The following is a 58,707-nucleotide window of genomic DNA, read 5'->3' as shown; positions in this document are numbered from 1 at the left end:
TAGTAGTAGTAGTAGTAGTAGTAGTAGTAGTAGTAGTAGTAGTAGTAGTAGTAGTAGTAGTAGTAGTAGTAGTAGTAGTAGTAGTAGTAGTAGTAGTAGTAGTAGTAGTAGTAGTAGTAGTAGTAGTAGTAGTAGTAGTAGTAGTAGTAGTAGTAGTAGTAGTAGTAGTAGTAGTAGTACTAATAATAATAATAATAAAGAAATAGAAGAAGAAGAAGAAGATGAGAACTTTGAGATGGAATATTAATGTAACGATTAAACAATGATAATAACAAATGTCAAGGTTAGAGGTTCCACTAATGGTATATCAAACAAGTATAGTATAAACTCTTATTATTGAATTGGAAACCACACACAAAGGAGGTTCCAATCAGATTATATATTGTTAACATGATTACATTAGTCATCTTATTCAATTAATGCTAATACTTGTAAATCTCGTCAAGCATTCATGATTATAACTTATGTTAACAATAAATCAAGTTCCTTTCATAGCTCAGGTGTCGGTTATACCATACATTATGGGCTATGAAAGTGCCAAGCATTTGTTGTACCAAGTGTTATATAACATAAATCAAGATTAGTCATTTAACAAGCAAAGTATTAAAGAGTGAACAAGATAACAAATATAAAACATGTTAGTATCAAACATTAAAGTCCATATTAAGTTTACATTATACTTATTCTTACACCATTAGTGTAACCTTTTCACCTTGACATAATTAACTTAGCTAGACATAATGAAAGAAAGCAAAATAGATAAACAAAATAAGAACATAAAAGTTAACTAAGTAAAGGAAAGGAAATGAAAGGCATAAACTTAATATTAATGAAAACAAAGCATAAAAAATACAAAGAGAGAAAGGAAGAGCATGATCTTGATCTGGAAATCAAGATGCCTAAATGCATGGCAAATGCCTCCTTTTATAGGCCAAAAATGGGAACTATTGATTTGATGACTAATTGATAAGTGGGTGACCAACTTTTGACTTGGTGACAATCCTTATCTTCTCTTGTCTGCCCAAAACGTCATTGATAACGTCAAAATTGGAGCCAGTTGTAAACATGAAAGTTGTAGGCAATTGTCTCAGCTTTCTTGTGTAAAAATTTCAGCTCATTTGGACTTCTAGAACTCCAGATATGGCCAAAATACCGAATAGTGCTCGGGCTGGAAGACAGATTCGGGCTTCTTTGTTGTTGCTACAATTTGGACTTGATAATGGCCTTTTTAGATCTTGGGCTCCATATGAAAGTTGTAGGCCTATGTCTTACCTTTCCATCCATATAAATTGGACCTAAATCTGAGATCTGTAGCTCCAGATATGACCCAATTACCGAACAGTGTTCCGGTTTGGATTGCACTGACATCTCTTCTCTAAGTTTGACCATCTCTTTATCCTTGCAATTTAAGTTCTTCAAGTCATCAATCAATCCTTTCATTTATGTGATAGGCTTGCATTAAAAATAGACATTTACCACAAATTATAGGTATCTTATCTTATTAGATACATTATTATAAAACATATTTTAGTTAAGGAGTTATTGATACTTCAAGTGCAAAATGATGATATAAAACCATGATAAAAATGCACTTTTAAGTACTAATCACTTTACTAACTTAAAAGTATGGTTTTTATAAAAGGATTTCATCTTTTCTTGAATTGCTTTCAACCATTTACTTTTCTTCTCATGTGACATAGCTTCACCAAAACGTTTTGGCTCTCCCCCGTCAGTAACCAATACATACTCATGAGGAGAATATTTGGTGGAAGGTTAGCGAGGTCTAGTTAACCTTCTCAATTGTGGCTCATCTGGAGCTTCTTGCATAACTTGTTCAGGAATAATATCAATATCATCATTTGCTGATTCAAGATCATTAACTAATGACTCAATAAGAAAACCATCATTATCATCATTTTGAAAATCTCCCCCATGATTAGTAGGCATCAAAGTTAACTGTAGAGTAGGTCTTGGATTTGAATTAGATCGAATAAAAGTAGTAGACTCTATTTTCTCCTTCTGTTCAAAGTTTTCAATGGTTTGATCTTCAAAGAAGATAACATCTCTACTTCTCATAATTTTCTTCTCCTTTAAATCCCATATCCAAACTCATCATCTTTAGAGCCTAAAAAAATATATTGTTTTGTCTTGCTGTCAAGCTTAGACCTTTCATTTCTAGAAACATATACGAATGCTCTGCATCTAAACACTTTCAAGTCTGTATAAGAGACATCCTTTCCTTTTCGAACTCTATCTAGAACATCAAAATCAAAAGGAATTGATGGAGAAAGATTGATTATAGCAACTACAGTCTTCATTGCCTCACCCTAAAAGGACTTAGGCAACTTTACATGATAGAACATGCATCTAATTCTTTCAACAATGATTCTATTCATTCTCTCAGCCACTCCATTATGTTGTAGAGTCTTAGAAACTGTCTTCTCTAACTTGATACCATGTTCCCTGCAGTACTTCTTAAAATGACCCCTACATTCACCACCATTGTCAACTCGAATACATTTCAACTTTCTACCAGTTTCTCTTTCTATCTAGCATGGAAATCCTTAAAGATATCAAACACCTGATCTTTGGATTTCAAATAAGTAGCCTAAAGTTTCTTAGAGTGATAATCAATAAAACTAACAAAGTATAATGCACCTTTAAGAGACTTATCAATCGTAAATCAAACATCAGTATGAACTAAATTAAGAATATGTGATCTTCTATGTGAAGATGATCTTTGAAATGCAACTCTATATTGTTTACCAACTAAATAATAAGTATATATGTTCAAGTTCATACCTTTTAATAGAAGATAGTTTTTCTTAACAAGGATGCCAAGACCTTTCTCACTTAAATATCCAAGTCGTTTATGCCATAAATTAGTAGAGCAATCTTTAATTGCATTCACCTTCCATTTGATCACCTTGGATTATGACATGTAGAAACCCATCTTTTTTCCTTTAGTAATAATTAAAAAATTTCTGGAGAGCTTCCATTTACCATCTTCAAAATAATTGTGATAGCCTTCTTCATCAAAAGTACCTGTAGAGATCAAGTGTAGGTGCATATCAAGCATATACCTAACATCTTTTAGTAGCAACTTACAACAATATTGGTTTCCAACCAAATATCTCTAATGCCTACTGATTAGTACTTAAAAGAGCATTTTTATCATGGTTTTATATCATCATTTTGCACTTGAAGTATCAATAACTCCTTAACTAAAATATGTTTTATAATAATGTATCTAATAATATAAGATACTTATAATTTGTGGTAAATGTCTATTTTTAATGCAGGCCTATCACATAAATGAAAGGATTGATTGATGATTTGACGAACTACAATTGCTTTCACTCAAAAACCAGGAGAAACATTTTACCAATGTTGGGATAGGTATCGAGACTTGCTTAGTACTTGCCCTCATCATGGTTTTGAAACATGGAGATTGGTTTCACATTTCTATGAAGGGTTAACACCTAAAGATAGGCAAATGGTTGAATTGATGTGCAATGGAACTTTTGAAGATAAAGACCCTGATGAAGCAATGGAGTACTTAGACTTGTTAGCTGAAAATGCTCAAAATTGGGACACCGCGGGTACATATGAGGCACCGAGTAAAACTCAACCTCATACATCTAGTGGAGGTATGTACAACCTTAGGGAAGATCATGACCTTCAAGCCAAGTTTGCATCTTTAGCTAGAAAAGTCGAGGCACTAGAATTGAAAAAGAGTGGTCAATTAAAATCTGTTGAAAACATTGTGTGTCAAATCTGTGAAACAAATGAACACTCAACCAACGATTGTCCAACCTTGCCTTCTTTTAAAGAATGTCTCCATGAACAAGCCCATGCTTTAAACAGTTTTCAAAGGGCCAACCACAACCCATACTCCCAAACATACAATCCTGGTTGGAGAAATCACCAAAATTTTAGTTGGAAGAGTGACAATGCACAAACTTCACAACCACCGTTTCAAGCACACCATAATTTCCAAAATTCTCATGGATATGCACCTCCTTATGCTCCACCTCCTACAAGAAATTTTGAGGAAACTTTGTATGCATTCATTGAAAAGCAAGAGACAATCAATACTCAACTTGCTCAAAACATGATAGATTTTAAAGATACTCTTGCTAAATTAACATCTGCTCTCAGTTTCCAAGAGAAAGGTAAGTTTCCATCTCAAACACAACAAAATCCCAAAGGGCAATACAATGCAAATGCAAGTAGTTCCGGAAGCCAACACATGGATCAAGTCAAATCAGTCACTACTCTGCGCAGTGGTAAGGTTATTGAAAAACCCTCTCTTGAACCTTATGAGAAAGATGATGAGTCAATCTCTGAGGGTAAGGAAGGGGTTGAATCTGAAAATTGCAAAGAAACGACTGATTCACCGCCAGCACTTCCATTTCCTCAAGCCATGACCAAACAAAGGAAAGTCAATCACAATTCTGAAATTTATGAAATTTTCAAACAGGTAAGGATCAATATACCTTTGCTGGATGCTATTAAACAGGTTCCTTCCTATGCTAAATTTTTGAAAGATCTATGCACTGTGAAGAGGAAACTGAATGTGAAAAAGAAAGCCTTTCTAGCCGAACAAGTAAGTGCTATTCTTCAGAACAATAATGCTTTGAAATATAAAGACCCTGGTTGTCCTACAATTTCTTGCTTTATTGGAGAGCATAAAATTGAAAGAGCCTTACTTGATCTTGGTGCTAGTGTGAATTTACTTCCATATTCAGTTTTTCAGAGTCTCAATCTAGGTGAGTTAAAACCAACTTCTATAACTCTTTTACTTGCCGATAGATCTATAAAAGTGCCTAGAGGAATAATTGAAGATGTGTTAGTACAAGTCGATAAATTCATTTATCCTGTGGATTTTATTGTCTTGGACACACAACCTGTTGAAGTATGTAATTCATTTCCTGTTATTTTAGGACGTCCATTTCTTGCAACTTCTAATGCATTGATTAATTGTAGGAATGGACTGATGAAGCTATCATTTGGAAACATGACATTGGAGATGAATATTTTCAACATTTGCAAGCAACCTAGAGATGATAATGATTTACAGGAAGTGGACTTTACTGAAAAATTAATTCATGATCAATTTCCAACCACTTCCAATGAAATTGAGATTGATGAATCTGATGATTTGGAAATGATTTATTTTCAGGAAGAATCAAAGACAAGTAATTGGAGGCCACAAATTGAGGAATTGCCACCACGACCAATTAAGTCCATACCTTCAAGTGTTCAACCACCAAAACCTGATTTGAAGCCGTTGCCATCCAATCTCAAATACTCATTTTTGGGAGAAAATGAAACTTTTCCGGTAATAATCTCTTCCAAACTTAATGCACATCAAGAAGGTAAGTTATTACAAACTCTGAAAATGCACAAAAAAGCATTAGGATGGACCATAGCTGATATAAAAGGAATTAGTCCTTTGATTTGTACACACAGAATTTATTTAGAGGAAAATGCTAAACCCTCTAGAGAAATGCAACGAAGGCTAAATCCTAATATGAAAGAAGTAGTGAAAAATGAAGTCATTAAGCTTCTAGATAATGAAATCATTTATCCTATTTCTGACAGCAAATGGGTAAGTCCTACCCAAGTTGTACCTAAGAAGTCTGGAGTCACTGTGATAACAAATGAGAACAATGAGTTAATTCCCACTAGAACTGTTACTGGTTGGCGCATGTGCATTGACTATAGGAAACTTAATTCAATGACTAGAAAAGATCATTTTCCTTTACCTTTCATGGATCAAATCCTAGAAAGAGTTGCAGGTCATGAATTTTATTGTTTCCTAGATGGCTATTCGGGTTACAACCAAATTGAAATTGCATTGGAAGATCAAGAAAAGACTACTTTCACATGTCCATTTGGTACTTTTGCATATCGAAGGATGCCTTTTGGATTATGTAATGCACCAGCCACATTTCAAAGATGCATGCTTAGTATATTTAGTGATATGATTGAACATTTTCTTGAGATTTTCATGGATGATTTTTCTGTTTTTGATGATTCATTTGATGATTGTTTGACTAACTTAGAAAAGGTTTTGACCAGGTGTGAAGAGAAGAATCTTGTGCTGAATTGGGAAAAATGTCATTTTATGGTAACAAACGGCATTGTACTTGGTCACATTGTTTCATCAAAAGGAATTGAGGTTGACAAATCTAAAATCGAGTTAATTGCAAACTTGCCAACACCAAAATCTCTTAAAGATGTTAGATCATTCCTAGGACATGCTGGTTTTTATAGAAGGTTCATCAAAGATTTTAGTGTAATATCTAAGCCTTTAAGTAACCTTCTAACAAAGGATACTATTTTTGAATGGACTGAACATTGTGAAGAAGCCTTTGTTAAACTTAAAAACTTGCTTACTTGTGCTCCTATCATTCAACCTCCTGATTGGTCATTACCTTTTGAAATAATGTGTGATGCTAGTGATTATGTCGTAGGTGCTGTTTTGGGACAAAGAAAAGATAAGAAACCTTATGTAATTTACTATGCAAGTAAAACTTTAAATAGTGCTCAAACGAATTATACCACTACTGAAAAAGAATTACTTGCAGTAGTATTTGCATGTGAAAAATTCAGATCTTATCTTGTTGGCTCACCTGTTGTTGTTTTTAGTGATCATGCAGCATTGAAATATCTTCTTTCTAAGAAAGATTCTAAGGCTAGATTGGTGCGGTGGATTTTATTACTCCAAGAATTTGATATCACAATCAAAGATAAGAAAGGCAGCGAAAATGTTGTCGCAGATCACTTGTCAAGATTGACAACAGATTCGAAAACTGACATCACACCAATCGATGACTACTTTCCTGATGAATCTTTACTTTCTATCTCTACAATGCCTTGGTTTGCTAATATTGTCAATTTTCTTGTTTCAGGACAATTGCCAGCTCATTGGAGTACCCAAGATAAAAGAAAGTTCTTGAACGAAGTGAAGAACTTTTATTGGGATGATCCTTATTTATTCAAATATTGTCCTAATCAAATACTTCGAAGATGCATTCCTGACGATGAGGTAAGTAGTGTCATTAAATTTTGTCATTCTGAGGCATGTGGGGGCCATTTCTCGTCAAGAAAGACAATCGCAAAAATCTTACAAAGTGGATTTTATTGGCCCACCATGTTCAAAGACTCACATGCATTCTGCAAGTCTTGTGAAAATTGTCAAAAGTTGGGATCTATTTCAAAACGTCACATGATGCCTTTAAATCCTATTATTGTCATTGAGATCTTTGACTGCTGGGGTATAGATTTTATGGGTCCATTCCCTCCATCATTTGGTTTCTTATACATATTAGTCGCAGTAGATTATGTTTCAAAATGGATAGAGGCAATTTCAAGTCGAAACAATTGTTGTAACCCAATTTTGGATTAACTAAAATTTTTTTAGGAATGTTATTTTATCTTATTATTCATGACAAAAAAATATAATAGATAAAAAAAAAAGAAAAAAAAAGAGTTTAAAATATATTTTCTCGAGTCAACCGTCATTTTCTGTCAAAACCGAGTCCACCGGGTCAATACGGGTCCCACCATGTCGACCGGGGTGAAAAATGAGTTTCGAGCTGTTTCGGGTCAAAACCGTCATTTTCGATCAAAACCGAGTCCACCGGGTCAATACGGGTCCCACCATGTCGACCGGGGTGAAAAATGAGTTTCGAGCTGTTTCGGGTCAAAACCGTCATTTTCGATCAAAACCGAGTCCACCGGGTCAATACGGGTCCCACCATGTCGACCGGGGTGAAAAATGAGTTTCGGGCTGTTTCGGGTCAAAACCGTCATTTTCGATCAAAACCGAGTCCACCGGGTCAATACGGGTCCCACCATGTCGACCGGGGTGAAAAATGAGTTTCGGGCTGTTTCGGGTCAAAACTATCATTTTCGGTCAAAACCGAGTCCACCGGGTCAATACGGGTCCCACCATGCCAACCGCGATAAAAAATGAGTTTCGGACTATTTTTGTCAAAAACTGGTATTTTTGGGTCAAAAAACCGGTCCACCGAGTTGATACCCGTATAAAAAAGTTTTTTTTTGTAATTTAAAATTAATTTTTAGCGGATGAAAAACTTTTTATAATACTGATTTGAATTTTTAATTTTTACCCCTGTAAATAAATATTATTATTATTATTTAGTATTATTATATTATTATTTAATATTATTATATATAATAAGACAAATAGTAATCGGTGGAAATTTGAATCCGTGAATTGCTAACAATTTATCCGTGAATTGCTAACAATTCATCCGTGAATTGTTGTCTGAATTCATTGGCTATAAATAGCCAATGAATTCACGACAGCAAGGGGAGAGGAGAGAAAAAAAAGATTAAAAAATTCAATTCTCAATTCTGATTCTCAATTCTATGTATTACTATTTGGGTTACTATTCATTTTTCTTATATTTTTCTGCACCCTAGTAAGATATTAATTTTTTTTTAATAAATTAAAAAATACCAAAAATATCTTAACCGTTAGATCTAATAGTGTTTAGATCTGAGCCTTTGATTTCTTAGGATACAATAGGCTTTACCACACCAGATTAAAACCCAAATCAATCTCAGACATTCAAATAATCTGCCCCTCGATCTGGTTGCGCCACGTCAGCAGGTATACCGAGCACTCGGTACACCGCGCCGCACCAGATCGTAGCCCATTCAATCCTGACCGTTTGATCAACTTGGAGATCAAAGGAATCACAGCCGCACGATCTATTCATCCAAGATCCAGCGGTTCACAGCCTTCAGACGCATGAGAGCACCATACACTCGTCCACACCAGATTAAAACTCAGAGCTTCTCTCTCCTCTCGCCGGCGATTCTCTCTCTCCACGGATCTCCCATTTCCGGCCGTCTCAAGCCGTGCAACCACCGCAGAATTGTGCATCGCCTCCCCCTGAGCAAAACCCCGGCCTTTTCACACTTTTTCACCGGCTAATTGGGCCGGAAAAAGGCCGTGACCGACATCGACCAAACGACCTTCAAGTCGTCGATTCTCCCTCCTCAGCCATCAACGGACAACGAGACCACCCACCATCAGAATCCTCGTCCTCAGATCTACCAGAATCGACTATCTTTTTCCGGAAAATCGCCGGAAAATTGCGGCGTGAACAGTACCCGCGCGTGAACAGTAACCGCGGGTCCAGTGGCATTTTCGTAAATTTTCGATAAATCCGAGGTATTTCAGTCTTTTGCCTATACAGGGGTGCTCAGGTAATTTTTTTATGATATTTTATTGTATTTTTTGATATTTTTATATATAAATACTTGTAAATCCTTGCATAAAAAAAAAAAACAAAAGAAAACCAAAATAAATAACAACGCGGGTTTAACACACATTTTATCATATCACTGTTCATAGGTCAAAAACCCAATTTTCAAGAATTGATATATCTATTTGTGAATGATATCAAAATAATTTTTATTTTATAAAATAATTTTCTCGACACGTCTCTTTTATTTATAGAAAAGGACCGATGTCAAAAAAAAAATTAAATACCAAATATGGATTATGTCCATTATTATTTATTTGGTAAATTAGACGTAACTCTCCTTTTTAGGGATAAACGTCGATATTTTAGACAACGTCTCCTAATTTTAGGGACTGATGTCATTTTTAACGCGTCTCCTATTTTTAGGGACCGACGTTAACCATGTTAAAAATTTTACAAATATGCTCAAAAATATAATAGCATTTGAATCAAAAATAAAAAAAAACACACAAGTTAAAGGTAACCTTTCTCTGAAAGGATGTTTTAAGGGTGGTGTCTACCTTCCCTTAATCATAACTAACCCAGTACCCGAATCTCTGGGACCAGTGTCTAATTTTGGATTTCTAATTCCCTCAAATTACTAGATGGCGACTCCAATAAAATCTTTATATCCCCCAATCAAATAAAATTTAAATTCCTTTTATTTTAAAAAAAAACAAACAAAAAAGGAGTGGAGCCGTCGCCCGACGTCGCGTAGCGACAACAATGATCACAAAACAGTGATAAAGTTTTTGAAAGAAAATATTTTGAGTCGATTTGGAGTCCCTCGCGCCATAATAAGTGATGGTGGAACACATTTCTGCAACAAGCCATTTGAGTCTTTAATGAAGAAATATGGAATCACACACAAAGTTGCCACCCCTTATCACCCTCAAACAAGTGGACAAGTAGAGCTTGCTAATAGGGAGATCAAACATATTTTGGAGAAAACAGTGAACCCTAATAGGAAAGACTGGTCTTTAAGACTTAATGATGCACTTTGGGCTTATCGAACTGCTTATAAAATATCATTAGGTATGTCACCTTATAGACTAGTCTATGGAAAACCTTGTCACTTGCCTGTGGAACTTGAACATAAAGCTTATTGGGCTATTAAAGTTTTCAATTCAAATCTGGATGATGCTAGTCAACTGCGAAAATTACAAGTAAATGAGCTTGAGGAAATAAGAAATGATGCATATGAAAATTCAAGAATTCATAAAGCAAGAATTAAAGAGTTTCATGACAAGAAAATACAGAGAAAAACCTTCAATGTTGGTCAAAAAGTCTTGCTTTATAATTCTCGACTGCATTTATTTCCTGGAAAATTAAGATCAAGATGGAGCGGTCCTTTTATTGTGAAACATGTGTATCCATATGGGGCCTATGACATCGAGAATACAAAGAATGGCAATGTTTTCAAGGTAAATGGACATCGTCTGAAAGTTTACTTTGACAATTTTTCAGTTGAACATAACTCTATTGAATTGAGTGATCCTTTATATAAAGATTGATTTTATTTTATTTTATTTTATTTTTGCTTCTTTTTGAGTGATTTTTGCAAGTTTCTCTCACCCCGGTCAAATGGCGGATAACGGTACTCTGTGACTTAAGTCGGTTCTTTCAGTTTCCCACAATTACTGATATCTGTGTATATATCTGTGCAATTCTTTGAATCTCTCTTCCAATTCTCATTTGAAAATGGACACTAATCTTGAAAAATTAAAAAAGTATTTTCCCGCTCTGCCTCAGAATGCGATTACAAAAATTTACCATGCTAGATGTGCAAGATTGAGATTGTTAATGAATCATGGAATTCCTGAAGATATTCGCTGGTTGATTGAAGCAAATGTCCGATTATTAGGTGAGTCCTCTAATTTCTTTATTTCACACATGCTTGGAACAGGTAAAAGCACTTTTGCAAAGAAGCGTCGTGCAAAACAACTAGGAGTCTGTCATCGATGTGCTAGATGGACTTGTAATACACAATGTCCTTCTTTAGGAATGGTATCTATAAACCGTGAAGATAAAATACAATTGATTAAGGATGGCCTGAGTAAGGAGTCTTTAGATAATCTTCTATTGACTTTTGAGACGCATCCTAATGGAGATGTGCATCGTGCAATTCATGATTTATGACCACTATTTCATAAAGAACATGATCGACTTAGTCTTGGGAATCTGACTAAAAAAGACCCTGTTTGCCAGTTTTTAAGAAAACTGGATGGGAAGCCTATCCCCGACCCATAAAGGGTGTTTAAGCCGTTCTTGGACGTAAAACCAAGGGAAGATGTGAGCCACAATCACAACTACCTGTATATACACATGCTTTTTTTTTTTAAAGTAAATAAATAAATAAATAAAAAGAGAGAGAGAGAGTGTGAGACTCCAGCTGGCCTACATATAGGTGTTATGATTGCCTTTCTCATTTCTCATCTATAAAACCCTCTCTTCCTTCCTTTCATTTCTACTCAACCCATACATTCAACAAATACAGAAGTGTGCAGAAATGGCAAGTTCCTCAAGTCATCAAATAAGAAATATTTGTGTTTTCGGTGGATCTAGTCCTGGGAAAGAAAAGGAGTTTTTAGAAACAGCAAATCATCTTGGTCAGGTGCTAGCTGAGAGAAAGATTCATTTAGTGTATGGGGGAGGCAGTCTTGGGTTAATGGGAGGTGTGTCAATAGCTGCATTTTTAGGAGGTAGTCAAGTTTTGGGGGTCGTCCCTGAAGCTTTGGCACAAGGGGACATCATTGGAAAAACAATTGGAGAGGAACTTCAGGTCTCCACAATGTCAGCTCGAATGAATGCAATGTTTAACCATGCTGATGCCTTCATTACTTTACCAGGTGGTCTAGGCACATTGGAAGAGATCTTTCATATTTCCTCTTGGGCTCAATTGCACATTCACCATAAACCCATAGGTTTGTTAAATGTTAATGGTTATTATGATAAGTTGTTGTCTTTTCTTGATCATGCTGTGGAACAGGAATTTCTAACATCTTCTGCACGACAAATCATAATCTCTGCTACTACTGCTGAACAATTGATTGACCAACTACAATCTTTCATTCCTGTGATTGATCCTTCCATGAGTCGCATAAATTGGTCATCTAAGGAAAGCCGTAAAAAGCTTAGATTGGATTTGAGCCTTCATTTGTGAATTTTTGTGTCTTTTGGTTTTATTATTATGTTTTGTTATTTCTTATTTTTGTTTCAGTGTGTTTCAGGTTTTGTCAGTGTTCGTTATTTCAGGTGATATCTTTTATACTCTATCTTTCTACCTTAGAACATTGAGGACAATGTCTCGTTTTGGTTGGGGGGAGAGGGTAGTAGTTGATAAAAAAAAAAATTGTTTTTCATTTCATAAAGCATGTGCATAATTGTTGTTACTAGGATGGCAGAGTAAAGGAGTTCTTTTGTTAAAGTGACTCTTGAGACGCATCTTAGTAACCATTCTTAACAAGGTCTATTATAATACTTCCTGAAATATTCAGGTTTACAAACTCTCGTATTGTTACCACTTAATTCTGCTCATATACTTATTTAACATGTATTCTTAAACCTTAATTTACACACACACACTTTAACATATGATTGTGGGTTGCATATTGGATTATTACATTATTTATGTTCTTTTGTTAAAGGTAACAACTAAGGGAAAGGGATTGTATATAATTAAAAAGAAAAAAAAAAAAAAAAAAAAAAAAAAAAAAAAAAAAAAAAAAAAAAAAAAAAAAAAAAAAGAAAAAAAAAATGATGATAATAAAAATGTAGATAAGTTTGGTTTCGTAGCCTCCCTAACCTAAGCAATTAAGCCCGAAGGGGTGTTTTAACACCTAATACCCTAAAGTCAACTGACTTGGGAGCTATTGGCCCAACGCTTGTTACATGGGTTGAGGAGAAAAGCTTAAAGGAATCAAACATTGCACTATCTACATATCAGTATCTGCGACCCGAGTTACTAAGCTCGTAGGGGTGTCTTAACACCTAATGCCCTAATACCAACTGGTCTGGGAGTCATTAGCTGAAAGCTCATTACATGGGTTAAAGATGCATGATATTTTTAAATTATATGTATATACATTAAAAAAAAAAGACAAAAATAATAATCCCAACCCAAGGAAGTTAACCTTAAACATTAGAACAAAAATTTTGTTTTCTTCCAAGAAAAGCCCCATAATTATGTGTTGATACATTGAGCACAAAAGAAAGGTTTATTAATATCTTGTTAAGTGGTATTGAGCAGATATATAAATTTAATGAGAGTTTGTTTATCTGGATAGATTAATGGAAGTTAAATGATGAATACCTTGCTTTGTGAAATTTGCAAATTTGTTTTCTATTTTAACGCTTTGATTACTAGGGACTAGTAATAAGCTGGTTGGGGGGTGTGATTAGTACTTAAAAGTGCATTTTTATCATGGTTTTATATCATCATTTTGCACTTGAAGTATCAATAACTCCTTAACTAAAATATGTTTTATAATAATGTATCTAATAATATAAGATACCTATAATTTATGGTAAATGTCTATTTTTAATGCAGGCCTATCACATAAATGAAAGGATTGATTGATGACTTGAAGAACTTAAATTGCAAGGATAAAGAGATGGCCAAACTTAGAAAAGAGATGTCGGTGCAATCCAAACCGGAACACTGTTCGGTAATTGGGTCATATCTGGAGCTACAGATCTCAGATTTAGGTCCAATTTATATGGATGGAAAGGTAAGACATAGGCCTACAACTTTCATATGGAGCCCAAGATCTAAAAAGGCCATTATCAAGTCCAAATTGTAGCAACAACAAAGAAGCCCGAATCTGTCTTCCAGCCCGAGCACTATTCGGTATTTTGGCCATATCTGGAGTTCTAGAAGTCCAAATGAGCTGAAATTTTTACACAAGAAAGCTGAGACAATTGCCTACAACTTTCATGTTTACAACTGGCTCCAATTTTGACGTTATCAATGACGTTTTGGGCAGACAAGAGAAGATAAGGATTGTCACCAAGTCAAAAGTTGGTCACCCACTTATCAATTAGTCATCAAATCAATAGTTCCCATTTTTGGCCTATAAAAGGAGGCATTTGCCATGCATTTAGGCATCTTGATTTCCAGATCAAGATCATGCTCTTCCTTTCTCTCTTTGTATTTTTTATGCTTTGTTTTCATTAATATTAAGTTTATGCCTTTCATTTCCTTTCCTTTACTTAGTTAACTTTTATGTTCTTATTTTGTTTATCTATTTTGCTTTCTTTCATTATGTCTAGCTAAGTTAATTATGTCAAGGTGAAAAGGTTACACTAATGGTGTAAGAATAAGTATAATGTAAACTTAATATGGACTTTAATGTTTGATACTAACATGTTTTATATTTGCTATCTTGTTCACTCTTTAATACTTTGCTTGTTAAATGACTAATCTTGATTTATGTTGTATAACACTTGGTACAACAAATGCTTGGCACTTTCATAGCCCATAATGTATGGTATAACCGACACCTGAGCTATGAAAGGAACTTGATTTGTTGTTAACATAAGTTATAATCATGAATGCTTGACGAGATTTACAAGTATTAGCATTAATTGAATAAGATGACTAATGTAATCATGTTAACAATATATAATCTGATTGGAACCTCCTTTGTGTGTGGTTTCCAATTCAATAATAAGAGACAATTAACCTCCCTGTGGTTCGACCCCGGTCTTGCCGGGTTATTTATTACTTCAACACTCCTGCACTTGGGAGAAGACATCAACCTTTTAGTCGTGTCACCTACAACACTACCCATCGTTTGATTTCTCATCCTAACTTGACCAAAGTTACTAGTAATGTAGGATATATAAAAATTACGTCAGGGTGTAACATGGTAAGAAGCTACTGAATCTGCAACTCAAGTGGTATCCTGACATGCAAGATCAACATAACCATCATCACAAACAATGCTAATATCACTATCAAATACAACTGTAGCTGTAACATTCTCTTCATTCTTATTTTCATCTTTATCCTTTTTATCTCTTTTATACTTTCTACATTCTTTTTTAATATGCCCTGGCTTGTCATAATAATAACACTTAAAAGCCTTTCTTGACTAAGATCCTTCTCTTGGCTTTCTTTTGCCCTTTTTATTGCTGGATTCTCTATCTTGCTTGCCGTGAGAGAACCTACTTTGACTTCTCCCTCGACTTTCTGTAATAAGTGTATTAGACTCGGAAGTGCTTGTTCCTTTCCTCCTCTTCTCTTCATTGAGGATACAATCTTTTACTGTTTTCAAAGTGATCTTTCCATTCAAAATAGAATTGTTAAGTGAAATCATCAAAGTCTCCTAATTATCCGGCAATGAACTCAATAGGATTAACGCTTGCATCTCATTAGCTAACTCAAGGTTCATCAATGACGGCTGATTCAGGAACCCTTGAAATTAATTTATATGTATTGAAGCAACTTTACCATCTTTATACTTCAAATTCACAAGGTCTCTAATTACAGAAACCTTGTTTTGTGCACTCTCCTTAGCAAAGTTTCTTCCAACATCTTCCAAACTATATAACAGTCATGTTCTTAAGAAATATGATTAATGGATTTAGAAGATACCCATTTTCTACCATAAGTAGTCGCTTTTCTATTAAGCCCATTCCATTTTGCCTCATCCATCTTATTAGGCTTTATTCCTTTACACTTAAGCGGCAAAACTAGATCATTGCAATATAAGTGATCTTCTATCATTGTTTTTCATAGAAACTAATTAGAGAAGTGATTTTATTATGCCTAAATCTTCCTTTTTCATTTTAACTGTACAAGAAATTCAATTACATAACTAGTGCTCTGATACTACTTTGTTAGGAAAACCAGGAACAAATAATCGGACACCAATCTAGCCAAAAAAATTTAAAAATTTTATTACATGTCTTCTTTCCCCTCCAATTGATGGTGACCAACTTCCTCACCAGTCCACCTTTAGTCAATGATAACAGCTCTAGCAAAAAAAGACCGATGATATCCTCTTCTCTTCCAGTGATATTGATGATGATTGCCCAGCCTCTCCTTATTATTTTCTCCTGCATTGTGAGTAAAAAAAAAAAAGCCATTGAAAGCCATAAAGATTTGAGTTTATAAATTCATCCTTCTATAGGTATAATATCTATTCCTTCAATAATGGCACACTAATGCCTATGCTCCAGATGTATGATGAAGCTGTATTACTATTGTGTCCTTTTGATTGAAATGGAATGAGAACTATTATATAGTTAAAGTGTATATTGAAGTCAACAAAATCATTGGCCAAGGGTGGAAAATAATTAAGTTGGGAATTAAAATACACAAGAGGCAAAATACTTGGCTAGGTATTATAAAGATTCAGTATGTGGCTTTTAAGACAATAGGTGTCAAAAATAAACTCATTGTGTGTTATTCCAAATAATTTGATATCAAAATCACTTACTTAATTGGAAAAAAAGCTATAGAGGGGAAGAATTAGACATACTTGAGTTGTCATTCAATAGATTTTAGTTAATTCTTTCTATTTTGAATTACTTGAATTGCTTTATATGCATCACATATTATTATTTTTTTTCTAAGTTTTCCCACTTGTCTTTCTTGGTTTTTAGAATAGCAAGGGTATATATGGTTCTCTAAGCACTTAAAATGGAATAGAAATAGGATTTCTTTCCAATGCAAAATGGAATTTCTTCTTTTAAACATATATATAAGTTAAATATTATTCATAAAAAAATCAATTGGTTTGTGATATAAGTTATTGATATGTATTTATAGGTTTTAAAATTTTAAGTAGGCTATCATATAGGGTAGGTAGTGGTGAATTTTTTTTTAAAATAAGATCTAGTGATCATGTTATTATTTTTCTTTATCAAATTTATTTAGATGAGGAAAAGAAGTATGGTAAAGACAAAGACGGATATAAGGTGCTATTGGTTTTTCCTAGCAACGCTTTTAATGAGCAAGAGTAGGTAGTGTCTCTAGGTGCTGACCATGACGAGACACCTCAAACACCCTACCTCGATTTAGACTCATCAAGTGTGAGTACGACTCATAAAACGGGTGTCCCTTTTGAGTGAGATGTTTACACAGGAAAGTATATTGTTTAGTGGAAGTCCAACTATAACGTGTAAGTTGTTTTCCTTTCTTTCACGAAAAGAAATCAAACACAATAGATAAAGTTTGAATAATTAATTTTAATGAACAAATTAAAATTCAAGTTTACAAATATTGAGGCTACTTACATAATAACATTGGTAATGAAATCGTCAATGAAACTACCTTTGTTTCAACGTAGTCAAATTTCTAAAAATCTTGAATGGAAGCCTATAATTAATGTTCGGTTTGAAAAGCTCAAGGTTAGTATACATATAAACATTTATTTTTTAATATTTAATCTAATTAGTTTTTAATTTTAAGAAAAACTTTAATTAGGAGGAAGCTGACAACGACGTGACTAGGAGAGTGTGGGAGAATCACAAAACCATTAGGTAAGAGCAAATTCAAATTGTGATTTAAAAAATATATTCAAATTTATATTTTTGTTATCTTATTTGATTTTTTTTTGAACTAAGTTGCATGATAGGTCTTTTAGGACAGGAATAGATGGCCATGTAGAGGGATTTGAAACCTCCACATGTCATAGAGGGTATTTGAGACTGCTATCTCTAGCATGTGATGTCAGAGTATTTCTTGAGATGGTCATAATCCCATTCGAAGCACTAGAAGATCTATTTCGTTCGTTTCACATGTAAAGCAAATGATAAGATTTACGTTTTATATAATAATGTTTTTTTAAATTGTTGTATTATATGAAAAATTTTAACTAACAGTAACTTTCTTTTGCAAGCTATAATGGTTAGACAAAATCTAAGACCGATAAAACTTTTTATTTAAATCAACACGAAAAGGACATATAGAAAAAAAATATAGAAGCTTATGGATAGCCGAGCCGAGAAGCTCATTGTAAATAGGATTTGAACATTTCTTCTTTATATTTGATGATATATCTATTTTTTCAAGAAACATATAACAACTGATTGCATGAAAGATACATTGAAGATCCTTCAACCAATCTAGAACTCGATCTGAATTTGTGGTTGAAGATGAAATCTATCAGTGGACTATATAAAAATTAGGTATATGGTATCTATAATATTATGGCTATGGATAAGATGGTGGGCCATAGTGTCTTGACCAATGGGACCTCGCAATCCGAATCAAGCTAGTAGTCACTTGCCATCCAGACTTATACAAGAACAAGTTTAAGCTAAGATGACCTAATTTAGGGTTGAGATGACTGAATTGAGGGATAAATAGAATGTCATCGAGCAACTGTTGGTAACTTTCATCAGTATCTATGTTCCACCGTGTTGCCTTCTTGGTTCTTGTTAAGATCCGCTTATGTTTCCTCATCTAGTTTGTGTTATCTAGATAGATAAATTGCATTTAATAATATTTTTTAAATTAATAATAAAACTTTTTGTTTTTATTTTATTTTATTTTTTTTAATTTTATTTTTAAATAATTACATATAATACTTATGAAATTACCATCGATTTATTTTATCGAAAACATACATATAAATATAATTACCTTACAGATGATTTTTTTTTCAAAAAAATATTTTATCTTTCCTTCCAACTGGCATAATCCTCTGGCTTGTAGAATTCGTAAAATGTTAATTTATTGTGAGAGTCTTTCAAAGCAATTATAATTTTTATTTTGGGTCGCACCACAGCTAACTGTTTAGTATTAGTGTTCTTTATATTTATGTAATTGTTTAATTTAATTTGACTGTTCCTGCATATCTATTAATATATTAATCTCCATCTTCTGTGATTGAAGTTTCAAAACCAATCTATTATTATTATTATTATTAAAAAACTGTTTTGACAATGTATTTGCGGTGTCCATCCAACATGGTTTGAATAAACGAATGTGAAGGAAAAGCATGAAAGCAGCCATTGTGGATCGAAAATAAAGGAAAGCATAAAAATGTACTGTTAGGAGGTAGGCATAGGCATGTTAAACATCAACAATGGTGATTATTACATTGCAGCTAGCAGAAGCAGTAAGACAAGATATAAAAGGCCATGTTAAGGGGAAAAGCACGTTCAAATCATATGGGTGACTGAAGGGTGCTTGTCGAAGAGATTCCTGTGAATTCTTTGTTCCAATCCGAAGGAGGAAAAACAAAAAAACAGGTGTGGAAACTAGAGGGGAGCATTCAAAAGCTGCAGCAATTATATGTAGAAGAAAGATCAACAAACAACAAGAACAATTTTCTGAGCTATTAACTTAACCATGAAAAAGAAGATGGAAGGGCAGCCTTAGAAATTAACCAGAGTCCACTGAGTTTCTTCTTCTTTTTTTCTCCTTGGAAATTTAAGATCTAAACCAGCAGGGGCAGCATGGATGAAACATGCAACACAAAGCAGCAGGAGCAGCAATGGGAGGCGTAAGGTTCCCTGGGAACCAACCCTCGTGATTTAAACTACACCAAAGTTTTTTTTGTTAGAAGTTCTATTTAATGGATTTATTCAAAATATTTAGACCGACCAAGGTGAAATGTTGGGCATGCCCTTGAAGAGAAAAAAAAAAACCACAATTGTAATCTACAATAACTTATTTAGCTTCTTCGAACAAAGCATAATAATGCTTTCAATGTCAAACCATGTGATCTAGAGGGAAAAGAAGAAGATATCATCTAACTTATAAACGGCTATTCATGCTGAGAATCTAATGATTATTTATATATTGATTTATTTTCTCTTCTCCAGCCAACAATTTGTTTATTCTCATGAATTAATTAATTGATTTAATGAATACAACAGTAAAGAATCCAGAAAAAAGGAATTTTAGTGCACCTAGCAAGGAAATACCTATCAAAACACTAGCAAACAAGATATGGAGATGGCCATTCAGAATTGACTTTTCTGCCACACAAACAAGAAAAAAATATCACTCACCCCCTTCTAGAATCATTGAAACTTGCTTGGAAAGAAATGTCTGAAAGCAATAATATTTATATTGGTCTCTGTGCGCATGGTGTCTGCACGCATCACCTGCCCAAAGTCCTCGCCTTATCTCTCGCTCTCTTATCCATTTCTGGATTTATTTCTTAGTGTAAAAATGACAGTAATAGTCACTTCAATTCTAGTCTCCATTGTTTATGTTGCAGTGCTAAGATGGGCATGGAGAGTTTTGAACTGGGTTTGGTTTCGGCCGAAGAAGGTCGAGAGGTGCTTGAGACAACAAGGTTTTGCAGGCAAGCCTTACAGGCTTTTGTTGGGAGACTGGAAAGAAAGTTCAGATATGTTGAAGGAAGCAAGAACCAAACCCCTTGGTTTATCAGAAGCTCTTCTACCTCGTGTCATGCCCTTCCTCCATCAACTGGTCAAGGATTATGGTATTCAATACGCAGCCCATTTTCTTATTTTATTTCATTTTATGGTGCTCTTGTGGGCTTCTCTCGCCTCAAACCTGGTTTTCTTTCGATGGAAGAAAAATATATATAGATTAAATTAATTACTTCTTAATTATAGTTTTAGAGAGTTATAATATTTTTAAAATAGACCAAGTGGGTATTAATTTTCAATATTCATGGTATGCGTATTTGATCTCTTGGTAGTGTTGGTTTCCTACTGGACAGAACAGTACTGGTTACTAATAGTTGAAAACATTGGTTTCCAAGTCAGTATTGAACTTGTTATTAGTTGGCTTGTTATTAGTTGGCTAGAGGTTGTATAAATATAAATAAAAGAACTTGTATGTTAAATGAGAGAATGTTTATTTTTGTGTTTTAAAAATATTTTTTTAAAAAATATTTTTTTTATATTTTTACTTTAATTTAAATTTTTGGTATTTTTAGATTATTTTGATGGTAAAATATATTTTAAAAATAAAAAAAATATTATTTCAATATATTTTTAAATAAAAATATATTTTAAAAAATAATCATTATTACAATATTAAACAAGCTCTAAGGATATTTAGTGTGATAGAAAAATAATAGCACAGTGTGCGTGAAAAAAAAGAAGAAGAAAAGTAAATTGTAACTGTGTTTATTGAATGTATACATAATAGTATATAGGTTGCGTGTGATAATCTAGATGGTGTATAATGGGTGCATAGAGATCAGTTTAGGTTGTATATAATATAACCTATTCAAGTTGTAAGGCTTCAATTGTCTAGTTGTGTGGGGTAGATTATTTTATGATTCAAAAATCAGATACTAAATGTTGATTTATATTTAATAAAATTAGTACTTTTGTATTTATTTAGGTATATTAAAAGAATCATATCTTTATGTTTTCCTGCATGTTAAAGTAAAGTTGCATACAGAGAAGAGTATACTTTGTCAACTCCATTAATGTTGTCATGGGATGGGTGCGTGCTAGCATGATATAGTCTGATAATAACAGAGACTCTTGTCATATCTTTTATGTTAGGTATTGTATATTAGAAAAGGCTTTTAAATTTAATCATAGAATTATAATTAAGGTTGAGAAACCACCACCTAATACTATGATTATTAGAAACTTCATTTTAATATGTAGTAAAACATATCACTTCTAGTGCACCCTATCTAAAGTAAGTTGTATTGTTATTTGATTGTTTTTTTCTAAGTCATGTTTTTATTTATTAGTCTTTTCTAAGGTTTAAGGTAAATTTTTATTCATAAGAGAGTTTCTATCTTATCGAGTTAAATCTCAGTTGTTCTAAAGTCTGATTACACATTGTATCTTTAATATCTAAAGGTGTATTTTATTGTATAATTTTACACTTCACAAATATTAAAGTCTATATCTTGACGCTAAAAAAAGATTTGCAAAAGATTTTTGAAATTTTGGTCAAACCCTAATTGATAATCATGAATTGGTTATGATATCTCTTTTTCAAAGAAAAAAATATATAATTTTTTAAATGAAAATATGCATTAAAATTTTTTAGGATTTGACCGTATGCATGAAAATATTTTTTTAAAAGGAAAATTGATTTAAAAGTTTTTGAGATTTTTGTTTTCGAAAATGTTTTGATTTTTTTTGTTTTGAAATATTTCAAAAAAAACCCTAATTCATTTTGGGTTTGAATTAGGGATTTAAAATGAATTTCACTTTAATCCTTCAGCTTACAATTGCTTTCAATTGAATCCTTAATTTACCATAAACTTTTGATTTAATACAATTAGGCCCGTGGTACTTCAATATTAGCTTCTATTTATGTACCTTTTACAATATGGTCATTGGTCTCGGATTTTATCAATTTAACTCCTAATTGAATATTAAATTTTTAATTTTTTCAATTTCATCTCTGGTTTTTGTCAATTAAACCTCTATAGTTTGGTGTTTTTTGCAAAGTAGTCCTTAACTGTCAATTTCTTCAATTTAACTCCTAATTGACCCCAAAACATCAATTGTCTTACAATTTCGCCTCTAATTTCAATCAATGAACATGGTAAAAATTAAATTTGATCTTTTAAAATTCTAATCTTCTCAATTAATCTCAAATTAGACTATTAAACTTAATTTTTCACTAGTTAAGCCCCAAATAAAATTAATTTGACCCATTTAAAGTATAATTAAGTCCTTGCACTTAATTAAATCCTTCAATTGGAACCAAATTAATTCTTAAACATAATTAAAATTCAATTTGACTCATGATTAAATCAGACTAAGCTATTAAAAATTTAATTATATTTTTGGACTTAATTTTTATGTAAATTAATCCAATAATCATTTAATTTAACCTTAAATTTGCATTTTCTTTATATTTTTTGGTATAATAGGGTACTATTAGGTCTTTAATTTCCTCCAAAAAATGCAGCTTGATTCCCCGGTTTGCTTTCTTTACATTGCCAACCTTTACTATTATTATTTTATTTTTTATTTTGAAAAAAAATTGATTTTTAGGGAATAAATTGAATTATGATAGTTGTCTCCCTTTTTACAATGCTTACAATAGAAAGTCTCGTAAGAGACTTTAAATAGTAAGAGTTGTAAAGAAGAAGAAGAAAAATGAGATGATGGATTCATCATACTAAGAAATGATGAATCTTTTTGAGGGCTAGAAAGTGCATTCAGAGTAAAAACTGTAAGATTTTGCTTTTAAAAATTCAAAGATTTTGAATGATCGAATTGTCATAGGTGACCTACCTAGAGAAAATTAAAAAAAAAATAAAGGCGATTTTATTCTAATGGGCAACCTATCTAGGTGAAAAAAGATTTTTAAGAGATTTTTTTTCAAAATAGTAAAAAATATAGAGATGTTTCAAGGTGGTCTTATTATAATAGGCAACCTGCCTAGGTAAAAAATAAAAAAAGTTTTCAAAGTGGTAAAAAATACAGAGATTTTTCAAAGTGGTGAAAAATACATAGATTTTTCAAAGTGGTGAAAAATACATAGATTTTTTCAAGTAGATGAAAAATGCAAAAAATTTTAAAAGTATTGAAAATGCGAAGATTTCTTAAAATTGTTTCATTGTAATGGGCAACTAACCCAAATAGAAGATGAGAAGAGTTTTTAAAGAAGTCTGATTGTGATGAGTGACCTACCTAGGTGAAATGAAATGTTTTATAGAGACGACATGATAAGGCTCAAAGGCACATTATTCAAGAGGTGGAAGCTAAAAAAAGAGATAAGACTCGAAGGGGAACGAGGCTAAAAAGCGCACTCGATAGGGGGTAGAGTAGAAAATGCACTACCAAAGTGGTCGAAGGCTCAAAGAAACACTCGAAAAGAGGTAAGGTTAGAAAATGAATTACCTATAAGATGACGTCTCAAAGTCACACTAAAAAATATGTAAGGTTAAAAAAAGCACTACCTAAGATGGTCGAGGGCTCTAAGACACACTCAAAAGAGACGGAAGATAGGGCTAGAAATACACCATCTTCATGATGAGGGCTCAATAGCCAACTCAAAAAGAGGTAATAATGAGACACTGATCTATTAGGGATAAAAGTAATGCATCATAATCAATATACATATATACTTATTTAAGAAATATATGTCTTCTTTTCTTCATGAAGTTTTTCTTTTCTCAAAAGTCTGAGTCTCTGATAGTAAACTTTGATGCCTTTCTGCTCTTGCTTACTTGAGTCACATCTTGTGATCTTGACCTCTGGAAGGGATATGACATTAGCATATTTATTTGCCTACAAACCTTTATTCGAAGGATTGTCAGCTTCGCCTAACATTTTATGTTTTCTTATAAGGAGAATCATGGAGTCAGCTTTATGCGTTTTAGTGGATTACCTCCAAGTTTGATCATGTCTTTAAGTGTTCAATTTGAGTTTTTCTTAGGGATGAGACTATATGGAAGAACATTTTGTTATTTACAAAGAGTTCTTTTCACAAAGAACTTTTGGAATTTCAAAGTTATTCAAAAAAAATCATTTTGATGTTTGTTCAAAACAAACTTGTTTTGAAAAATTCAAACCATTCTCATTGATAGGTTTGCATGAGTGTTGAAATTTTTTTGTTTTGCTTTAGTGAAGTGATATGATGTTTGATTGGTCAAAAAGGTCCAACTTCAATTTAAGGGTTTTAAAGAACAAGTTTTCAAAGCATTCATTTTGCTTGTATGAATAATGACTTATTTCATATGGGCAAGCAAAGTCTATCAATTCAGATTGTCTGCCTTAGATTAGAAAGGGCTTGATTGGGCACGTAATGTAGGCTTCAACTCTTGGCTATAAAGAAAATGATATTTATAGGCTCAAAAGGTGTTTATGGGACTTTAAGACTAAGGATCACGAGTGCTTATATCCCAAACTTTTATTTTTCCATGAATTTCTGGACCTTGGAATTGACTTGCAAAATAGTCCATGGTGCCTCTCAATGTTGGGCTTTCTTTTCTTTTGATTTTAAGCATTATTATATTAGTGATTTTTATGGCAAACACAAATCTTTTTGAAACTCTTTCATGCCCCCTAACTTTGTTTGGGCACTTTTAATAATTGAGGCTTTTCTTTCAACATCCCAATTTGATGCCCTATAATGTCGTTTGGGCCCTTTTATCGTTAAGGACTTTTTCATCCCCTCTAGAGTTGTTTGGGCACTTTTAATCATTAAGGATTTTTTGTACTTGCCTCCTAGTGTAGGGCGTAATCCTAGCCAAGGTTATTTTTTTAAGAAAAAATTATTAGGCTTAAAAGGGAACTTCAAGGGATTTTTAGCATTATGAAAGGATGATCAAAGATGACCTTTGTTTTTATTTCAAATACATACAAGTAGAATCGACAAGCTTTGCTTTCTCACATGTGAATATGCAAAATGGTTTCTCATTATTCATGCAACCAAAACTCAGTTTTGAAGTTATCTCATGGTGTTCGGGTTGTCTTTCAGGTTTTTTAAGTGTTACATATTACTTAAATTTTCAAAACTTGTTTATTAGAATATACACCAATTTGATTTTTTTTTTTATATATTAAAACTTTGATTTTCCAAAAATTCTTATGAAAACATGAGGTCATGCTTTTTTTTTTAGAGAGAAAAGAAAAAAAGAGAAAACACCAAAGAATTCTTGGTACAGTGGTTTTGTGAGTATAGAGTGTGCTCAGTATGTTATTTGCATGAAACAACAAAAATAAAGGCACATTAGAAACATATAATCTTATTAAAAATATAGGCTTATTTGACATAGAGTCTTGTAGCATTATGAGCTGAATTGCCAACTAGATTAAAACAAGTTAAAATATGAAAAAATCAAAATAACTTTGCAGATATGATCAAACGAAAGGGATTATTAGAGGCAGACTCTATCCTTCTATTTTATGGCAGAACACCATCCTCTATCCTTGAGAATGCACACTACCTTCTTCATACCGTACTCTTGCCCTTAGTGCTTTATGGTTTTCAAAGAATTTCACCTCCAGTGTATACACCGATTCAATACCTGAAGCATGATTAGGTAGAGGGTTTGAACTTACAGTTGGAGTTCCTTTGAAAGTTATCCATCTAGCTTTAATCAAATGCATGAGCCTCTTCTTGAAGGTACTGCAAGTATAATATTGTGTCTTGCGGCACCAATATAGCACTCCCAAGTGAGGTTGGGTTTGTACTAGTTGGGGTAATGTGGTTGCAAAAGTGGCAGGGGTTTTGAAGCTATATGTCCAATGCTTAGTAGCTTTTGGTATATCTAATTTAAGGATAGTAATAATAGAGATAATTGTTCTTAGATTCTTTGGTGTTTGATTTGAGGCTCAAGCTTTCTTGTAGGGTTGAGATTGATGTTAGAAATTTAGGGTGTAATGATGAAGTGTGATAGTTTTGGAATGGGTTATTCTTACCCCTATAGTTGACCTCCTTCCTTTTATCCTTAAAGCCTCTTTTCTCAATGGGCATATAAATTCTACCACTTTTGACTCCTTGCTCTGTGCACTCATTTACTACCATAAAGTCAGTAAATTGATGAGCTGAACTACCTATTACATGTTCATAGTAGGGCACCTTGAGCATGTTAGCAAATAGGGTGACCATCTCTTTATCTTAAAGAGGGGGATATACCTGTGCAACTAAATCTCTCTACGTTTGGGCATATTCCCTCATGCTTTTCTTGTCTCTTTTCTCTATATTAGACAAGCTAGTTATGTCATAAGCAATGTCTATATTATTCTTGTATTGCCTCACAAAAACATCTACCAAGTCTTTCCATGTGTGAATCTTTGTGTTGTCTAATCTTATATATAAGCTCAATGTCGCCCCACTCAAGCTATCTTGAAAAAAGTGCATCAGTAATTTTTCATCATGTACTACTTCTGCCATTTTGTTATAGTAGGACTTGAGATGAGTCACAGGCCATTGTGTTCCTGTATATTTGATGAATTCAGGAACACCAAACTTTTTCTAGACAACCATATTTCGGATTAAACACATTTTTGCTGCCCATACTAGATCGTACAAGTCTACCCTTTCAATGGCTCTAATCCAAGCTTTCAATGTCACCATCATATCTTGATCAATGTCATTAGATGACTGCTCTTATAGGACTCATTAGCAAATGGATCTATGACTGTAGAGGCTGGTGCTGATAGCATTAAGTGCACAAATGTTGGATTGTATAGAGGTTATTAACCATGTTCACTCATTGTTTCTTTGGATTGAGCTGTTGTCGAAGGCTAAACAGAAATAGCTGACCGATTGAAAGAACCTTCATCAGAGGCATTTCTCAGAGTTTGCTCGAGTAAGCTAGTGAGGTAAGCCACACTTATTTTCAGAGACCCTAACTCTTCTTGGAAATGAGTGTCACGGTGAGCATGTTCTTCATCTTCCATGTTTCTTGCTCAGAGTCAAGTGTTATAGGCTCTTTGAGGACTTATATTTCAACTTGATAGAAGTATGCATATCATTTACAATGGATGGATGTATGTGTATGGATGCAAATGTATATAAATACACATTGGATAGGAATGGTAAAAACCCATGCAAAATAAGTATCAAGGGAATTCATACTCTAAAGAAAGGTTTTAAGTTACTACATAATGGGTTGACTTTCTACCTAATCTTAAAAGGGTTCATGAACTACCTAGTGACCACCTCACGTGAAGGTAGTATATGAGTTTACAAGGAAAGGTTGGGGTATAATGTGACTACCATTACCAAGTAAACACTTAGTTCATAGCTAGATGTTTCATAAATCTGTACTCCGACTGAAAGTCATGAGGCAAACCGCTACTCTACACGTAACCTAGAATTGGGTTTATTCACAAAATTAAAACACATGTTAAAGCAGTAAAAATGCAAGCTAAAATTAAAGACCAACAAGATGGAAAACAATCAAATAAACAAAGCTTAGTCCGACCAGACAAGGTGGTCCCTAATGGAGTCGTCATCCTATCGAGGGGTGCATACCTACACAACGTTGTCTAGTGATGATGGAGACTTTTATCATGCCTTCTATGTGAGGTGTTATGTGTTGGAAAGGGATTTTGGATTTAATTATAAAATTATGATTAAGGTTCAAGAGTCATGACCTAGTATTATGGTCACTAGAAACTTATGGTCTGTAAGAGTTTGGGTAAGGGACCGGTTGTGCAAGGGCAAGACACATTATCCCAGTACACCTTACCTAAGGTAAGCTGCATTGTTGTTTGATTGTCTTTTTCTAAGTCGGGTTTCTATTCATTGATTTTTTTAAGATTCAAGGCAGATTTTTCTTCATAAGATAGTCTCTATCTTATTGGGTTAAATCCTGACCGTTTTAAAGTCTGAATTTTAGCATCACATTTATTTATACCTTGTATCTTTAATATCTAAAGGTATACTTTATTGTATAATTTTACACCTCATAAATATTAATGTCTATATCTAAACCCTAAAAAAAGATTGGCAAAAGGTTTTTGATATTTTGGTCAAACCCTAATGGATTATTATAAACTAGATATGATATTCATTTTTTTTTTTTGGATTTTCAAAGCATGAGAAATGTGCAATTTTTTAATGAAAATATGCATCGAAAATTTTTAAGATTTAGTCGTATGCGTTAAAATATTTTTTTTTAACGAGAAATTGATTTAAAAGTTTTTGAGATTTTTTTAAATATTTTGATTTAAAACCTGGTATTTTAATACCGAATTTATATTTTACAGTGTAAATATATAACCTGATATTATGTAAAATTGGCAGAAAAATATTTGAGAACATCACAATTTTTTTAATAGATTTTTAATTTTTTTTGAAAATTTTTGCTTTTTTTATATTATAATATTATATATTATTATAAATAAATATATATAGTAAATATACATGAGTTGGGCCAACCTAGCTGACTAGGCCAAGCTTAGCCCAGAAAAAGGGTTAGGCTGATCTCGACCAACTCTAATCTTTCTTCTTCTTTTTTAGAGTGGGCCAGACTCGCCCATACATGTGGGCTGGGCCAAATCAGGTCTGACCCATCATTTAAATTAATTAGTTACATAATGTGAACAATTATTGTTCACGTTTTGCATGCAACCGGATAATTGCGGAAACTGGAGACGAGCGAAGGAGAAGGCTACCAGGGTTTGTGGTCACGGTCATGATCATGAGTTGATGGTCTGGGCACCATCGTCATGATGAACGGTGGAAAATTTGGCAGCCTGGTGGTAGAGGAAGCAAAAAAAAAAAGAAGAAGAAAACATGAGGCTATAGAGAGGAGAGAGAAACCGACAATGGCTCTTGGTGGTTGGTTGACGGTTATGTTGGCTTCATATGGTTGAGCTGGGGTAGAGAAGCTAGTGGTAGATTTGGTTAGTGGTTGGAACGGTAAGGAGAGAGATGAAGAGAAAAAACTGCAAAAATAGGAGTAGAGGGGTTAGTTTTTGGCCGACTTTGGACCCGATTTTCTTCTCCCTCGGGCCATGAAATCCAACTCTATTTATAGGCAGTGGAGGAAGGTAATCTTGTCTTCACCAAAAAATAAATTTCAACCCTTGATTCGATTGGGAAGGATCCCAACCGTCGTTGGCTCAAAGCAGGCATGATATACTGTCAAATCTGCAGAAAAGGTTGTCTGAGTTGGCATGTTTAGGCCACCGCTGGTGTCTTCTCACTACCATTCAAACTAAAATGATCACACGGAGCTATAGAGGAACGTCAATGGATCATTTACATGCAAGATTTGTCAAATTTAATGGACGTTAGATGCATTAAATGCACCTGTAAAATGAGTAAACGAAACAAGTTTTACTAACTAAAAGAAGAAGACAACGAACCATGACCAGATGACACATCGCCTGGTCCTTTTTTATGAACAATGACTAGGGGACATGTCGGCTGGTCCTTTTTTTTTTTTACTTATAACGGTGTGGTTTTGGGTTTGAATTAGGGTTTTGAAATGAATTTTACTTTAGTCCTTCAGCTTTGGATTACTTTCAATTGAACTTTTAATTGACCTTAAACTTTTGATTTAATGCAATTAGGCCCCTGTAGAACTTCAACTTCAACCCCGTATTTACACACATTTTGCAATATGGTCTTTGGTCCCGGATTTTGTCAATTTAACTCCTAATTGACCATTAAACTTTTAATTTCTTCAATTTCATCTCTGATTTTTATCAATTAAGCCCCTAAAGTTAGGCGTCTTTTGCAGATTAGTCCTTAGCTGTTAATTTCTTACAATTTGGCCCCTAATTTTAGTCAATAAACTTAGTTAAAATTAAATTTGATCTCTTAAAATTCTAAATTTCTCAATTAAATGCAAATTAGGCTCCTAAAGTTAATTTTTCATCAATTAAGCCCTAAATAAAATTAATTTGACCCATTTAAAATATAATTAAATCATTGCACTTAATTAAATCCTTCAATTGTATCCAAATTAATTTTTAAACATAATTAAAATTTAATTTAACCCATGATTAAATCAAATTAGCCTATTAAAAATTTCATTATGTCCTTGTACTTAATTTTATGCAAATCCATTCAATAATTATTTAATTTGATTTTTAATTTGCATTTTCTCTTTATTTTTGGGCATAATGGGGTGCTATCAGGTCTTTAATTTTCTCAAAAAATTACACCTTTATTCCCTGGTTTATTTTCTTTATATTGATAGTCTTTAATTTTTATTTTTTTATTTTTTATTTTCAAAAAAAATTAATTATTAGGAAATAACCTAAAATTAGATTATGACAAATACGTTCATAAAAATATAAAAATATATTAGAAAAAGAAATAAAAATTCTATTACAAAAATTTTACCTTAAAGTGTGTAGTGCAATTTTTTCTGGCTTTGGATTTCTTTTGTTCATATCTCAATTTGAGAACATATATATATATATATTATTAATAAATATGCTTCCTATGACGATGCAGGTAAGAATTCATTTATGTGGGTTGGGCCGAAACCAAGAGTGAACATCATGAACCCTGATCAGATAAGGGACGTATTCATGAAGATAAATGAATATCAGAAGGCCTCGCACCCGCTGTTGAAAGCTCTGGCATGTGGACTTGCAAGTCACGAGGGTGAAAAATGGGCTAAACATAGAAAGATAATCAACCCAGCATTCCATCAAGAGAAGCTAAAGGTGATCACGATAGTCTCAACTTATTTGCCTATGAGCATCCATTCTATTCGATTGCCTTGAATGAGTAGCATGCATGTTGTGCTCTCATATAGCTGTAATACAAAACTTTCGATAATGATATGTTCTGTTTGCTTGTTACAGCTTATGATACCTGCGTTTTACGAAAGTTGTAGTGGGATGATTAACAAGTGGGAGAAGCTGGTATCTGCAGACGAGGGGTCATGTGAATTGGATGTCTGGCCTGATCTTCGAGGCTTAACATGTGATGCTATTTCTCGAACGTCGTTTGGAAGTAATTACGAAGAAGGAAAAAGAATATTTGACCTCCTCAAGGAATTTACCGATCTTACAGTTCATGTTATAATGAAAGCAATTGTCATACCAGGGTACAGGTAACTCTTTATTCTGTTTTTGCTGGACATTACAATTCAATTCCTTCAAGTTAGTCCTCGTTCAATGAGATATCTCTTGAAAGTAAGAAGAAGAACAAATCCAAATCTCTTGACAACACGTTCATGGATTGCATGTAGGTTTCTGCCGATCCCATCTAATAGAAGGCTAAAAGCTATTGACAAAGAAATAAAAGCTTCTCTGAATGCTCTCATCAGCAAAAGAGAGAAAGCAATGAGTGCTGGTGAAGATGCAAAGAATGACTTGTTGGATTTACTTCTGGAATCCAATTTTAGAGAAATACAAGAGCATGGAAATACCAAGAGCGTTGGAATGAGCATTGAAGATGTGATTGACGAATGCAAAATATTCTACTTTGCTGGACAAGAAACAACCTCAGTTCTTCTTACCTGGACCATGGTTTTATTGGCTCAGTATCCGAATTGGCAAGCACGCGGAAGAGAAGAGGTTGTTCAAGTCTTTGGTAACAAAAAACCAGATTTCGATGGGCTAAATCACCTTAAAGTTGTGAGTATTTCTCTGCATTTGCAACTGAATTCTTCTACACCAATATTGTCTTATTATTGTTAAGAACACAGAGCATTCTTGCATTTAAAATGCAAGCTTAGGTATCCTTTGAAGAAAAAGTAAGATACGAGGAAAAATACGTTCATGTTTTCTTTCGTTGAATTATTAATCGGCCAAAATGACGAGGAAAAACAACCAACAGATGAGCACGCAAGCAAGCTAGGAGGTGACATCTATATACATTAAGAATGTGATTTACTAGTTCTTGGATCAACATAAAGATTCTCAATTTAGTAAGTTGAAATGGCATGCAAATGATCTCTATATAGGCGATATTTTATTTTACCAAAGTGGATCGCATGTCATCTTTTTAATGGGTTCTTACCATGTAGTATCGTTCTCTCTTATGGTGCATGTTACAGGTTACCATGATTTTGTATGAAGTTCTGAGGCTATACCCGCCGGTAATTATGCTTAATCGAGATGTTCATGAAGAAATAAAGCTTGGAAACTTGCTATTACCTGCCGGAGTGCAGATCTCGGTGCCAACAATCCTCCTTCACCAAGATCGTGAACTATGGGGTGATGATGCCTCCGAGTTCAAGCCAGAGAGGTTTGCTGAAGGTGTTTCAAAGGCAACAAAGAGTCAAGTCTCATTCCTTCCATTTGGATGGGGTCCTCGAATATGCGTTGGACAGAACTTTGCTATGATTGAAGCAAAAATGGCTTTGGCAATGATTTTACAGCGCTGCTCTTTTGAGCTCTCTCCGTCGTATGTTCATGCTCCTCACACAGTCATAACACTTCAGCCACAGCACGGTGCTCCAATGATATTACGTAAACTCTAAAAAGTTTGTATGTGACGGGTAAGAGTTATCACAGGGTATACAGAAGGTTGAATCTCCCAACAAACCAAACCAAAAACAAAGCCTCTAGTATATAATATTATGTGCAAATTGTTTTATCATGTCCTATGACATATTTGTCATATTAATCACAACATTATAGTACCGTGGGTTGTTTTGCTGTAATCATAGTAGATTAATATAATAAAATTACATATTTGCTTTTGAGTGGAAAAAAAAATAATAATAAAAAAAAGTCCTAGGGGTGGGGTGTTTTGATTTATTTCTATTACCCATTGATTATTAAAAGATTATTTGGGGTGTAGTTTTTTTTTTTTCATGGTAAAATGATTTTTTTACTTTGGAAGTTAACAAAACTTAGAATTGTTGATTAAATATTTTTTTTTATTTCTTATAAATTTTTAGATAGTAAAAATATTTCTTTGCCTTATGATTGGGCTATTGGATAGTTTTTTTTATTATTATTATTCATATGTAGTAAAAGTATATTTTTGGCTCTAGATAAGATAAAAAATAAGGTTTGTATTTAGAGATATTTTTATACTTTCACATGATTCTTGTGGTAATTACTAGGGTTATAAGAGTGTTTTATTATTTTCATATTGAATTTTTAATTTTTTATTTAAAAAACTTGTTGGTATGTGATAAACATACGTCAATCCACTAATGAGTGGATGATATCCACATCATTCAAATGTTAATAATGGTTAAACCTGAAATTTCATCATCTTCTTGGATATGTTATTGTGTTCTATCCCACATAATATTACATGTAATGGCATATAATAACTAGTATTATTTTCTCTCTCTCGCTTTTTTTCCTATCAAGAGTTTAGGGTTAGATAGCTAGGGTAAGAAAATACATGTAACTGAAACTAAAGTAATTATCGTATCAATTTATATGTTCATATGTAAAAAAAAGTACCATTTTTATATTTGGCTCGCTTACTAAATGACTGGCTCGGTTAAACTAATCGAAAGAAGGGTGTGACTTATGGTTCCTTCAAGATATGGTTTATGATGCACTTTTTTTTATTATTATTATTATTATAGGCCTTTTCCAATTGATGAATAAACAGTGAAATAAAATTGAATTAAAAAGTGTTTTATGGGTATCTAGATAGATTACATACACAATTAACCGAGCATAAAAGGAAATAAAGAAAAAGGGTAGTAACTGAATACATGTATAATTAGCTGACATCACAACTTAATGGCTTAGAAGAAATATAGAATGAGTCTCCTGTAGCTTCTCTTCTGCAAGGCTTGTCTGAAATGCAGAAAATAATCCTGGCACCCATAGAGGCTTGTTGCTTAGTATTTTTCCCTATATGGCTCCGCACTTGTTGTAAATTATTGTTTTTTGATCAACAAATAACTTGTACAACAAGATCTATTGTACTAATGAACCCGTTCGAGATTGCACAACACCATTTCCACGAGAGCTTATTGATAGGATCCCTGAGGAAGACATATGAGAATCTAAATTACAAGATCAACTCTCTTTTGCCAACTCATGTGCCCTTTCAATGCCACCACAGTCCTTAACCAACTCAGCAGCTTCATCAAGAGAACCATGTTAGTAAAGTATAGACAAACAATATCCCGCTTTCACCATATGTAAATAGAAATAACTAATCTCCCACTTAATATATGATGGAAGCTTAATTTAAGGCATAAATCATGGTATGATTTATACACTCAGTGAAAAGCTGTGTGGGTAGAGAACACAGAGAGCAAAGAAAGCAAAAGAAAAAAGAAAGTTAGAGTGAGTTAAGTTGAGTTGAGTTAAGAAGAGTTTTCTTCTTCTTCTTATTTGTATTGTTTTTCTATTGATTAATATAAACCAGTAGCTCCATGAAGTAGGCAAGTTATCGAACCATATAAATTTATATGTGTTTGATTTCTAGAATAACCCAATAACTGGTACCAGAGTTTGTTCTTGAAAAAAAGGGTGTTTAATCCAAACTTAAAAATCAAAATTCTCAAAATATATTTTTGAACATACCATGTTGTTGGGGACGATGAGACAAATATACTGGTGAAATTCTGGTGAAGAACCGATGTTTTGCATACCTGCACACTCCTACATACGCTAACGTCAGGACTGCCTACGCGCACAGACAAGCCACATGCTCCTTCTTCGCCTGAATACTTGTAATTGAACCGGGTTAACTCGCCACGTCCACAGCCAATCAGCAGCCATAGCAGCAATTATACACAGTCATTGATTAGTACTTAAAAGTATCAATAACTCCTTAACTAAAGCATGTTTTATAATAATATATCTAATAATATAAGATACCTTTAATTTATAGTAAATGTTCATTTTAAATGTAGGCCTATCAGATAAATGAAAGGATTGATTGATAACTTTAAGAACTGAAATTGAAAGGATAAAAAGATGGCCAAACTTGAAAAAGAGATGTTGGTACAGTCCAAACCAAAACACTATTAGGTAATTAGATCATATCTGAAGCTGTAGATCGCAGATTTAGGTCTACTTTATATGGATGCAAAGGTAAGACATAGGCCTACAACTTTTATATTGATCCCAAGATTTAAAAAGACCATTTTCAAGTTCAAATTGTAGCAACAACAAAGAAGTTTGAATTTTTCCTCTATCCCGAGCACTGTTCAGTATTGGCCCATATCTGGAGTTCTACAAGTCCAAATGACCTCAAGTTTTTACACAACAAAGCTGAGATAATTTCCTACAACTTTCATGTTTTCAAGTGGTTCTAATTTTGATGTTATCAATGATGTTTTGGGCAGACAAGAGAAGATAAAAATTGTCACCAAGTCAAGAGTTGGCCACCCACTCATTAATTAGTCATCAAATCAATAGTTCCCAATTTTAGCCTATAAAAGGAGGCATTTGCCAATCATTTAGGTATTTTGGTTTTCAGACCAAGATCATGCTATTGCTTTCTCTCTTTGTATTTTTTGTAATGTTTATGCTTTGCTTTTATTAATATCAAGTTTATGCTTTTCATTTCCTTTCATTTACTTAGTTAACTTTTATCTTATTTATGTTCTTATTTTATTTATTTATTTTTCTTTCTTTCATTATGTTTAGCTAAGTTTATTATGTCAAGGTGAAAAGGTTACACTAATGGTGTAAGAATAAGTATAATGTAAACTCAATATGGACTTTAATGTTTGATACTAACATGTTTTGTATTTGTTATCCTGTTCACTCTTTAATACTTTGCTTGTTAAATGAATAATCTTGATTTATGTTGTATAACACTTGGTACAACAAATGCTTGGCACTTTCATAACCCATACTATATGGTATAATCGACACCTGAGCTATGAAAGGAACTTAATTTGTTGTTAACATAAGTTATAATCATAAATGTTTGACGAGATTTACAAGTATTAGCATTAATCGAATAAGATGACTAATGTAATCATGTTAACAATCTATAATCTGATTGGAACCTCCTTTGTATATGGTTTCCAATTGAATAATAAGAGTTTATACTATACTTGTTTGACATACCATTAGTGTATCCACTAACCTTGATATTTATTGTTATCATTGTTTAATCCTTATGTTAATCTTTCATCTCAAAGTTCTCATCAACTTTTCTTCTTCTTCTTCTTCTTCTTCTTTTTCTTTATTATTATTATTACTACTACTACTACTACTATTATTATTATTGGTACTATTATTTTTGTTATTGTTATTGTTTATAATTTGTACAATTAACCTTCTTGTGGTTCGACCTCGGTCTTGCCGGGTTATTTATTACTTTCACACTTCTGCACTTGAGAGAAGACATCAATCTTTTATTTGTGTCAAGTTTTTGGCGACGTTACCAAGGAGGTAAGTTCTTGTATAAATTATAGTATTTATTTTATTTTCTCTTTTCACTTTTCACTTTTCTTGTATTTAACTTTGTTTTTTTGTTTTGTTTCTTCTTCTTTTGTTTTCTTCTTCCTTTTATTCTATTCCTACACGTGTATGAGATTGTGGTCACGTACATCAAGTGATAGAATTTCTAGGGTATCCTCAACATTTTCAAAAAATATAACTGAAGAAAATAATCAATCACTTAATAATAAAGATAATGAGAATAACCGTGTTAGAACACTTAGAGACCACATGAATCCCACAAAAACAAGTGCATCATCATGCATAATTTTTTCTCCTAATGCATCTCATTTTAATTTTAAGTCAGGCATTATTTAACTTTTACCTTATTTTCATGGCTTAGATTTACAAAATCTATATTTGCATTTAAAGGAATTTGAGGAGGTCTGTAACACCTATAATAATTCAAATTACAGCTTGAACACCATCAGATTAAAGCTTTTTTCTTTTTTATTAAAATATAAAGCTAAAATATGGCTAAAAAATTTGAGACTTGGATCTATTCGTACTTGGGATGAAATACAACAATAGTTTTTAAAGAAATTGTTCCCATCTCATAGAACAAACTCTTTCAAAATACAAATCACCACTTTCACTTAAAAACTAGAAGAAACATTTTACCAATATTGGGATAGGTATTAAGACTTACTTAATACTTGCCCTCTTTATGGTTTTGAAACATTGAGATTGGTTTTACATTTTTATAAAGGGTTAACACTCAGAGATAGGTAAATGGTTGAATTGATGTGTAATGGAACTTTTAAAGATAAAGACCTTGATGAAGCAATGAAGTACTTAGACTTATTAGCTGAAAATGCTCAAAATTGGGACACTGCGGGTGCTTATGAGGCACCGAGTAAAACTCAACCTCATATATCTAGTGGAGGTATGTACAACCTTAGGAAAGATCATGACCTTCAAGCCAAGTTTGCATTATTAGCTAGAAAAGTCGACGCATTAGAATTGAAAAAGAGTGGTCAATTAAAATCTATTCAAAATATTATATGTCAAATTTATGAAACCAATGAACACCTAACCAATGACTGTCCAACCTTGCCTTCTTTTAAGGAATGTCTCCATAAACAAGCCCATGCTCTAAACAGTTTTCAAAGGTCCAATCATAACTCATACTTGCAAACATACAACCCTGGTTGGAGAAATCACCAAAATTTCAGTTCGAAGAGAGACAATGAACAAACTTCACCACCATAGTTTCAAGCACACCATAATTTTCAAAATTCTCATAAAGATACACCTCCTTATGCTCTACCTCCTACAAGAAATTTTAAGGAAACTTTGTATGTATTTATTGAAAATCTGGGACGATGAGACAAATATATTGGTGAAATTCCGGTGAAGAACCGATGTTTTGCATACCTGCACACTCCTACATACGCTAACGTCAGGACTGCCTACGCGCACAGACAAGCCACATGCTCCTTCTTCGCCTGAATACTTGTAATTGAACCGGGTTAACTCGCCACGTCCACAGCCAATCAACAGCCATAGCAGCAATTATACACAGTCATTGATTAGTACTTAAAAGTGCATTTTTATCAAGGTTTTATGTTATCATTTTGCACTTAAAGTATCAATAACTCCTTAACTAAAGCATGTTTTATTTAGTACTTAAAAGTGCATTTTTATCAAGGTTTTTTATTATCATTTTGCACTTGAAGTATCAATAACTCCTTAACTAAAGCATGTTTTATAATAATATATCTAATAATATAAGATACCTTTAATTTATAGTAAATGTTCATTTTAAATGTAGGCCTATCAGATAAATGAAAGGATTGATTGATAACTTTAAGAACTGAAATTGAAAGGATAAAAAGATGGCCAAACTTGAAAAAAAGATGTTGGTACAGTCCAAACCAAAACACTATTAGGTAATTAGATCATATCTAAAGCTGTAGATCGCAGATTTAGGTCTATTTTATATGGATGCAAAGGTAAGACATAGGCCTACAACTTTTATATTGATCCCAAGATTTAAAAAGACCATTTTCAAGTTCAAATTGTAGCAACAACAAAGAAGTTTGAATTTTTCCTCTATCCCGAGCACTGTTCAGTATTGGCCCATATCTGGAGTTCTACAAGTCCAAACGACCTCAAGTTTTTACACAACAAAGCTGAGATAATTTCCTACAACTTTCATGTTTTCAAGTGGTTCTAATTTTGATGTTATCAATGATGTTTTGGGCAGACAAGAGAAGATAAAAATTGTCACCAAGTCAAGAGTTGGTCACCCACTCATTAATTAGTCATCAAATCAATAGTTCCCAATTTTAGCCTATAAAAGGAGGCATTTGCCAATCATTTAGGTATTTTGGTTTTCAGACCAAGATCATGCTATTGCTTTCTCTCTTTGTATTTTTTGTAATGTTTATGCTTTGCTTTTATTAATATCAAGTTTATGCTTTTCATTTCCTTTCATTTACTTAGTTAACTTTTATCTTATTTATGTTCTTATTTTATTTATTTATTTTTCTTTCTTTCATTATGTTTAGCTTTATCTATTTTGCTTTCTTTCATTATGTCTAGCTAAGTTTATTATGTCAAGGTGAAAAGGTTACACTAATGGTGTAAGAATAAGTATAATGTAAACTCAATATGGACTTTAATGTTTGATACTAACATGTTTTGTATTTGTTATCTTGTTCACTCTTTAATACTTTGCTTGTTAAATGAATAATCTTGATTTATGTTGTATAACACTTGGTACAACAAATGCTTGGCACTTTCATAACCCATACTATATGGTATAACCGACACCTGAGCTATGAAAGGAACTTAATTTGTTGTTAACATAAGTTATAATCATAAATATTTGACGAGATTTACAAGTATTAGCATTAATCGAATAAGATGACTAATGTAATCATGTTAACAATCTATAATCTAATTGGAACCTCCTTTGTATATGGTTTCCAATTGAATAATAAGAGTTTATACTATACTTGTTTGACATACCATTAGTGTATCCACTAACCTTGATATTTATTGTTATCATTGTTTAATCCTTATTTTAATCTTTCATCTCAAAGTTCTCATCAACTTTTCTTCTTCTTCTTCTTCTTCTTTTTCTTTATTATTATTATTATTATTACTACTACTACTACTACTACTATTATTGCTACTATTATTGTTGTTGTTGTTATTGTTTATAATTTGTACAATTAACTTTCTTGTGGTTCGACCTCGGTCTTGCAGGGTTATTTATTACTTTCACACTTCTGCACTTGAGAGAAGACATCAATCTTTTATTTGTGTCAAGTTTTTGGCGCCGTTACCAAGGAGGTAAGTTCTTGTATAAATTATAGTATTTATTTTATTTTCTCTTTTCACTTTTCACTTTTCTTGTATTTAACTTTGTTTTTTTGTTTTGTTTCTTCTTCTTTTGTTTTCTTCTTCCTTTTATTCTATTCCTACACGTGTATGAGATTATGGTCACGTACATCAAGTGATAGAATTTCTAGGGTATCCTCATCATTTTCAAAAAATATAACTGAAGAAAATAATCAATCACTTAATAATAAATATAATGAGAATAACCGTGTTAGAACACTTAGAGACCACATGAATCCCACAAAAACAAGTGCATCATCATGCATAATTTTTTCTCCTAATGCATCTCATTTTAATTTTAAGTCAGGCATTATTCAACGTTTACCTTATTTTCATGGCTTAGATTTACAAAATCCATACTTGCATTTAAAGGAATTTAAGGAGGTCTGTAACACCTATAATAATTCAAATTGCAGTATGAACACCATCAGATTAAAGTTTTTTTCTTTTTTATTAAAAGATAAAGCTAAAATATGGCTAAAAAATTTGAGACTTGGATCTATTCGTACTTGGGATGAAATACAACAATAGTTTTTAAAGAAGTTGTTCCCATCTCATAGAACAAACTCTTTCAAAATACAAATCACCACTTTCACTTAAAAACTAGAAGAAACATTTTACCAATATTGGGATAGGTATCAAGACTTACTTAATACTTGCCCTTTTTATGGTTTTGAAACATTGAGATTGGTTTTACATTTTTATAAAGGGTTAACACTCAGAGATAGGTAAATGGTTGAATTGATGTGTAATGGAACTTTTAAAGATAAAGACCTTGATGAAGCAATGAAGTACTTAGACTTATTAGCTGAAAATGCTCAAAATTGGGATACTGCGGGTGCTTATGAGGCACCGAGTAAAACTCAACCCCATACATCTAGTGGAGGTATGTACAACCTTAGAAAAGATCATGACCTTCAAGCCAAGTTTGCATTATTAGCTAGAAAAGTCGACGCATTAGAATTGAAAAAGAGTGGTCAATTAAAATCTATTCAAAATATTATATGTCAAATTTATGAAACCAATGAACACCTAACCAATGATTGTCCAACCTTGCCTTCTTTTAAGGAATGTCTCCATAAACAAGCCCATGCTCTAAACAGTTTTCAAAGGTCCAATCATAACTCATACTTGCAAACATACAACCCTGGTTGGAGAAATCACCAAAATTTCAGTTGGAAGAGAGACAATGAACAAACTTCACCACCATAGTTTCAAGCACACCATAATTTTCAAAATTCTCATAGAGATACACCTCTTTATGCTCTACCTCCTACAAGAAATTTTAAGGAAACTTTGTATGTATTTATTGAAAATCAAGAGACAATCAACACTCAACTTGCTTAAAGTATAACAAATTTTAAAGATACTCTTACAAGATTCACATCTGCTCTCAGTTTTTAAGAGAAAGGTAAGTTTCTATATCAACCACAACAAAATCCCAAGGAGCAATACAATGCAAATGCAAGTAATTCTAAAAGTCAATATATGGATCAAGTCAAATCAATCATCACTCTTTACAGTGGTAAGGTTGTTAAAAAAACTCACTCTTGAACCTTATGAGAAAGATGATGAGTCAATCTCTAAGGGTAAGGAAGGGGTTGAATATGAATATTGCAAGGAAAAGACTGATTCCTCTCCAGTACTTCCATTTCCTTATGTTATGACCAAACAAAGGGAAGTTAATCACGATTGTGAAATCTTTGAGACTTTCAAACAGGAAGAAATCGAGGATGAAAAAGGCACCGAAAATATTGATACGGATCTTTTATCAAAAGTGACAACAGATTCGACACCTAACATCACACGAATCGATGATTACTTTCCTAATGAATCTCTACTTTCTCTTAGTTCAATGCCTTGGTTTGCTAAAAATATCAATTTTCTTGCTTTAGGATTTTTGCCAGCTCACTAGAGTACCGGAGATAAAATAAATTTTTTAAGCAACATGCAAAAATTTTATTGGGATGACCCTTACTTATTCAATTATTGTCCTAATCAAATATTTCAAAGATGCATTCCCGGCAATAAGGTAAGTAATGTTATTAAATTTTGTCACTCTAAAGCATGTGAAGATCATTTCTCGTCAAAAAATAGGACCGTAGAAATCTTACAGAGTGGATATTACTAGCCCACCATATTCAAGGAATCACATGCATTCCACAAAACTTGTGAAAATTATCAAAATGTGAAATTTATTTCAAAACACAGAGAGTCTTTAGATAATATTCTATTAACTCTTAAGTCTCATTATAATCAAGATAAGCATCATGCAATTCATGACTTATGAACCCATTTTCATAAAGAACATGCTTCGTATAGTCTTGGGAATCTGACTAAAAAAAACCTTGTTTGCCAATTTTTAAGAAAACTGGATGGGAAGCCTATCTCCGACCCATAGAGGACGTTTAATCCGTTCTTGGATGTAAAATCAAGGGAAGATGTGAGCCACAATCACAACTACCTGTACATACATATGTTTTTTTAAAAATAAATAAATAAAAAGAGAGAGAGCGTGCGTGAGACTCCAGCTGGCCTACATATTGGTGGTATAATTGCCTTTTTAATTTCTCATCTATAAAATCCTATCTTCCTTCCTTTCATTTGTACTCAACCCAAACATTCAATAAATATAAAAGTGTGTAGAAATGGCAAGTTCCTCAAGTCATCACATAAAAAATATTTGTGTTTTCAGTAGATCTAGTCTTGGGAAAGAAAAAGAGTTTTTAGAATCAGCAAATTATCTTGGTTAGGTGTTAGCTGAGAGAAAGATTCATTTAGTGTATGGGGGTGGGAGTCTTAGGTTAATGGGAGGTGTGTCAATAGCTGCATTTTTAGGAGGTAATCAAGTTTTGGTAGTTGTCCCTGAAGCTTTAGCACAAGGGGACATCATTAGAAAAACAATTAGGGACGAACTACAAGTCTCCACAATGTCTGCTCGAATGAATGCAATGTTTAACCATGTTGATGCCTTCATTGCCTTACCAGGTGGTCTAGGCACATTGGAAGAGATCTTTTATATTTTCTCTTGGGCCCAACTACACATTCACCATAAACCCATAGGTCTGTTAAATGTTAATGGTTATTATGATAAGTTGTTATCTTTTCTTGATCATGCTGTGGAACAAGAATTTCTAACATCTTCTGCATGACAAATTATAATCTCTACTGCTACTGCTGAACAATTGATTGACCAACTATAATTTTTTATTTCTATAATTGATCCCTCAATGAGTCGCATAAATTGGTCATCTAAGAAAAGCCATAAAAAGCTTAGATTGAATTTAAGTCTTTATTTGTGAATCTTTGTGTCTTTTGCTTTTATTATTATGTTTTGTTGTTTCTTATATTTATTTAAGTGTGTTTCAAGTTTGTCAATATTTGTTATTTCAGGTGATGTCTTCTATACTCTATCGTTCTATTTTAGGACATTGAGGACAATGTCTCATTTTGGTTGGGGGGAAAGGGTAGTAGTTGATAAAAAAAAATATTTTCCATTTCATAAAGCATGTGCAAAATTGTTGTTATTAGGATGGCAGAGTAAAGGAGTTCTTTTGTTAAAGTGACTCTTGAAACGCATTTTAGTAACCATTCTTAACAAGGTCTATTATAATACTTCTTAAAATATTCAGGTTTACAAACTCTCATATTATTATCATATAATTTTGCTCATATACTCATTTAACATGTATTTTTAAACTTTAATTTTCACACACACACTTTAACATATAATTGTGGGTTGCACATTGGATTATTATATTATTTATGTTATTTTATTAAAGGTAACAACTAAGGGGAAGGGATAGTATATAATTTGAAAAAACAAAAAAAAACAAAAAAAAAAACAAAAAAAGATGATGATAATAAAAATGTAGATAAGTTTGGTTTCGTAGCCTCCCCAACCTAAGCAATTAAGCCCAAAGGGGTGTTTTAACACCTAATACTCTAAAGTCAACTGACTTGGGAGCTAATTAGCCCAACGCTTACTATATGGGTTGAGGAAAAAAGCTTAAGGGAATTAAACATTGCACTATCTACGTATCAGTATCTGCAACCCGAGTTATTAAGCTCGTAGGGGTGTCTCAACACCTAATGCCCTAAGACTAACTGGCTTGGGAGTCATTAGCCGAAAGTTAAGCATCATGCAATTCATGAATTATGAACCCATTTTCATAAAGAACATGCTTCGTATAGTCTTGGGAATCTGACTAAAAAAAACCTTGTTTGCCAATTTTTAAGAAAACTGGATGGGAAGCCTATCTCCGACCCATAGAGGACGTTTAATCCGTTCTTGGATGTAAAATCAAGGGAAGATGTGAGCCACAATCACAACTACCTGTACATACATATGTTTTTTTAAAAATAAATAAATAAAAAGAGAGAGAGCGTGTGTGAGACTCCGGCTGGCCTACATATTGGTGGTATAATTGCCTTTTTAATTTCTCATCTATAAAATCCTATCTTCCTTCCTTTCATTTGTACTCAACCCATACATTCAATAAATATAAAAGTGTGTAGAAATGGCAAGTTCCTCAAGTCATCACATAAAAAATATTTGTGTTTTCAGTAGATCTAGTCTTGGGAAAGAAAAAGAGTTTTTAGAATCAGCAAATTATCTTGGTTAGGTGTTAGCTGAGAGAAAGATTCATTTAGTGTATGGGGGTGGGAGTCTTAGGTTAATGGGAGGTGTGTCAATAGCTGCATTTTTAGGAGGTAATCAAGTTTTGGTAGTTGTGCTTGAAGCTTTAGCACAAGGGGACATCATTAGAAAAACAATTGGGGACGAACTACAAGTCTACACAATGTCTGCTCGAATGAATGCAATGTTTAACCATGTTGATGCCTTCATTGCCTTACCAGGTGGTCTAGGCACATTGGAAGAGATCTTTTATATTTTCTCTTGGGCCCAACTACACATTCACCATAAACCCATAGGTCTGTTAAATGTTAATGGTTATTATGATAAGTTGTTATCTTTTCTTGATCATGCTGTGGAACAAGAATTTCTAACATCTTCTGCATGACAAATTATAATCTCTACTGCTACTACTGAACAATTGATTGACCAACTATAATTTTTTATTTCTATAATTGATCCCTCAATGAGTCGCATAAATTGGTCATCTAAGAAAAGCCGTAAAAAGCTTAGATTGAATTTAAGTCTTTATTTGTGAATCTTTGTGTCTTTTGCTTTTATTATTATGTTTTGTTGTTTCTTATATTTATTTAAGTGTGTTTCAAGTTTGTCAATATTTGTTATTTCAGGTGATGTCTTCTATACTCTATCGTTCTATTTTAGGATATTGAGGACAATGTCTCATTTTGGTTGGGGGGAAAGGGTAGTAGTTGATAAAAAAAAATATTTTCCATTTCATAAAGCATGTGCAAAATTGTTGTTATTAGGATGGCAGAGTAAAGGAGTTCTTTTGTTAAAGTGACTCTTTAAATGCATTTTACTAACCATTCTTAACAAGGTCTATTACAATACTTCTTAAAATATTCAGGTTTACAAACTCTCGTATTATTATCATATAATTTTGCTCATATACTCATTTAACATGTATTTTTAAACTTTAATTTTCACACACACACTTTAACATATAATTGTGGGTTGCACATTGGATTATTATATTATTTATGTTATTTTATTAAAGGTAACAACTAAGGGAAAGGGATAGTATATAATTTGAAAAAAGAAAAAAAAAGCAAAAAAAAAGCAAAAAAAGATGATGATAATAAAAATGTAGATAAGTTTGGTTTCGTAGCCTCCCTAACCTAAGCAATTAAACCCAAAGGGGTGTTTTAACACCTAATACTCTAAAGTCAACTGACTTGGGAGCTAATTAGCTCAACGCTTACTATATGGGTTAAGAAAAAAAGCTTAAGGGAATTAAACATTGCACTATCTACGTATCAGTATCTGCAACCCGAGTTACTAAGCTCGTCGGGGTGTCTCAACACCTAATGCCCTAAGACCAACTGGCTTGGGAGTCATTAGCCGAAAGCTCGTTACATGGGTTAAAGATACATTGTGTTTTAAGTTACATTTATATATATTTAAAAAAAAGAAAAAAAGAAAAAAAAATCTCAACCCAAGAAAGTTAACCTTAAACATTAGAACAAGAATTTTTGCTTTCTTCCAAATAAAGACTCGTAACTATGTGTTGATATATTGAGTATAAAAAAAAGATTTATTAATATCTTGTTTAAGAAGTATTAAGCAGATATATAAATTTAATGAGAGTTTGTTTATTTGGATAGATTAATGGAAGTTGAATGATAAATACCTTGCTTTATGGAATTTGCAAAGTATTTTTCTATTTTAATGCTTTGATTACCAGAGACTAATAATAAGCTGGTTGGGAGGTGTGATTAGTACTTAAAAGTTTATTTTTATTAAGGTTTTATGTCATGATTTTGCACTTAAAGTATCAATAACTCCTTAACTAAAATATGTTTTATAATAATATATCTAATAATATAACATACCTTTAATTTATGGTAAATATTCATTTTAAATACAGGCCTATCACATAAATAAAATGATTGATTAATGACTTTAAGAACTGAAATTGAAAGGACAAAGAGATGGCCAAACTTAGAAAAGAGATACTAGTACAGTCCAAACCGGAATACTATTCGGCAATTAGGTCATATCTGGAGCTGTAAATCTCATATTTAGGTCTACTTTATATGGATGGAAAGGTAAGACATAGGCCTATAACTTTTATATGGAGCCCAACATTTAAAAAGGTCATTTTCAAGTTCAAATTGTAACAACAATAAAGAAGTCTGAATCTATCCTTTAGGTCGAGCATTATTCAGTATTTGGCCTATATCTGGAGTTCTAAAAGTCCAAATGACCTTAATTTTTTACACAACAAATATGAGATAATTTCCTACAACTTTCATGTTTTCAAGTGGTTCTAATTTTGACGTTATCAATAATATTTTGGGCAGACAAGAGAAGATAAGGATTGTCATCAAATCAAGAGTTGGCCACCCACTTATCAATTAGTCAGCAAATCAATAATTCCTAATTTTAGCCTATAAAAAGAGGCATTTTCCATGCATTTAGGTATCTTGGTTTCCAAACCAAGATCATGCTCTTACTTTCTCTCTTTCTATTTTTTGTTAATCGACTTTGCTTGTTAAATGACTAATCTAGATTTATATTGTATAACACTTGGTACAACAAATACTTGGCACTTTCATAGCCCATACTATATGGTATAACCAACACCTGAGCTATGAAAGGAACTTGATTTGTTGTTAACATAAGTTATAGTCATGAATGCTTGACGAGATTTACAAGTATTAACATTAATCGAATAAGATGACTTATGTAATCATGTTAATAATCTATAATCTGATTGGAACCTCCTTTAATATGATCAGAACCTCCTTTGTGTGTGGTTTTCAATTGAATAATAAGAGTTTATACTATACTTGTTTGACATACCATTAGTGAATCCACTAACCTTGACATTTATTGTTATCATTGTTTAATCCTTACGTTAATCTTCCATCTCAAAGTTCTCATCAACTTTTCTTCTTCCTCTTCTTCTTCTTTTTCTTTATTATTACTACTACTACTACTACTACTATTAGTATTATTATTGCTACTATTATTATTGTTGTTGTTGTTGTTGTTGTTGTTACTGTTGTTGTTGTTTATAATTATTATTTATAATTTGTACAATTAACCTCCCTATGGTTTGACCCCGTTCTTGCTGGGTTATTTATTACTTCGACACTCCTGTACTTGAAAGAAAACATCAATCTTCTAGTTGTGTCAATCATTAGCCACGTCACCTTCCACATCATTAGTACACATCAACTTGAAAATCCATGTGGGTTTGTCGCATCATCATTTGTGGGCCTATATTGTTTACGTGTCTGACATATCGTCATAGCCACGTCAACATATTGGGTTTAATATGGTGCATCGCAGACACTATTTCAGCTGACACGCGGCTTCATCTGCATTGTTTATTGATTTAAAAGTTTAATTGATCATATCTGAGCCATCCAAAGTCTGATTTAGGTGATTTTAGAGTCATTTCCAAATTTTCCATCCATTCTGGACACAATCGTGAAGTCCAATTAAGCAAATTCTAACTTTAAAGTTATAAAAATGATAGATGAAATAAAAGTTGTTGGAATTGAAAAATTTAATGGGACAGATTTTGGATATTGAAAAATACAAATTGAAGACTATCTATATAGGAAGAAACTTTATCTTCCTCTATTAGGGAGAAAAATTAAGAATATGCAAGAAGAAGATTGACTAATTCTTGATAGACAGGTTTTGGGCATTATCCGGCTATCCTTATCAAGAATAGTTGCTCACAATGTTACAAAAAAAATCCACTACAAGATTAACGGAAGTCTTGTCTGGGATGTATAAGAAGCCCTCAGCAAATAATAAAGTGCACTTGATGAAAAAGTTATTCAACTTGAAGATGACATAAAGCACTTCTGTTACACAACATCTCAAAAACTTTAATATCATCATAAATTAATTGTTATTTGTTGAGATTGAGTTTAATGATGAGATACGTGCACTTATTTTGCTAGCTTCACTTTTAAGCAGTTGGGAAGGTATGAGAACAATTGTGAGTAACTCAGCTGGAAAATCCAAACTAAAATATAATGGCATTCGAGATTTGATTTTGGCTAAAAAGGTATAAAGAAAAGACTCATGTGAAAGTTCAGGTTCTAGTTCAGCCCCCAACATTAACACTCGACGGAGAAGACATGATAAAGGCTTATCTAGAGGTAGGTCAAAATCAAGATACAGAAGTAAAAGCAAGTCTGGACCTAGAAAGCAGGTTGACTGTTGGAATTATAGTAAACCTAGTCATTACATAAGGAGTTACACAAAACCGAAAAAACTTGAAATTGACTTTGCAAATGCTACCATAGATGAGGTACAAGATGTTTTGATTCTTGTTGTACAATGTCTTGATTCTGGTGCTTCATTTCACAATACATTATACCATGAAATGATGCAAAATAATATCGCTGAAGATCACGGTGTAGTCTATCTAGCCGATGGATAACTAATGAATATCGTGGGTATAGGAGATGTACAAATCAAGACGATGAATAGATCTATATAGAACTTAGAAAATGTAAGACATGTTCTTGGATTAAAAAAGAAATTGATCTCTGTTAAACAACTTGACGATAGTAGTCATTCAATTCTTTTTTTTTTTTATATAGGTGGAAAGTATCGAATGGAGCAATAGTTTTGGCTCGAGGAAGGAAAACCAGCACCTTATATATAACCACAAAATTTGTAGATATCATTGTTTCTACTGAAGTAGAAAAATTGACACGACTAAAAGATTGATGTCTTCTCCCAAGTGCAGGAGTGTCGAAGTAATAAATAACCCAGCAAGACCGGGGTCGAACCACAGAGAGGTTATTTGTACAAATTATAAATAACAATAATACAACAACAATAACAATAACAATAACAACAACAACAATAATAATAATAATAACAATAATAATAATAATAATAATAATAATAATAATTAGTAGTAGTAGTAGTAGTAGTAGTAGTAGTAGTAGTAGTAGTAGTAGTAGTAGTAGTAGTAGTAGTAGTATTAGTACTAGTTGTAATAATAGTAGTAATAATAATAATAATAATAATAAAGAAAGAGAAGAAGAAGAAGATGATGAGAACTTGGAGATGGAAAATTAATGTAAAGATTAAACAATAATAATAACAAATGTCAAGGTTAGAGGTTCCACTAATGGTATATCAAACAAGTATAGTATAAACTCTTATTATTGAATTGGAAACCACACACAAAGGAGGTTCCAATCAGATTATATATTGTTAACATGATTACATTAGTCATCTTATTCAATTAATGCTACTACTTGTAAATCCCGTCAAGCATTCATGATTATAACTTATGTTAACAACAAATCAAGTTCCTTTCATAGCTCAGGTGTCGGTTATACCATACATTATGGGCTATGAAAGTGCCAAGCATTTGTTGTACCAAGTGTTATACAACATAAATCAAGATTAGTCATTTAACAAGCAAAGTATTAAAGAGTGAACAAGATAACAAATATAAAACATGTTAGTATCAAACATTAAAGTCCATATTAAGTTTACATTATACTTATTCATACACCATTAGTGTAACCTTTTCACCTTGACATAACTAACTTAGCTAGACATAATGAAAGAAAGCAAAATAGATAAACAAAATAAGAACATAAAAGTTAACTAAGTAAAGGAAAGGAAATGAAAGGCATAAACTTAATATTAATGAAAGCAAAGCATAAACATTACAAAAAATACAAAGAGAGAAAGGAAGAGCATGATCTTGATCTGGACACCAAGATGCCTAAATGCATGGCAAATGCCTCCTTTTATAGGCCAAAATTGAGAACTATTGATTTGATGACTAATTGATAAGTGGGTGGCCAACTTTTGACTTGGTGACAATCCTTATCTTCTCTTGTCTGCCCAAAACGTCATTGATAACGTCAAAATTTGAGCCAGTTGCTAACATGAAAGTTGTAGACAATTGTCTCAGCTTTCTTGTGTAAAAACTTCAGCTCATTTGGACTTCTAGAACTCTAGATATGGTCAAAATACCGAACAGTGCTCGGGCTAGAAGACAGATTCGGGCTTCTTTGTTGTTGCTACAATTTGGACTTGATAATGGCCTTTTTAGATCTTGGGCTCCATATCAAAGTTGTAGGCCTATGTCTTACCTTTCCATCCATATAAATTGGACCTAAATCTGAGATCTGTAGCTCCAGATATGACCCAATTACCGAACAGTGTTCCGGTTTGGATTGCACCGACATCTCTTTTCTAAGTTTGACCATCTCTTTGCCCTTGCAATTTAAGTTCTTAAAGTCATCAGTCAATCCTTTCATTTATGTGATAAGCCTGCATTTAAAATGAACATTTACCACAAATTAAAGGTATCTTATATTATTAGATATATTATTATAAAACATGCTTTAGTTAAGGAGTTATTGATACTTCAAGTGCAAAATGATGATATAAAACCATGACAAAAATGCACTTTTAAGTACTAATCAAAAATCAAGCTCAACTATGACACTATAAACTCGGCTATATGAGTCAAAAGGGGATGAAGATACTTTAATCAAAGGGAAAGTTATCAGAGTTAAAAAATATTGATCTAGACATTTGTGAAAGTTGTGTTCTTAAAAAATAGAAGAAGCTTAGTTTCTTAAAGGTTGGCAAAACTTTAAGACCAAGAAAACTACAACTGGTACATAAAGATTTATAAGAACCTTCTCCAGTAACATCTCTTGGAGGTTCTCGGTATTATATGACTTTCATTTATGATTTTAGTAGGAAGGTATAGGTATACTTTCTAAAAAATAAATCTGATGTGTTTGAAACATTCAAGAAATAAAAGGTTATGGTCGAGATTAAATCAAGTTTAAAGCTTAAATGCTTGAGATCTAATAATGGAGAAGAATACATTGATGGAGATTTCAAAGAGTATTGCACTGTAAATGGTATCAGAATGGAAAAGACCGTTCCAAGCACATCATAATATAATGGAATTGTTAAACAGATGAATAGGACCATCAATGAATAAGTTAGAAACAGGAGGTTGCATTCACGATTACATCAAACAGTTTGGGTCGATGCAGTTCATACTGCAGTTTACTTGATCAACTGTGGACCATCAGTTTCTTTGGAGTTCAAATTGCCTGAGAAAGTATGGAAAGGAAAAGATGTACAACTCTCTCACATAAAGGTCTTTAGGTGTATTTTCTATGTTTATATAGATTCTGATGCTCGCAACAAGCTAAATGTGAAATCTAAGAAATGTTTCTTCATTGGCTATAGAGATAAAGAATTTGAATGTTGGTTTTGGGATGATTAGAATAAAAAGATTATCAGAAGCAAGAATATAATCTTCAATGAGAAAGTTTTGTATAAAGACAAAGCAAGTGTAGAAACAGATATAGTTGATTCAGATACAAGTCCATAAAAATCTTAATTTATAAGATTAGAATGGCTTCCTAATGTTACTAAGAAAAATAAAAATCAAGAGCCTTTACAAGAATATTTAAGCATATCTGTACCTATTACTGCATAGAAAGATATGGAGTTAAGTGAACTTATTGTTTATGTTTGCAAGTCTTTAAAGACTGTAAAACCCCTACAGCAGTTCACACTTCTACTGAATTATATTTTACTAATAGATGGTGGTGAACCACAAACTTATAAAGAATCATTACAAAATGATAACTCAAGCAAGTGGGAGTCAGCCATGAAGGATGAGATGGATTTTTTGTTGAAAAACAAGACTTAGGAGCTAAGCACATTACCTGAAGGAAAGAAAGCTTTGCAAAACAAGTGGGTTCATAGAGTAAAACAGAGCATGATGGAAGCAAATGGTTCAAGGTAAGACTTGTTGTAAAAAGGTTTCAACAAAAGAAAGGGATTGACTACTTTGAGATATTGTCTCTAGTTGTGAAGCTCACAACAATCAGAGTTGTTCTAGAGATAGTAGCTGTAGAAAATTTACATCTTGAACAACTAGATATAAAAACAACATTTTTTCATAGTGACTTGGAGGAAGATATTTATATGCAACAACTAGAGGGGTTTGCAATAAGAAAAGGAGAACTAACTCTATAAGCTAAAGGAAAGCGTATACGGTTTAAAGCAAGCTCCAAGACAGTGGTACAAGAAGTTTGACAACTTCATGAGCAGTTTGGGGTACACAAGATGTCAAGCTGACAACTTCTATATGTCAAATATTTTGACAACTTCTATATCATTCTACTATTATATGTAGATGATATGTTGATTGCAGGATCCAGTATTGAAGAGATTGACAAGTTGAAACAACAGTTGTAAAAACAATTTGAAATGAAGAATCTGAGAGCTGCTAAACAAATACTTGGCACGAGAATCATTAGAGATAAAGACAAAGGCATACTAAAGCTTTCACAAACAGAGTATGTCAAGAAGGTTCTCAGCAGGTTTAATATGGATAATGTTAAACTAATAAGTACACCTTTAGGGAATCATTTCAAGCTCAGCAAAGACTAGTCGCTAAAAATGAGCTAGAATGTGGATACATAGATAAGATTCTATATGCCTTAGCTATCGGCTCTTTGATGTATGCTATGGTCTGTACCAGACCAAACATTGCTCATGCAGTGGTAGTTATAAGCCAATATATGAGCAATCTTGAAAAGTAGTATTGGAAGGCGGTGATGGATCATGAGATACTTAAAAAGTTCCTTGAACACTTATCTTACCTTCATAGCTGGTGGTTTGAAACTTGAAGGTTTTATACACGCTAATCTAGTAGGAGATGTTGATAGCAGAAAGAGCACAGTAGGATATATATATATACTCTAGGAGGCACTGTTGTTTTTTAGAGTTCTACCTTACAAAAAATTGTCGCTCTTTCAACAACAGAAGCTGAAAATGTTGTAGTCTTAGAATCTGCAAAAGACATAGTATGGTTGCAGAGTTTCCTAAAAAAAGTGGACAAGATGAATAAAAAGGGTACTTTGTATAGCGACTGACAGAGTGCAATCTTCCTTGCCAAGAATCCAGCATTTCACTTTAAGACTAAGCATATTCAGATCAAATATCACTTCATCTAATAATTGCTAAACGATGAGCAACTAATGCTAGAAAAAGATATGTGGAAGTAAGAATCCAGCTAACATGTTAACCAAAGGAGTTACACTTGATAAACTGAAGTTATATAAAACTTTAGTTGGTCTTCAAAGATAAAAGATAATTTTATCATTTGTCTCCAAGTGCGAGATTATTAGCAAAGTAAAGACAAACAATGTTCTACCTCCACCATATGTAAGTGAGAATAACTAATCTCCCACTTAGCACATGATGGAGGCTTAATTTAACGCATAAATCATGGCATGATTTATAGTCTTTACTTCAACTTATTGTATATATATACACTCAGTAAAGAGCTGTGTGGGTAGAGAATACAGAGAACACAGAAAGCATGAAAAAAGAGAGAATTAGAGTGAGTAGTGATTAGTACTTAAAAGTGTATTTTTATCATGGTTTTATATCATCATTTTGCACTTGAAGTATCAATAACTCCTTAACTAAAGCATGTTTTATAATAATATATCTAATAATATAAGATGCCTTTAATTTATGGTAAATATTCATTTTAAATGTAGGCCTATGACATAAATGAAAGGATTGATTGATGACTTTAATAACTTAAATTGCAAGGGCAAAGAGATGACCAAAATTAGAAAAGAGATGTCGGTGCAATCCAAACTAGAACACTGTTCGGTAATTGGGTCATATCTGGAGATATAGATCTCAAATTTAGGTCTACTTCATATGGATGAAAAGGTAAGACATAGGCCTACAACTTTCATATGGAGCCCAAGATCTGAAAAGGTCATTTTCAAGTCCAAATTGTTGCAACAACCAAGAAGCCCAAATCTGTCCTCCAGCCCGAGCACTGTTCAGTATTTTGGCCATATCTAGAGTTCTAAAAGTCAAAATGAGCTGAATTTTTTACACAAGAAAGCTGAGACAATTGCCTACAACTTTCATGTTTTAAGTGGCTCTAATTTTGATGTTATCAATGAAGTTTTGGCAGATAAGAGAAGATAAGGATTGTCACCAAGTCAAGAGTTGGCCACCTACTCATCAATTAGTCATCAAATCAATAGTTCCTAATTTTGGCCTATAAAAGGAGGCATTTGCCATGCATTTAGGCATCTTGGTTTCCAGATCAAGATCATGCTCTTGCTTTCTCTCTTTGTATTTTTTGTAATGTTTATGCTTTGCTTTCATTAATATCAAGTTTATGCCTTTCATTTCCTTTCATTTACTTAGTTAACTTTTATCTTATTTATGTTCTTATTTTGTTTATTTATTTTTCTTTCTTTCATTATGTTTAGCTAAGTTTATTATGTCAAGGTGAAAAGGTTACACTAATGGTGTAAGAATAAGTATAGTGTAAACTTAATATGGACTTTAATGTTTGATACTAACATGTTTTGTATTTGTTATCTTGTTCACTCTTTAATACTTTGCTTGTTAAATGACTAATCTTGATTTATATTGTATAACACTTGGTACAATAAATGCTTGGCACTTTCATAGCCTATACTGTATGGTATAACCGACACCTGAGTTATGAAAGGAACTTGATTTGTTGTTAACATAAGTTATAATCATGAATGCTTGACGAGATTTACAAGTATTAACATTAATTGAATAAGATGACTAATGTAATCATGTTAACAATCTATAATCTGATTGGAACCTCCTTTGTGTGTGGTTTCCAATTGACTAACAAGAGTTTATACTATACTTGTTTGACATACCATTAGTGAATCCTCTAACCTTGACATTTATTATTATCGTTGTTAAATCTTTACGTTAATATTTCATCTCAAAGTTCTCATCATCTTCTTCTTCTTCTTTTTCTTTATTATTATTATTATTATTATTATTATTATTGCTGTTATTACTATTATTATTGTTCTTGTTGTTATTGTTATTGTTGTTGTATTATTGTTATTTATAATTTGTACAATTAACCTCTCTGTGGTTCGACCCCGGTCTTGCCGGGTTATTTATTACTTCGACACTCCTATATTTGGGAGAAGACATCAATCTTTTCGTCATGTCAAGTAGAGTTGAGTTGAGAAGAGTTTTCTCCTCCACCTTGTTCATATTGTTTCTTTAATTGATTAATACAAACCAGTAACTCTGTGGAGTAGGCAAGTTGTCGAACCACATAAATTTATATTTTTTATTTATTTTTGGAATGACCCAACAAACCACTCTCATGGAACTCGGTCTCAATTATTTCGCCTAGTTTTGGTGATTACTCTAGAGTAGTCAGGTTCCTCTTTGCCAGGTCACTGCCAGCTGGCTTCCCTGGTAGCTCTGCTAACTGTATAAAATCTAATATGCCATCCATAACTTGGAAGGATAGACCAAGATTCTTAACCATATTTATATATTAGCATGCATACATTACTGTCTACCCCACTAAAAAAATAGCAATAGTTCACTATTAATTAGAATGATCAACTAGTTAATATTGGCATAACTAATCAATTAACAGAATACTACTAAATTTCAAAATGATCAACAATTTGATCGATTGAATTAGATAATAATTAATTTCATTGTTCCTCCTATTAATTAGTCAATTATAGTTTAATGATCCTAAAAGATAAACCAAGCACATTATATATTAGTTTAATCTTTAGTTTTTTTATTTTTTGAATTCATTAGTAAGCATTCTATTTTCAAGCTAAATAACATCATAAAATTATAAGAACAACATTTCAAACAAAAAAATGTTATAACTTAATTTTCATGTAACACTAATGAATTCAGCATTTTATATATCCTATAATAATCCAAACTAATATCTTTATATGAGTTTTTTACTTTAAAGATATGCTAATTACCGCAAAAATAACCTAAGTTTTCTTTATTTTTGCTTCTTTTTTTTTTTCAATTCCTCTAAAACCCTAAATTTCAAGTTTTAAAACTCTTTAACCCACCTAAATTTTTATTTTTGATCATTTTAATTTAGTCTTTTTTAAGTTATTTAATTAAGAATTGAGGCCAAGAAATCAAAGAACTCAAACCCCCTTTGTCTTCTTGCAAAACGCCAACCATAAAGGTGGGAAGGGGTTTTTATATATTTCTATTATTCACACATTGACCTCACCTTGTCTTAAATATTTTATTTTATTTTTATTAATTTTTTTTTTGAGAAATTAGTGCTGCATTATCTTTTCATTTAGTTTAATTTCATCCTTTGATCTAATTATTTTTTAATTTAATTTAACCTATTTTATCTCCAAGTTAAATTTTAACATTTTATTAACTCGAAAAAATTCTAATAGGGATTTACGTATATAAAAATACAGATTTTAACATAAGGATAAAATTCTAACATGTTGACTATAATATAATATGACAACTTCATTTTCTATTTTTAGTACATTTTCAAACTAAATATGTTTTTATGAGTTTATTAGATATCAGGTGTGATAATATTTAATTTTTTATCATATTTTTTATAAATAAAAAAATTAAATCAAAATAAATAACTTATTAACATAGTTTTTTTTTTTTTTTTATCTAGAGTCATCCCATGTCGTGGTCCATTTGATGGACTGGTTTTCAAACTCAACCATGTTGAAGTTGGCTTAGACAAGCTTCATTTGACCAACTAGTCCCAAAAATGATCAGTTGTAACGTTTAAAACTTGATCTGACTCCAAAAGCAACTTTGAGTCGTCGTTGTTTTAACCTTTGCCCAATCCAATCAAGTTTAAACAAGAAACAATGAATTGTCATATGAGAAAATTATTAGAAAAAAAAACTTTACGAGGAGAAATGAAAAGGCAATTTCATATTACATCAGCCTTGATCAACCTAGGTAACACGTAAGCATATGCGCTGGCAGAGTCATTACATGACCACAATTAATTAATTTGGTTTGACTATTTGTCTCATTCATTTCTCTTCCTTTATTTCCTTCCAGGTTGGGTCTTTATTTGACCCGCGTGTGATCAAATTTGGAACCACACGAAGAGCTGTAAGAGATTTAGAGACTAAATCAAAAATATTAAAAGAATTATAAAAAAAATAAAAAATGTGTACAATGCAAACGCCAAGGTGAAAGGAAATCTGTCATGTTTAGGCGGCGTGGGCAGCTTTCTTTAAGCTATGTTCATGGATGTCCTTGACTGGAATTGCCTCTGTAGCAGCTCTCTTCCATGGCATCGATGGTGTAGTCATGATGTGGCTCTCTGAGACCTTTTTTAAATTTGGACTTCGTTTTTTTAAATTACTTCGCATATTTTTAATTTAAAGAAAATATTTTATGTGAATCCAAAAACATGAAAGTGCCAAGCACTAGCAAACAAGAATGGAGATGGCCATTCACAATTGGCTTTTCTGCCACACAAACAATAAAAATAAAAAAAAAATAGCACGCCCCCATCTAGAATCTTTGGAACTTTCTTGGAAAGAAATGTTTGAAGGCGATAATATTTAATTGGTCTCTGCGCATATGGTCTCTGCGCAAAGTCCTCGCCTTATCTCGCTCTCTTATCCATTTCTGGATTTATTTCTTCGTGTAAAAATGACAGTAACAGTCACTTCAATTCTAGTCTCCATTGTTTATGTTGCAGTGCTAAGATGGGCATGGAGAGTTTTGAACTGGGTTTGGTTTCGGCCGAAGAAGGTCGAGAGGTGCTTGAGACAACAAGGTTTTGCAGGCAAGCCTTACAGGCTTTTGTTTGGAGACTGGAAAGAAAATTCAGATATGTTGAAAGAAGCAAGGACCAAACCCCTTGGTTTATCAGACGCT

At 32.6% G+C, this 58,707-nt stretch overlaps 2 protein-coding genes across 3 annotated transcripts in view; both read left to right on the top strand.

The window, feature by feature from the left end:
- Positions 1-20,237: 20,237 nt before the first annotated feature.
- LOC105114289 (cytochrome P450 CYP72A219-like) lies at positions 20,238-33,241 on the top strand. The gene is made up of 5 exons (XM_011010799.1): positions 20,238-20,701; positions 31,084-31,298; positions 31,440-31,690; positions 31,829-32,216; positions 32,639-33,241. Exons 1-5 carry the CDS (start codon positions 20,338-20,340, stop codon positions 33,062-33,064), a joined length of 1,644 nt encoding a protein of 547 aa, XP_011009101.1. The 5' UTR covers positions 20,238-20,337; the 3' UTR covers positions 33,065-33,241.
- A 25,121-nt stretch (positions 33,242-58,362) lies between these two features.
- LOC105114290 (cytochrome P450 72A15-like) overlaps positions 58,363-58,707 on the top strand; it is a 2,978-nt gene continuing 2,633 nt past the window's right edge. Inside the window, exon 1 of one of the 2 annotated variants that reach the window (XM_011010801.1) lies at positions 58,363-58,707. In XM_011010801.1, the coding sequence (XP_011009103.1) occupies positions 58,408-58,707 (300 nt within the window). In that variant the 5' untranslated portion in view covers positions 58,363-58,407. The other variant, XM_011010800.1, reaches the window with a different exon arrangement.

This window comes from Populus euphratica, unplaced genomic scaffold, assembly GCF_000495115.2.
Source record: "Populus euphratica unplaced genomic scaffold, PopEup_1.0 scaffold508.1, whole genome shotgun sequence".
NCBI classification, from domain to species: Eukaryota; Viridiplantae; Streptophyta; class Magnoliopsida; order Malpighiales; family Salicaceae; genus Populus; species Populus euphratica.
Note: the sequence above shows the minus strand (reverse complement) of the source record. Positions and strands in the feature narration are given on the sequence as shown.

Bases quoted from the DNA above. Each gene is read 5' to 3' on its own strand.
- LOC105114289 (XM_011010799.1), top strand. From the start codon at position 20,338: ATGGTGTCTGCACGCATCACCTGCCCAAAGTCCTCGCCTTATCTCTCG. The intron at 31,691-31,828 runs GTAACTCTTTAT...GATTGCATGTAG, and splicing joins ATTGTCATACCAGGGTACAG to GTTTCTGCCGATCCCATCTA. The intron at 32,217-32,638 runs GTGAGTATTTCT...TGCATGTTACAG, and splicing joins GGCTAAATCACCTTAAAGTT to GTTACCATGATTTTGTATGA.